Consider the following 72,089-nt stretch of genomic DNA (forward strand, 5'->3'; position numbering starts at 1 on the left):
TGGTGGGAGACATGAGTGGGGGCCTGGTGGAGGGTGCCCCTGGTGGCTGGGTGGTGGGGGTGGTGGGAGACATGGGTGGGGGCCTGGTGGAGGGTGCCCCTGGTGGCTGGGGGGTGGGGGTGGTGGGAGACATGGGTGGGGGCCTGGTTGAGGGTGCCCCTGAACTGCTGGGGGGTGGGGGTGGTGGGAGACATGAGTGGGGGCCTGGTGGAGGGTGCCCCTGGATGCTGGAGGGTGGGGGTGGTGGGAGACATGAGTGGGGGCCTGGTGGAGGGTGCCCCTGGTGGCTGGGGGGTGGGAGTGGTGGGAGACATGGGTGGGGGCCTGGTGGAGGCTGCCCCTGCACTGCTGGGGGGTGGGGGTGGTGGGAGACATGCATTGTTGATCAGTAGTGCAAGGTGACATGTGGGTTGGCTGGGGGGCATGCCCATGGTGGATGGGCTGCCTGCGGGACATGAGCAGGGGTGCAGGGTAGTCCCCCGTGGTGTGGGCTGCCTGCAGGGGCCGTGGAGGTTGTGGAGCGTACACCTGGGAGGACCCACTCGGCCAATTCACGTGTAGTACTCCCCAGAACCCCTGAAATACACATACCTTGCTGAAATCGCGTGTGGAACTTCCCGCGCACCCCTGAAATACACGTACCCTGCTGAAATCGCGTGTGGAACTTCCCGCGCACCCCTGGAATACACGTACCCTGCTGAAATCGCATGTGGAACTTCCCGCGCACCCATGGAATACACGTACCCTGCTCGCACTGGGCCAATCGCGTGTGGAACTTCCCGCGCACCCCTGAAATACACGTACCCTGCTTGCACGGGGCCAATCGCGTGTGGAACTTCCCGCGCACCCATGGAATACACGTACCCTGCTCGCACTGGGCCAATCGCGTGTGGAACTTCCCGCGCACCCCTGAAATACACGTACCCTGCTGAAATCGCGTATGGAATTTCCCGCGCACCCCTGAAATACACGTACCCTGCTGGAATCGCGTGTGGAACTTCCCGCGCACCCCTGGAATACACGTACCCTGCTGAAATTGCGTGTGGAACTTCCCGCGCACCCGTGGAATACACGTACCCTGCTCGCACTGGGCCAATCGCGTGTGGAACTTCCCACGCACCCCTGAAATACAAGTACCCTGCTGAAATCGCGTGTGGAACTTCCCGCGCACCCCTGGAATACACATACCCTGCTGAAATCGCGTGTGGTACTTCCCGCGCACCCATGGAATACACGTACCCTGCTCGCACTGGGCCAATCGCGTGTGGAACTTCCCGCGCACCCCTGAAATACACGTACCGTGCTGGAATCGCGTGTGGAACTTCCCGCGCACCCCTGGAATACACGTACCCTGCTGAAATCGCGTGTGGTACTTCCCGCGCACCCCTGGAATACACGTACCCTGCTGAAATCGCGTGTGGGACTTCCCGCGCACCCATGGAATACACATACCCTGCTTGCACGGGGCCAATCACGTGTGGAACTTCCCGCGCACCCCTGAAATACACGTTCCCCGCTTGGCGTTTGCTGGTTGCCAGCCCGGTGAACTGGTCCAGGGTTAGCGCAGCCCTTTGTGATGATTTAGCGATTTTGATGGCTTTTCCTTGTGCAAGGGCGTTCTTGGGGGCGTCACTGGCGCTGCTGCAGGGTCGCTGCGATTCTCTGCGCCACGGCTGGTTTGGGAGCCTAAAATCCATGAATACGCTGTGCGTGGAAATCGGTTTTAGCGCACGTGCCTGGCGCCGACAATCGCACGCGGACACTCTGCGCCAGCCGCTTGCGACACTTTTCTGCGAAATTCTATGAATTTCCCTCATATTGTTTACATTCTCAAATAAACCATTTAAACTTGCAAAACAGAACTACTTCTTGGCTCAGTGGGGTCAGGGGGATTCCAAGAGAGGGGTGTTATATAGGGGTAGTCATCCAGAACTTATGAACTGGACATAAAGATATATCAATAAGGGTTTCCATTCAGTATCCCAGACTAGGCATTGACTTAGCTGTAGTGTTGAGTTGAATCCTCTTACAAATTGGGGGCTCACCGGGATGTTTGGGTTAGATCTATCACTTGTGCAGATTAATACAGTGTGCCAGCTGACCAGATACACATATCCGGTCGGATCACCACGCTGTGTTACGCTGTAAAGCACTCCTCAAAGGAACGCTCTAAGGAAAAGGTCTGTTTTGCAAAAATAAAATATAAACTTCTGTAAGTCAGGAAGGAACTCAAATTCCAGAATGACGACCTTGGTAGATATGAAAATAGCCAGAGAACACTTCTTACATAAGCTATTTGTGAGAGGTGAGTGGACTCATCAGGACCAAACGGTCTGGTTGCAGGCAATCGCGCAACAGGTTACTGAAACAGGGTCAGATATATGGGGAGATCAGGGTCCCCTACATGTGGCCCTGAGTGAGCTATATATGGCCCCTAAGGCCAAGGATGAGCACCACAAGATTGCCAGGGTAGCGGCATATTTATATTTACATATGGGAGCCATGCAGGACAAATGTGCTGAAGGCCAAGATCTGGCGAGTAGGCAACTGCTGGCACTACAGAAGGCCCAATCTGATCTGGACTCTTCAGAGCAGAGGCTGCTCAGGAGCCAGGAGTCAGAAAATGACAGCAGACGGTACATCACTAAAATAAAGGAGGATATGGATATGCTGCAACAGGAAAAGGTGGACCAGGATAACAGATTTCTGGCCTTGCAGAAGGAGTACCAAGAAGGTTTGGACTCCCTACTGCAGAGCCAGAAAAAGCTGGAGCAACAGTTAGACTTCAATAGGTCATGTGCTGAGCAGGTCGTCACCCTGCAAAGCCACCTAGATAGGGAGAAGGCAGAGAGCAATAAACTGATCTTGAAAGACCTGGATACCCAGGCAGAGTTTGACCAGGAACGCCAGAAAACTGGTGCCTTCCAAAGGCAAAGGGACGACCTTGCGGCACAGATGCATGCTCTTAGTCAGGAAAGGGATACCTTAGGCCAGGAAGTCTGCCACTTAAAAAGGAAAATGGAAGAAAATCACCTGGCCCTCCAGGGACTGGGTGACCTCCAAAAAGAACACCACAACTTGTTAGAGCACACCAGGAGGGTGGAGGATGGTCTGGCAAGAAAGGAGCAGGCCAATAGGGACACAGCTCAGGAGGTAACCCTCCTGCAGCAGAGACTGGCCCAGTACTCCAAGACCTATCAGGAGGCACAGAGAGAAAATGAGGCTCTCTGTCAGCACAATGATAGGCTCCAACAACAGGTAGAGATGCAGGAGCGACTGATAGAGTCTAGTAAGGCCTTAACTGAGGAACTGAAAGCGCAGGCTCTTGCATTGCAACAGGGAGCCGGGCGGATAGAGACCAGGTTCGCTGGGAAAGGGAAACTCCTGAGCATAACCTCAGGAGCCCTAGTACCAGAGGCCTTTATCTCTCTCAGTCCCTGGACTCTGCCACCCCCATGTCTCCTGGCGCACATGAGCACCGGGCCACAGGGATGGCAGATTACTATCCAGCCAGAAGCATGGGGCTCATAGGCCAGTACCACCCAGGTATGGAGGGGTGGGCATCTGGGTATGGGCACCCAAGCACAGTGCAATTTAGTGGGGAACCCCAAGAGAGTAGGCCCATTAAGAGCATCCTGAAAACCTCTGCCCAGTTAGGTCAGTGGGGGGTACCCATCAAATCCTCGCAGCGAGGAGGGATCTGAAGACTCCTCTGAGCGGTACAGGACACAGGAGACCAGGTCCCCACATTCTGCCAGCCACTCCCAGGCTTGCAGAATCCGGGAAAACCTGGAAGATCAGACAGGAACCTCTGGGAGCAGTGCCTCTGAGTCAGAGGATGAATGGACCAGGGTTACCCGAACCAAAAAGGCCAATAAGGCAAAAAGGGCCTTGCTTAAGGACCGATTGAAACAGATTAAGGCAATCAGGAGTGTCATCACGCCTTATCATAAGAACGCCAAGTACTCTGTTTGGGAACACTTGGAGCTCTATGAGCAAATGATGGAGACTTTTCATTTGAAGGACAGCCAAAGCTGTATCCAATATGTAAAGTGAACATTCTCCCCAGAGTACTCCAATTTCTTTGCGGGGCTGGAAGACCAAAATCATTCAAGGTGGTCCACCTATAGGGCGGCCATATTAAAACATTTTTCTGTTCACAGAAATCCCCAAGAGGCTCGCAAGGCAGCTTACAATTTGCAATGTGGGGAGGGTGCGCACAGACAGCAGAGAATTTGTCAATACATTTTTCCATGCCTTGCCCAAATACATCATGACCCAGCTTGTGAGAGATTTTCATGAGAAAAGATCTTTAGACTGGGTCATTGAACAGACTACCCGGATCTATGAGGTGCAGAAGCCCATAGAAAATAAAAATAATGCGTCCAAAAACCCCAAAACCAACAGCACCCCTGCTGCTGCCAAGGTGGCAGAGGTAAAGGATGCCCCCGTTTTAGACTTGGAGATGGGGGGGGCCTAAAAACCTACCTGCACCTACCTGCACCTAATAATCCTAAACCCAGAAATCCCTCGGGCCAGTCACAGACAGGGAGTCAAGGAGGTAGTCCCACAAATGGGGTCCCCCGCTCCCCTGACTATGTAAGTCCCCGCTACAAGGGAAACCGACCAATCCTGGGTTATGTGTGGACTCTTCCAGCCCAAGGGGGGGGATCCAGCAAAGCACCTGTCCCAGGGAACTTCCCTCCTAACTTCCCCCAGGAGGGCAGAAATTCTCCAAATCCTGGGCAGAACTTTTTCCCCAGGTATCCACCCAATTTCCAGCCCCAAAATCATCCATCCTTCTTTCCCCAATTTCCTGAGCCCAGACAACCTAATCCGGGAGAGGGGAGGCCAAGGGTGGAGGGGTACCAAAATCTTCCCAACCAGGGGTACTACCAGAGAAGGGATAGCTACCCTTCCCGGGATCAGCCCAGGGGAGAAAATAGAGCCCCGTATCAGCCTCAGCGGGTTTCCCAGTTAGAGCGCCAGGTCCAAAATATGGCACGGGATCTGGGTCACATACTGAGGGCTCAACAGAACCCTCAGATGAGCATGCCACCGCCGAATGCCCCAAACTCTGGACCTGGTGCTCCAGAACAATGACGGGGGCAGCACCCCGATAACACACCGGTTCCCAGGGAGGAGGCACAAGGGGAGGGGGGGTGTAAAGCCTTGGAGGAAGCTTCCTTCCCAACTTGTAAACAGCCCCTGGAAAACCAGGAACCGGAAACAAAATCTCCTGCCCCTGAAAGCCCGCCTCCCAAGGAGCAGAGGGGGGGGTAGGAGAAACAAAGGACCCAAACAGACCCACTTTGTGGAGGAGGTACAGGTCTTCCAATTTGAGGGAGAGGGATCCTCAGAAGAACCTGGGAAAAGGATCTTCTCCTTCAGAGATGGGGGAACTCCTCCCAAGGAAAAATGGGTCCCAAGGGATGTCAATTCAGACAGGGGAGATATGGAGACTGATCTACCGCCGCCCATCATCTCATCCCAGAACCCACAATACCGAAATCCCCTGGTTCAAACCCATCCTGGTGACTGCCTCCAAAAAGGGGGGGCAGCCCAGAACCGGAACCAGGGGAACCCACAATGGCTCTGATCTCCAGTTGCCAACTTTTCCTTTCAGATTCCCAAGACTCTCCACGGAATTCTGCCCAAATCTCTTCTCTAGCAATGTCCAAAACCAGAAAGTTAGCCCACCAGTTGTCCAAAAATTTGCATTATCTGTGCCCCCTTGAGGAGAAGGAGGGAAGATACTATGCCCCTGTACAAGTACAGGGGCAGGGTACAAGTTTGGAACTGGTGGACACTGGATCCCAAGCTACCCTTCTGTCCAAAAGGGCCTTTGAGGAACTAAATGCAGGAAGGGGGGAGAATTACCAAATTCCTCTTACCTCTGTTCCCGGACAACTGCAGAACTTTGACGGGAAGGAAATTCCCGTTGAGGGGACTGCAGACTTGGACATTAAAATTGGGCGACAGAAGGTGAAACACCCAGTCATAGTATTGACTCCCGAGGGCACCCCTTGTTTACTAGGGAATGACCTCCTGAGAAGATTGTCACCCCTAATAGATTGTGTAAACAAGGTCCTCTGGACCCAGACTAGCCGACCAATAAAATTAAAACAGAGTGTCAACCATGTTAGTTTAAACGGCACCTGCCACATGGTTGAACAAAAATCTGACCAAGTAGAATTTCACTTCCGGAACAACCAAATTCCAGACGTGACAGTAATAGCAGTAGGACAACAGACTGGTGATGGGGGGTCCTCTCTATTTCTGAAAATCAACCTTCCTTCCAGTTTAAGGTGGTATTCCTCACTGGAAGGAAACACCCTGAAATTCTTTACTAATCCACAATCAGAAACTCTCACTCCTATAGTCCAGAAAGATGTGAAGTCAGCTCAGAGCCTGGCTGATATTCAGCATGTTGGAGAGCAGTTGTTCATCCCTGTTCAGTTAAATGATGGGAAGGACTCTGTTCTCGCTCGAGTGTGTGTGAACAATGGTAAGAGCTTCATCAGCGAAGCCATGTTCCGCCAACTCCCAAAAGATCCAGCCATTCCCACATTCAAACTGATAGACAAATGGGAAATGGACCTGGAAGCACCCAATTCCAAACATCTCCTGCCAAGCAGGTGTATGCTCAAAATCTCCATTGGCGACAAGAGCATAGTCCACAATTGTTGGGTCGTGCGAGACGTCACTGCCGCTTTTTACTTAGGCAGTGACATTCTCAATCACTTTGCAATTAGTTTGGACCTAATAAACTTCAAAGCTTGGTCCCGATCAGTGGATAATCCCATGGGCTTTGATGATCCAGAAAAAGCATTTAGGTCAGCTCAATTGCTACCTTATGCAGTTGAAATTCAGATCAAAGAGGAAGTCACCATCCCAGAAAGGACCCGACAATTCTCCCTGGAAGTGAAAGTTAAAAGAGGACAATATTTGCAAAACCCTGATGCTTATATACATCTAAATGCTTCTCTCCAACAGAAGGGTTGGGGTAAACCCAACTCCATTAGTCAATATAGAACATGACACCATTCCAATAGAGGTGGATAACACCGACTTAAAGAGTATTACTCTAGCCGCAGGCACCATTATTGGAATGGCGGTTGATGACCAACATTTTTCCATTGATTTAGGAAATGAACTGTTAGGACCAATCCCCAAGGACTGCTTTGACAGTGACAGTGATGACAATACAACACCACATAGGATTTTTACCCGGCATGGGGGGAACTTCCTGGTGTACACTTCTTGCCCTTATGGTAAGGAAGATGTGACTTGTGACTTCAGGAGGGATGAGGTGATTTTCCAGGTCCATGAGGGCTGCCTGTCCCACCTGAAGCCTCCAGTCCAAATCAGCACTCTGACCAGGGACTTCTCCACCCAGCTGGAGGAGGCCGCTGAAATAGCCAAACCAGAAGTCTTTCCAGGCTTCAGGCAGATGGTGGAAGAGAGAGTCAACCTAGATGATGCCTGTGTGACTCTGGAACAAAAGCAAAAGTTGAAACAAGTTTTCTTGGATTTCCAAGATCTCTTTGCGGTAGACTCATATGACTGTGGTCGCACCGACATCCACACAACAACAATCCCCACGGACCCTGGCATGACTCCAGTGTTTGTGAAGCAATATCGTTTGCCTCTCACATCCATGGAGTCCCTGACTGAAATAATTAAGAACCTTGAGTCCCGTGGAATAATTCGTCCAATACACAGTACCTTCAATAATCCGGTGCTGGGAATATTGAAGCCAAACGGCCAGTGGAGACTCTGTGCCGACCTCAGGGAGCTCAACAAATGGGTCCATACTTCCCGATGGCCTCTGCCCTACATTGACCAAGGGCTGGCCCAGATCCATGGGTCACAGGTATTCACTGCAATTGACCTGACCAATGGATACTGGACTGTGCCTGTCAGTAGGGAGGACCAATACAAGCTGGCTTTTACCTTTGGGGGCCAGCAGTACACATGGAACTGGACTCCCTTCGGATACCTCAACTCCGGCAATGAATTCAACATTTTCCTACATAAGGCCATGCCCGACCTGGGTGCAAGGGGTAACCTGGCTTATGTAGATGATGTCCTCAACAAAAGTTCATCTGTGGAGGAACACATAGCGGAGATCCGTTATGTTCTGACCCAGTTGAGGTCCGCCGGAGCAAAACCTTCCTTTCAGAAAGTACAGTGGTGTAGAACCCGTGTTAATTTCTTGGGGCATGAGATTACTCCTCAGGGTCTCTGTCCCCAGGAAAAGAAAGTGGAAGCACTTCAGAAACTGAAAGACCCCACAACTCTGCGGGAACTAAGGAGCCTCCTTGGACTGACTAATTACAGCAGAAAGTTCATTGAGGGCTACGCAGGGATCACCAGACCCCTGAATCATCTCCTGAAGGGGGGGTCAAGTGGGAATGGGGTCCAGAACAAGCCGAGGCGGTAAAACAACTCAAGAGAAGCCTCTCACAAGCGCCTTGCCTAGCTTACCCTGTCAGAAACAAGGAGTTCTTCCTGGAGACGGGGTTCTCTAATACGTGCTTGACGGCAGTATTATACCAAAAGCATGACAAGGTCAATAAAGTAATCTCCTATGCGAGCAAAACTTCATCCTCTGTGGAGGAAAAATTCAACGAGTGTGAGAAGGCACTCCTGGCAACAGTGTGGGCATTGAAGAATTACCGCCCGCTTATCCAGGGGGAACACATCATAGTGGAGACTTCACACCAGCCTCTGCAATATCTCCAAAGTGACAGAATCCGGGCCGGGAATGTGAGTAATTCCCAAATTACTTCCTGGATTCTGTCAATGCAAGGCTTTCCTGTGGAGGTCCGATATGGCCAAAACAAGAAGAGTCCCCTCGCGCAAGGTCTGGCTGACTTGCCTGATTGTGCCAGAGAAAACTGTCTCAAGGACGATAGTCTAAAAATCAAGGACAACACGGAGGCATACCTTGATTCCCCACACAAAGTCTTTGAAGAGGACAAGTGTGAGGGAATGCCCACTGTCTATGTGGATGGATGCTCTTACCATGTTGACAACGACGGGGAGAAAGAACTGGTGGCTGGCGTAGGGAATGCATGGGTGAAGGAGTTTCCAGAACCCCCCGCTGGATACAAAATTGGTCCCCGAAGTAGTCAGGTGGCAGAATTGATGGCTGTGCATCAAGCCATCCTCACTGCTGTCCAACATCAACTCCACAAACTGGTCATAATCACAGATTCTGATTATTTACGGAACGGGTTAGTGGAGCACCTGGTTAATTGGAAAACCAGAGGCATGTTATGTGCTAACAACAAACCCTTGAAACATGGGAAGTTGATCCAAAACATTGATGATCTGGTCACATCGAATGGGATGACCATCTACTGGAAAAAGATCAAGGGTCATTCCAAAGTAGAGGGACCAGACAAAACTGGAAATGACTTAGCTGATCAGCTGGCCAAAACCGGGGCCATCCAAGGGGATCTAATTGAGATTGAGTCCCTGTTGGGGGAAATCCAGGTCACTGCTATCACTAGGTCCCAGACAAATGCTCACAATGATCTTTCAACTGCCCAATGGAGCAAGGAGACCCCTGATGCTGGGATCCAATTATCGGTAAGTGTTACCAACACATTGAGGACCCTGAGAACTTTCACCTGACGGATACCGATTACAGTGGGAACGAGGACCTAAGAGTGTTGATGTAATGTCCAAAAATGTTCCGGATCCAAGACGGTTTGTTGGTAAGGAAATCCCAAGCTGGCCATGATCAGTGGGTGGATCCTACCTCCTTCCGAAGCCTGATGTTAAGTCACGCCCATGATGCGGCTACCGCCAGTCATAGGGGGTTTCATACAACACTTGAGATCTTAAGAGAGGTTGCCTACTGGCCACACATGGGCCAGGACCTCAACCAATATTTGAAGGGTTGTCTTGTGTGTGCACAATTTCAGCCAACATCCCTCACACACCGGGTGCCTCTCCAAAAGAGGGGAATGACACTCCCATGGTCAGATTTACAAATCGACTTTGTAGGCCCCGTGATTCGCTCTGCTAGGGGGAATAAGTACATGTTGACTGTGACATGCTTGTTTACCAAGTGGGTGGAATGTCTCCCAGCCCCAAACTGCAAGGTAGAAACGGCAGCTGCCTTGATGATTAACCACATCTTTTCCCGTTTTGGTCTACCTCAAAGGATTGAGTCAGACAGAGGTAGCCACTTCACCAGTGAAGTGATGACAAAGATGTGGGAGATACTGGGGGTCAAAAGTAAGTTGCATATTGCTTACCGGCCAGCTTCTTCTGGGGCAGTAGAGAGATATAACCGAACCATTGTGAGCATCTTAAAAAAGTTTGTGGCAGATTCTGGGCCAAGTTGGGATATCCGATTACCTCTGGTCCTAATGGCCATCAGATCTACCCCTTCATCTGCAACCAAAATGTCACCATTTGAGTTGATGACTGGACGAAAGATGGTGCTTTCTCAGCATTTGCTCTACAGAACCCAAGAGTAAACATTGATAAATGCCTCCACAACTCATGAGTATGTGGAGAATTTAAGGAAACACCTTCAGCATGCTTTTGCCTATGCTCAGCAGAATCTAGAAAGATCAGCCGAGAGTATGAAGACCCATTATGACCTGAAAACTTCCAGGAAGGAATATCAGGTGGGGGACCGGGTCTATCTATACAATTTCCAAAGGAACCAGGCCAAACAGAGAAAATTCTTGCCTACATGGAAGGGACCGTTTGAGATTATAGACAAGATCTCCCCTGTGGCCTACAAGATCCGCATCCCCAAAGGCGGTTTGGCAGAGGGGGAAGACAAGTGGGTCCACATAAACCAGTTGAAGTGTTGCCATCCCAGGCACACTCTGCAACAATTGGAGGAATCCACTGGAATCCCAGAGGGTACCGCTCCAGAGTAATTCAATTCCTAACTTAAAATACCCTACATATAGCCTATCAATTTCAGTGTTTCTCAAGTTTATGTGTTCCTGTCTCTTAATTTAAAAACATGTGCATGTTCATATCTGTTGAGTTCTAAAATATATATGCCACCCCACTATATCAATGGTGGGGGAGAAATGTCCATGAATAGGTATTGCCGCTCTTCCTTTGTCGTCCTAGGAGAAAGAAAACCTGGAGACTGGCCAAGGAGGACGATCCGGAGACCGGGAGCAGAGACGCAACGGGCCCGGGGTACCGCCCAATATTCCCATCAGGACCGGCGAGGAGAACCGATCGATCCGACCGGATGGAGAAAAAGATGCTGAACTCTGCCATCTACCGGAAGAAGATGAGGAGAACATCCCAGATCTTGCGAATTCCATCAGTGAAACAGAATGGCCATCGCAAGACGGGGGCTTGTGGGATGTTTTTACCAATGCATCCGAGCCCTACCACAAAAACTGTGCAGTACTGGCATAGAAAACATCATGATGGCCAGAGCTTCCCAGAAAATGCACAGGGAAATGCATGAAGAATAGGCTGCCACCCATTTTTTGCCGATGTTATGGGCACAGAAGGGCACTGCCTAAAACCCCCATTGGGCTACCCACACAGTAGCCTGAAACCATTGGGAATGGCAATGCTGATTGCCAAAAGCAACCTAGAACTGTGGGGAATTCATTTTCTTAAATCCCAAAAATGGTTGCATTACCAGTACTCACCACTATCAGAAAGCCGGCGTTTTAAAACAACACCAGACATTTGTGTAAAACTGAATAAATGAACCCAAAGCAGGCCAAAGAAAGACTTACTGAGAGGTGGATACAATGTAAAGTTATATTCTGAAGTGATTTGAAGGTTTATAACAAGACTGGCTGAGCTCTGCAGGTCTGCAGCGTCTTAAACTGAAACTGGATTTAAAATTACCAAAAATCAAAATGTGTAAATAAACTGAGGGACAGACTTGTGACTGCCACATAGTTTGTCACTGTTAAAATGTCATAGTTTTGAACTTAGAATCAGCATTCTAGCTGCATGTCTAAAAATGGTTAGTTTTATTTGAATGCAGAAAACTGGGGAACAAAAAGTGACATTTTACCTGAAACCTGGCTTAAGGAAACTGGAATTCTTCTAGACAGCTACCCCGGACAGGAGTGGGGGCTTGCCCAACAAATGCATTCCCAGGCCTGGCTGCATTCTGTTGCTCCGGCCAAAAGGAGGTCACACACTCTCTGATTGAATTACCAAGGGACTGCTAGAGACTAAACAAAGGACCCAGGCAAAGGGTGTATTGGGGGGAGGCCATAAATGGCTTCCTCTTGAACAATGGGCCTTTCAGGGCCAAGGCAGATGGTTTATTAGGGGGACCGTAAAACAGCTTCCTCTTGGCAGAACCTGGGAGGGGCAGGGTCTCTGAGCTTGGCAGAAACTGGATAAACTGGTTTCTACACCATGTGACCTGAAAAGACACACCCCTGTTGGCCAGAATATGATTCTAAGAAAGATGTATAACTCACAGTGCGGACTTGTCAAAATTATTTAAATGATACCATAATTCTTGTGAATTTTCTGTCCAAGTTTTAAGACCGTTGGGAATTTGTCTGATGTTCTGGGGCAAAACCCCGCTATTTATTGATACTACCGACTCTGTTTTTAAACTAGAGACATGGGAATTTACTGGAGTATGCAAGGACAGGCCATGTATATGTGTATAATTTTTAATGAAGAACCAAGGTTGCATAACCCACTAAAATCGAAAATAAGTTGCCATTTTTGAATGGAAGCCCTCAGGAAGAGCAGAGTTTGAACAGAGTATACCTCATGTGATAGGTAATATGTACATGCAATGACACACCACTATGTATTTGAGAAATGTGTATTTTGATCAAATATAGATTTGTGTGCAATTTGACAAGGGAGTGCCCTTTCTGCAAGCCATTAAATGACATCACTCTGACACACAATCCTGCTCTCCAGTGAGAACGCAAAGAATTCTCCAACCTATCAGAACTCTGAAGGGGTTGGGCCTAGAAAGCTAGCCTCTCCACCCACTTTCAAAACACATAAAAAGAGACTGCTGGGACAGGTAGGGACATTCAATTCCATTTGCCGCAGAGCATGCTGCTGGAACATACAACATCCAGAAGATACCAGATTCAACAATTAGACTTTAAAACTCCAAAGAACTTGATTCAGAACTCAAGGCAAGGGCCTAAACCCACAAACTGAGAACTCTTCTCAGTAGGCCTCAGCATCCAGCAAACCTAACAGCGGTAGCAGCATCCAGGAGCCGTGCAGATCAGCGCCGGGTCCAAAGAAACCCTGTGCCAGAAAGATCCAGAAGCAGTGCTGTACCCAGAGAAAGCAGAGCAGTATCCAGAACCAGAGGCCAGAGATCCAGAGTGACCCAGACCGCTGTTAGCAGAACCAGAGAGCTGATCCAGATCACTGTGAAGTGCCGAGACCAGAACCGGAGTCCAAAACCTGACCCGATCCGTGGCGAGGCCTAATTCAAAAATATATTGTGAGTACCTAGCAGAACTGTGCAGAACCAATCTATTAGTTAAAATAATATGATTCAATCTATTGTAATCTAACCAGAACTGCCTCCTAACTGTCACCTGTCATTTGCAAAGCTGTCACCTGTCATTTTCTAGCTGCAAGCTGTAACCTGTCGCTTTGAACTTTTAAAATTTCAAGTCCAAAAAACAACCTTCACAAAATCGTTCATAACTCCGTAACCGTTTGTGCTAGGAACTTGGTGTAACTTTCCTCTGAAAGCTTAGAATCTTACCTTTGCAACAAGCCTGGAACCGACTTCTTATACTTTTGCTGTAATCACGATTCTCGCACTCGCGAATTTTGCCACGATTCGCGATTTGGTTAAAAATCCAGCCACGTGTGAAAACAGCAGCTTCCTTGCTTTCCTTTGCAAAAAATTCATTTAACCTGCTAGTTACTCCTAGATCCTTGTTAAAGTGAGCCTGAACTCATCCCAAGTATATTTCACTCACCCTGAACCTCCTAAAGGGAATCAAAACCATTTTCAGCATATTCCTCACTTCATTGCCTGTGTTTCAAACTTCTTGCTCAGGTGAACTGAATTACATTTGATTGCATTTCTGAGAACGGTGTGCTTTCCTTCCATTTCCTTGCATTGCATAAAGGGGGGGAGTGGATTGCCAGAGGAAAGTGATTACATTGTTTTGTTGAAATCATATTGAGTATTTCTGTACTGCATTTTCATTCAACATTGCATCTCTTGAAACCATAAAAGTATTGTTGTTATCCTATCCATCCTATACCCACTCATCATTGATTATAAAGAAGTGTGCTAGTGCCAGAATATCCATTATTGATGACTGCTCAGATTAAGTGTGATATTAATTATTAATTTATTATAAAATGCGATATATATATATTGTTTACATTCTCAAATTAACTGTTTAAACTTGCAAAACAGAACTACTTCTTGGCTCAGTGGGGTCAGGGGGATTCCAAGAGAGGGGTGTTATATAGGGGTAGTCATCCAGAACTTATGAACTGGACATAAAGATATATCAATAAGGGTTTCCATTCAGTATCCCAGACTAGGCATTGACTTATCTGTAGTGTTGAATTGAATCCTCTTACATAACACATTGTTGTATTTTTCAGACTTCCCAACTCAGACTCCATTTTCTGGGACTGACTACTGTCTCTCAGAACATGTAAAGTTGTCATTGACTTTACTGGTCTTTTTAACCTCACAGACCCAGTACAACCTATCTTCCAATTGAGTACTGGAGAGCTTAATAGTTATCCCTTTTTGTCTGTTACTCATGGAACATTGTTTTGTTCCCTTTTCATTAAGACTTGGCTGGTGGCAATGGTATCTACCTATTTTTCCTATCGTGATTATTTTAAATAGCCTTGGTTTGTTTAAGCTATCTTGGTAGCCTCAAACTTAAACCCGCTGGACCATATTTACTTTCATATGGTTCCGGCTGAGTTTATTCACCATTTCTTTTTGTAACAATCTTTCTTGTGTTTTACTCTGCGCGCCAAACCAGGTTTGGTTCCTTTGCTCGCCGACCTTTTGCAGGATTCTGCACAGAAGCCCTCCTTAGGTGCCTGAATATCTGATGGAGACAGGATCTGCGGGAGGGGTTTCAGACTCCATGCACACAGTCTCCTTGGAGACCCATGTCGCCCTTTGGTATTGTCGGGGGGAAATTCTGCTGGGGTCGGCCGGACCGTCCACAGACCTCCGGGCAGGGAGGCCCCAACTCCTCCCGTATATCCCAAAAGAGATAGAGTATGAGACACACGCAAGAAGCAAGGTGACTCTGCTGTTTATTAGACAAAAACGGCAGGGATGGGTCAAGGGCGTACGCGTCCGTCCTGACACACACACAATCGTGGGGCTCGCAGGCCCTTTTTACCTTTGTATGACGCGCTACTTGCGTCACTTGGAAAGTTTAGCAAAAAACCTATCTCCACTCTGGATTGGTTACTCGAGTGGTAGGGTTAGTATAGCATGCATATAGAGAACGGTATTAGTGGTTGAGGGTTAGTCAGGTGGTATACCTGGGCTGTCCCTTCAATTTGATACATGAAAATTGTTACATGAAGACCTCTGAGGATTGGTCAATGTTAATGGCGTCAGTGATAAGAGCCCCATGTTCTGATTGGTCCGCTCGCGAGCCTCCCAGTCTGGGACTATCGCTGTTCCCAGCTTGCGGTGCACCTGTAATTTGCAACAATGTTTTAATATGGGTAGGTGTAAACAATGTGAGGATTTATTCATATGTTGGGAGGTCGACTACTCCCACTGCTGCAGATGTCCAATGAGTCTTTTAATTGTATCTGCCTGTGTCTTGAAATGTGGGATTCAGGCGTCTCCTTCCTCCTGGGCTTGGCATCTTGTCAGGTTTGACTTTGTCATGTGAGGTGGGACCGTGTTTGAGGCAAAATTCAACACAATTAATATTGTTTTTCCTACTGTGTGCCTGGTTTATCTTGCAGGTACGACCTTGGCGTTGGCTTGCAGCGTGCAAGATTGTAACATCGTGCCCTTGGCGGTGTGCTTTCGCCGGACTCATTCTGCAGGGTCAGCAACCCAGTTCTTGCTCATTCAATGTTCATGGAAGCTTTTGCTTGCGGCCTACTTGGGCCTGGTGCATTGGTGGAACCGCTTGATGCAGAGTGCTTTAGGTTACGGTATCATATTGCTCTATCCTCAGTATTGTGTCTCCGTTATATTCTTCATTATGGTACATGGTTCTTAGAAGAAGCGTGAGCAAGATTTTTTAGATAAGTTCATGATGCGTCTTGCGTTTCTGCATTTTGAGAGCCTATGTGGAAAATAATAAAGATTCAAGTCCTTGAGTATGTCTGTCGCCTACGTCATAGCACTGAATATATTCTTTGTGTGGATTGGTGTGGGAGTGTCCGGTGTGCATGTTTGCACAGGTGTGCTGACCGCTGGCTAGGTCGTCATGGCATCTCTAATGACGTGTAGGTTTAGTCGAGTTGATCCGTGCCGCAGGTGTCGGCATGGGCAGGGCGGGCTGCTGGGCAGGTAGATGGGCACATCCTTATGTTACTGTACCAGGGTATTTAGTTGTCCGGTAGATAGGCAAACTCCTCTCGTGGCGGGTGTCTGGGCTGTGATCCTCTAGGCCAGGCGCGAGAGGGGAAGGGCGGGAGCCTGTTCTTCCATTCTCCCACTTCAGTCCCCCCTCTGGTCGACTTGTCGACCACAAACATATCCTTTTCTTTATCTCCTCTTACTCTCCATATTTTAGTTATTCCTCCCAAATGTCCATAGTGGTTAACATGGTCTTCAAATGACCAATGCATATATTCACAGGTTCCTCCAGGAGTGCAGTATACCCATTTCCCTATGTAGCTCCTTGGGTTTCTTGGGTTTTCGAGCTTCACAGATGGTGGGTCCAGGTGGTTGGTGATGATCTGGTTGCGCAACTTCTCTCTCTCTGTTATGATTGTGCCTGTGTGTTGGCCGTCATCTGCTGGCATCAAGAGGTGTATACCAACCATTTCGATCATCTCGTCTGTGGTGCGTGCCTTCCGGGCCTTCCAAAATCTTATTATGATCAGTGCAGCTGCAGCCAAAATAGTACATCCAACTATAATCTTCAGTCCATCTGACAGCCACGAATGCATCCATGACCATAATATGGAAAACCATCTCTCATCCTTTTTCACACCTTTACTTTCATCCATCATTTTTGAGTGCATCTGGGCCAATTGTGATACAGCTTCCGTGAGTGTACCATTGTCAGCATCGTTAGCAGGAATGAATGTGCAGCATGATTGTCCTATCTTTGCGCAAACTCCTCCTTCCATTGCTGTGAGGAGGTCCAGTACATATCTGTTCTGTAGTGCAACCATTCTTACTGCTCGCAATTCCTCTTTTATTGCGTTGAATCCATTTACTGTAGAGTTAATTGTCATCATTAGTTCCCACTTAGTTATCTGGAGCCATTTCGCGTTTGCGTAGGCCTGCAGTCCAGGATGTATTATTGAGGAGAAGGACATGGCTGCTCTGCTGAATAGTCTGTGTTCCGGCGGAATTGAGGTGAGTGCTGTTTCCGACCTTCCCCACAGGTAATTTCCTGTCAGGGGTTCTCCTTGTCTTTTCCTTCTGTTGAGGACAGTGTTGTTGCCGTTGCGTCTGTTCTCTGGCCCTTTCCGAGGCTGTGCAGATCTCTTCTTCATTTTGTTTCCTTCATCCATCTTGGGGAAATTTGCCATATTCACATGCTTCTGGGGTACCACTAGTGATGGTACATTAACGTGTACTATAGTGCATACACCATTCCACAAAGGGGGCAGTGTGTGATACGCCTTGTCTCCACAGGCCCAGTAATGGTCCATTACTACTGCTGTTCCTGCTCCCCCCTCCGGTAACTCCATCACGCTTTCACAGTTAGTGTTGTATCCTACATCCACCTCTCCTTTATGTTGGTAGCATACCTTAGGCGCAGTTAGCGGCAATATTGTTATTGGGTCTTCATCCTTCTCCATCCACGTAAGCATGGGTACGTACTTGATCTAAGTCATCCAACATCTATGGTTATGTCCATCAATAGTTGAAATATTTTCTCTTGTTACCATGTTGCTGCCAACCACTCCTATGTCCCATTTGTTGTCCATAAACACCTTCCCTGTTATTATCATCAGTGGTCTTTCCCAACATCCGTTTTTACCAGGTACTTCAGCGGCGTACCAATCACATGGTAGGTACTGTAGTGTTACCTTCTTTGTTTCTCCTTTTTCAGGGCCACTTGTTATGTATCTGAATCCTTTAGCATGTAGACTGCTCTTGTGGTAACTCAAATAAGTCTTAAGGAAGTTGTTTTCATATGGATATGTATCTCGTGTTTTCCACACCAGATGCACCACTGTCCCTTGAAATCTTCCTTTCGTCTGGAACAGTGCCAGGTATATTATACATCATGCTATTTTTCCATCTATCTCCGTAGCAACAAATGTTCGAGAAGCGCTCATGGCGTATGGGATCAATGAGCAAACGTAGCAGCTGTCTCCTGTTGTCTGCTTGCCTATTTTGGTCATGTGTTGGTACCACATGTTGTTAGAGACGTGTGCTGAATCTTGTACATAGTTGTCAATGCCTTTATTATCTAAGTATGTGCTGCATTTAACTCTATTTTCCTGGTGTGGGGTTTTACTAGTACCACCTGACGTAACACCTGTTGAAGCTGGGGGTGGGGGTATATTAGGTTTGGGTACAGCAATAATATCAATAGCATAGCTGTACTGCCATACAGAGGCAGCCAAGAACCCGGTGATCATTAAAATCCCTATCAATTTAATTACAAATGCTAATTTCACCGGCATTTTGCTCTTACCTTGCTGCAGTCCGGCAGCTTATTCTTGCGACGTTACAGTTGCCCGCCTGAAAATTCTTAATATGCTCGTTATTAAGGTTAGTTATTGTTATTAAGCTCTCCCTATCAAGTAGTCATTCAGTGCCCAGGCGAAGAGCTGTTCCCACGCCAATCTAAGCGATCTATCTCTTAAGGCAGGCAAGTATGGTTGGAGGTGGGGCATTGAATGTTCTATGGCCAAGAGGAATGCTGTGTAGTAGACACGTACCCTCCTTCCTTTCAGGTACCTTGGCCGTTTTATTTCATATACAAATTGGTGTGACAATTCTTCCAGGTAATTATCGTCTGAGGGTATCATCTACTCCTGGGCAGTGAATTAGTGAGTTATCTACTTTCTTAACAGTACAATAATACGCTTTACCTGCATGTGCGAGAGAAAAGAAAGAGAACATTCAGGTGTTTACATGTGTATATGTGCAAAAACAATGTCCTTCAGTTCAGTTATTACTACAGTGGGTAGGGGGTCAATGGGCAGAGGGTTTGGGGCTCAGGCTGGCAGGAGTCTCTTTACCCTTTGATCGTGTAACCATGGGGTGGGCGGTATGGGGATCACCCCTTTCTTTTCTAATAGTTGTCTCTGGGTAATCTGGGGGGTGGCAGGGTATGGGGACACTTAGGCTATTAGTTGTGGGAGAAGTCTCTTCCTCCGTTGGTGACACTGTTGTTGTTCTTCCTGTGGCCCTGTCGGTGGTGCTGGGGCGGGTCTGGAGTTTGTAGATCTTTACGTCGTGTAGGTGGTTCCAAGCACGTTTGTCCTGTAACTTTACTGCTCTCGTTGATACCTCTTCTACCAGATGGGGGCCAGTGAATCGTGGACTGTTCCACTTTCTGTTGAAATTGCGAAGTAGTACGTGGTCACCTTTAGCAACTTTGCACAGTCTTTCCTTTTCCAATTCTTTATCAGCGTCTTCTTGTTGGTCGCTGTTAGACCCGCCCCGCGTGCGCTCGAGCTGTTGAGACACAAACACTACACTAGTAATCAAAGAAGACACATATTGGTACATTTCATCACCAAGAACACTCGCAGTACTCTCGTGGTCAGTAAATGCTCTTGATGTTGGCATTAGGGGAAGGCGCATTTGACGTCCGGTAACCACCTTGTGAGGGGTGAGGTGGTGGTCGGACCCTGGTCTATTCCTTAGCTCAAATAGGGCTAATGGAAGGCAATATAACCAACTCTTCTTTGTTGTTTGCTGTATCTTTGCAATTGCCTCCTTTAACAGGCCATTCAGGCGTTCACATAAACCGTTGGCCTGTGGGTGGTATGCACATGCAAATTTATGCTTGATGTTCAGCAGGGATGTAATGTGCTGGAACATTTCGTTTGTGAAATGTGGGCCATTGTCTGACCTTAATACCTCACACACTCCCCACCTAGGGAAGACCTCCCTCACTAGGAATTTAGCTGCTCTAAATGCATCTGGGTGTGAACAGGGCCCTGCTTCAATCCACCCCGAGAATGGGCATACTACTACAATCATATACCTATTTCCTTGACATACGTTGATCATATCAACATAGTCAATATGGAGATGTCGGAGCGGTCCCTCTGGCCGGGGTATAGTACCTCTTATCACCTTCAGAGTGTGGCCGGCCGTAAACTGTTGACATGTGAGACAGTTGCTGATAAAATTTGACACATGAGAATTTAACTCGGGGCAGAACCAGTCTTCCCTAATTCGTGCTGCAATTACTTCCTTGCCTGTGTGGGCTGGGTAATGTAGTTGGCTCAGGGCGGTGTTCAAAAGTGCCAATGGTATTACAACCTTTCCAGTGTCACCCTGGAGCCATAATGCGTCGGTTGGTGACATTGTGCATCCTCTTTTTACCCATATTTCTTTTTCGGCCATTGGTGCAGCCACTTGTAGCTCCATAATCTGTGTGGCTGGGAGATGGGTGTACCCTTCTCTTATCAACATCTCCTTAGCCATTCCCCTACCTCTCCCTCTCTGTGACTCTGGGGGGTTCCATATCTCACCAAAGTATGCAGCATACTTCGCATGTGCGTCTGCCGCTGCATTCCCTTTTGAGATGCGATCTTCACCATTGGTGTGTGCGGTGCATTTCACTAAAGCTAATTCTTGGGGGTCATTTATTGCTTCAATTAGTTCAGCCAATAGGAGGGCATGTTGCACTGGAGTGCCATCAGCTCTCCTAAACCCTCTTCTTCTCCATTTTGACAGCCCTGAGTAGACAGTGGATGTAACATACGCGCTGTCGGAGTATATGGTTACTCGTTTGTCAAAGCTTTCCTTCAACGCCAAGATCAGTGCAACTAATTCCGCTGCTTGAGCGGAGTAATGCTGTGGTAATTGTACACATTTCATGGCCACACACACCGGTACCTCCATCATTTTTACCACTGCTGCCCCAGTCCTCCTTACACCATCCCTCTGGTCTATAGTTGATGACCCATCAATGAACAAGAGCTCACCTCCCTCTAGCGCATTTTCTTCAACCTTTCTAGTACATGAGTACATGTCAGTTATTTGCGTACAGTCGTGGGCATAATCTCCCTCCTCAATTACTTCTGCTAGGAACCTTGCAGGGTTGACCGTGCTACATCTAACAATTGATAGTTCAGCTCTGGATAAGATGATCTCATAACCTGATGCCCTTTGCGTGGTTAGGGTGGACTTAGGTTTATTCAATATGGCGAATAGTGCATGTTCCACAAACAGTGTAGTTGGGCACCCCATGGTTATTGCTGATGCTTTTTCTACCGCAAAAGCAGCTGCAGCGAGACCTTGTTCGCAAGGGAAATGACCGAGCATCACAGGATCTAAGTGGCCGCTGTAAAATGCTACTGGTTTGTAGCCCATGCTTGTTTTTTGGGCCAACACTGCTTTCATTACTGCTGAGTCGCAATGTGAAAATATAAAAAATTGTCGCTCATAGTCTGGGGATGCCAGTACCGGAGCAGTTGATATCGCATCTTTCAACTCCTCAAAAGCCTCTTTCATTTCCATTGTCCACCCCAGCTTTTTCTCCCCTTTATTAGCTTCCTTTAACTCCTCAAGCAGGGGCCCTATGTATGAACTGTAATCAAATACCCATGCTCTACAGTAGTTGCATAGACCCAGGAACTGCTGCAGTTCCCCCTTTTGTGGCACTGGTGTGTTTGAAATGGCCTGTGCTCTTTGTGGTGCAATCTTTCTTCCATGTTGGGATATGAGCTGACCAATGTAAAGTACCTGTTCTTGACAGTACTGTAACTTTTCCATGTCTACCTTGTAACCTTTCTCAGCCAATATTGTCAACATCTTTAATGAGTCCTCTCTGCATGTCCTTTCATTTGTACTGCAAATTATTATGTCATCGACATACTGCAACACTGTGCTTTCCACTTCAATATTACCCAAATCCATCTGTATTACTCTGTTCAAAATTGAGGGTGACTCACAATACCCTTGTGGCAATCTGGTGTGTTTCCACTTTGTGTTCCTGTAAGTGAAGCTAGTCAGATCATGTGAGTCTGGGTGCAATGGTATTGAGAAGAATGCATTTTTAAGGTCGATCACTGTAAATTGTGATGCTTCTGCTGGAATGCCACACAATATTGTGGCCGGGTTTGCTGCTACGGGGTATTCTGCTTCTACTATGTTGTTCAAGGGCCTGAGATCCTGTATGAAGCGCCAAGAACCCCCTTTAGCCTTGCGCACTGGGTATACAGCCGTGTTACATGGTGATTCTGAGGGGACCAATATGCCATTATTTATAAGGGCCGTTATGATTTCATATATGCCCTCATCTGCCTCTTTTGATAGTGGGTACTGTTTCACTCTGGGGAGTATTGCACCTTTTTTCAATTTTATCCTTACTCCCCCTATACTTTTTATGCACCCCACGTCATAGGGGCTAGTAGTCCACAGTGATGTGGGTACCTTTGTCATATCCTCCTTAAAGAAGGGGACTGGGGTGCATGCGGGTGCCTCAAGTGCCATTGCAATTTTCTGTGCTACTTGTTTGTACGCCACTCTTAGCCATATTTCCACACTCATCATAAACACCATTTCACCTTCCTCCTTTTCTTCTGAGAACAGCTCCTCATCTGACACCTGGGTGAGTCTACATCCTTCCGCTAGTGCTATCACTGCCCTCCATGCCCTTCCTTCTCTGTCTTGGGCATGTACAGCAATGTAATCAGCTGTTGCTATAATGCTCTCAATGTCCACTGGAACCACCTTTCCTTCTGGCTCATTGACTGGTGTTTCTGGTCTGAACAGATAGGCTGCTGGCCTCCTCCACATTTTCCCCTCTATCCCTGGCATCCATGCAAATGCCATGTCTGTCCCGTACTGGAAGAGCTCGCCATCTACTGGCTCCGCCCTAATCGCTGTTTGTCCGCAGTACGCTTGCATAATCTGTCGTGCTGTGAGCATGTTAATCCCTGGAGTGGAGCAAATTATGCCGTCCTCAGTAAATGAGATCGTCATATTCAACCTGTTCATTATGTCTCTCCCCAGTATATTTACTGGTGAGGCACTATAATATAGAAGTGGGACTGACAGGTCATAATCTCCTATAGATAAGGGAATGTTATCAGTAAAAGGAACCAACCCTTTAGCCCCAGAGAATCCTTGGGTGTTCATGGCTTCGCCTGACATCTTAAATTTACCTTCCCTTATGCAAGACAGGGTCGCCCCGGTGTCAACAAGGAATGATAACTTTTTGTCACCTATCGTTACCTCTATGCGTGGTTCCTCCGCACTATTAGGTGTTATTGACAGAATGGGACACACCAAGGCCATCTGTGGGTTGTCCTATTGAGGGTACAACGATTGACCATTTCCTGTGTAAGGGTTGTGTCCCAGGACCGTCACCCTACCCAGTTGTGTTTGTTGTACTTGGGGTTGTTGTGTTATCGCTACCTGTTGTTGTGGCAGTGAATGTGTCTGTGTTATTAGTTGTTGCTGTTCATTTCCCTGTTGCAACGTCTGCTGTTGCTGTATGCCCTGCTGTTCCTGTGTGGGCCTTGGTTGTCCCTGTTCACTCCATGATGGTGTTCCTGTTATTACTCTACACGTGCGTGACATGTGCCCTAACAATCCACAACTCCAACACACCGGTGGTTCCCTACTCTGCCATGGAAAGCTCCCTATGTTGTCCTGGTATACTGGTTGCCCTGTGGGATAGGAATTTCTAAGTCCTCCCACCTGCTGTTGGATATTATATCCGTATCCTCTCCCTCTCATAATTCCTCCTCTCCCCCTGTTGTAATTATAATACCCAGCTCCTGGCATTGGGCATCCTCCTCCCATGTTGGTCGTGTATGGTTGGAGTGGCGGCACCTGTTGTGTTATAGTCTGTGAAGGTGGTATTTGGGAGGGATCGTGTGCAGCCACTACTTGTGTGGGGCTTTGGGTCATTGTTGTAGGCGTAGTTATTAGTGCCCCTTCCATTGTGTATTTAGTAAGCTTTTTCTGTACTAGTTTAGCCTCTTCCGTTTTCCTGTCCTCTTCCTTTTGTTTCATTTTTCCTTGCCATGTCCTGCAATGATGCACTATAGTCAGTTGTATTTCTGGCCATGCTTTTGCTTCCATTCCCACTACTTTCTTCAGTTGTTTCTGAACTCCTTCCGGGAGCCCTTGTACTAGTATATGGTAAAATATTGCGGGTGTTTTGTCCCATTGTTCTCTAGTTTCAATGCGCCATTTCTCTTGGATTTCCTGGATATAATCAACAGGATCTTCGTTCTCACGCATCTTGCGGGAGGTAATTGCTCCTATGTCTGATGTGTCTGGGTACTGTACCCTCAGTGCCTGCCATAGTGCATGTCTGCAGTTTGCGAATGGTGCCCCATCATGCGATGTGTTTGTTATTGTTACCCCAGGGAATCCCGCTCTCTTCCAAATGTCATCCGCTGCATCCCCTAATATTGATATTAGAAGGCCCTTCACATCTCCTACTGCTAGTTTCTGTCCTGTGGTGTGTTTTTCCATTTCATATATCCACTTACCCGCACCTCCACTTAATGATGGGAGCCTGCATTTTATATTTTCTTTGTCTGCATGCTTCCAAGGGACATACTGTGGCCTAACCCCTCCCCTCTCCAGAAGTGGCATTAAGTTATGTCTCGTTTTACCCTTTGTGTTCCATAAAATCGAGTCCTCACACCCTTCCTCTTCTTCCTTTTCTTCTACATCGTCAATTTCATCCGTATTTCCCCTGCTCGTAACTCTTTCTTCTCCATCTTTTCCCCTTCTTCCATCATTTCCTGTATTTAATGTGGGCATGTGTATTCGCCTTTCCTGCCTGCGTCTAGGGAGGTCCCTACTCCGACATGCATAGGGTGTCAGTTCGTCTGTGAAGGGCGCAAGTTTTATTGTGCGTAACGAGCGTGAGGTGGTTGAGCATGTAGGGTGCGATGGGAGAGGGCGCGATGGGGACGGTGCCGCCTCATGTGTCTGTCTTTCCGCTATTCCTTGCTCATCCTCCTCACTTCTCTCCAGCTCATCCTTTCTCCTACGGATCCATGGCAAGTCTTTGTTGGTCCGGGTGATGTATAGTTTATCTAGGCTTTCCCTTTCACTGTTTCTTCCTTCCTTCTCCACTCCTTCTTCTTCCTCACTGCAAAAGTCAGTCATAAACGGCACCCCCCACTCGGTCTTTTTCCCCTTTATTGTTACTGTTTGTAAGTCTATTAGGTCCAGTTCTCCTTTTTCTCCTTTATCAACCGCTCCGCTTTGCGCTGATGTTGTTGCTACTTCTGTGTCTCTATATACATCCCCCCATACTTCACTCTCCCTTCTCCTATCTTCTCTTTCTCCTTCATTTCTCTCCTCCATCTGCCTACCATTTTCCTCCCTTTTCCTTTTTAATTCCTCCATTACTTCACTACTCACCTGTTTCATTATTCTTTCATCCCCTTTCTTCCTTTCCCATTTCACCCTTTCCCTTTCTAATATGCTCTCTATCACCCTCTCTTCTTCGTATTTCTTAGTCGTTTCTGATAGTAATCTCCTCTTCCACATTGCCATTTCTTTTTCTTTCTCTTCTTCTTCCCTTTTCTTTTCTCGCAGCACTGCTCTTGATACCCTTTCTGCTGCTGCTTTTACCCTTTCAGCTTCTCTCCTTTGCTCCTCAGTTCGTTCCCTTATTTTCTCCAATTCGTTCTTACCTTCTTTCCTTTTCCTCGCTCTCTCTCTTTCCTCCCTCTCGAGCTGTTTGATCAATTCATTCTGCTCATCCCTTAATTCTGCTAGTCGTTCCTCCAAAATCTCTTCCTTTTGTCGTAACAGCTCTTCCCCTCTCATTCCACTCCCCCTGGTATTACCCTCGTCTGTTTTCCTTACTACCTCCTTCTCTTCCCCTGTTAATGAACCTCGTAATTTTAATAGTATCTGTGCAGCTACCCACTCATCATTTCCTATTTCCACAGTTTGTTCTTCTCCAGTCCTCCCCTCCCCTGCTGGCAACTTCCTATGAGCCACATATGGTGGAGGACTGTATGCCGGGTTCGAGTACCCCTCAGCCGTCCTTAACTGACCTCTTTCTATTTCTCCTAACTCCCTTAAAGGGTACAACCCCCCTCCCTCTGTTTTCACTCCCTTTGCTAGGGGTATATCGTTGCTTGGTTCCTTTTTTATTTCATTTGATGTATTATTCTTTTCTCCTCCCTCTTGTCCGTTCCCCGTGTTCTTTGGGTCTTCACTCCCCTTTTTCCTATCCTCTCCTTCCTCCTTAATCTCTTTTTCTTCCGCCATTTCCCCCACAATGAACATTCCATTTGGTCCTGGTCGGGACCCTTGGAACATCCTCCATAAGTTAAACACCTCCACGTGGCTTGCCAACTTCTTCCCTTTGTATGTATTATGCAAATGGTTTAGTAGTGAATGTTGAGCATATGGATCGAAGCTACCATTAGGCGGCCACGGTGTTATCATTTTGTTGTCCGTCCCTTGGGTCCATTCTATGATATACTTAATCAGTTTCTCCCTATGGGGTGACAGTGTTGTACATATGTGCTGTAGTGGGGTAGTGAGGGTGTTCCCCCACCCTCCCGATCCTGTCCCGTATGACATAGTAGCGCTCCACTTGTTACCCTTCCCCTGTTTGGTAGCGGTTATCTCACTAGCCGTTTACAATATACAGCCTTATATCGTTACCTGGCCCTGTAAGTTGGGGGACTTGCGATAGTCTGCTAAGGAAAATTATAAAAATATAGTATTTACATTTGTATATTTTCTTCTGTCTTTCTTCCTTTACACGACACCCTTACGGCCCCCTGCGGCCGAGGCGCACATAGCCCCCTGCGGCTGCGTGCCCCTTATGACGTTCTTATACAGTCGTCCTATTTTCACTTGCTCCTCCTCCTTCTTCTACACTTGCCGTGGCCGGCGTTCTTCGTGCGCAGCCACGTCCCCCGTTTCACCTTTCCCCGATCAACTCATTACCTTTTATCTCCGTTTCCACTCCCTTGCCACAGTTCTCTTCCTCAAAACTCTCAGAAAGAAAGATGCCTTGTGCTCGGGATATCCTATGAAAGCCCTACTGGTGACGTCACCGATCTCTTCAAGCTACTGGTAAGTTCTTCATACACTTGCACTCTACCCCCGTTAACCCCACAGCTGTCTTCCTGTCACGCCTGGAACAAGGTAATCAACAATATATAATCGGACTGCGCACGCTGCGTCGCCTCGCGTGTGATACGCCCCTCGACAGGACGGCTTAACCAGCCAATTATCTTCCGTATTGGGCAACTAACTAGCTACCGCCTACAGGGAAACGTCATCTACCTATCGAGTTTCTTGCTCGAACAACAGGGATCCTCATCTACTCATTGATCAATAAATGCCAAATCGTAGGAAACCACACACACCCACCCTTACATGTAGCCGCGACCTAGGCCAATCAGTGTCTACGAGCGGCCGCACGTGATGTTTTCGTGCTCCGCCCCCCCCTCGCGTAACGTAGCCGACTGCTCTCACACTCGTTCGGCTACCATTCATTCCATTGCCAACACTAAATTGTCAAACGCAACACCTCCCACCTCCCGTATTTAATTCCTCCCCCCTCCCTCACAATTTCACATTGCTTGTTGTGCGTGGCATGCTCACCAAGTTCTCTTGATGCGGGGCCGCTCGACTGCGTGCACCCCTCCAAGCGGCTCGCCACCTCCCCTCGTCTGGACCACGTCTGGACACTCGCCAACCGCGGGCGGGATACTTCTCAACCGGCTCCCGAGGGCCAATATCCGGATTGCGCTGTCCGGTCTTCTCGCAGCTCCGCGATGGTCCTGTAGTCCTCAGAAGGGGGCAACGGCAGAGGGGGCCGCGCCACCGGGCCTCCTCGCAACACGATTACCTGGAAAAAGTAAAAAAATAAAAGGCAGATCTTAAACAGATCTCAGCAGTGCCTCCAACTTGTCGGGAGGAAATTCTGCCGGGGTCGGCCGGACCGTCCGCAGACCTCCGGGCAGGGAGGCCCCAACTCCTTCCGTATATCCCAAAAGAGATAGAGTATGAGACACACGCAAGAAGCAAGGTGACTCTGCTGTTTATTAGACAAAACGGCAGGGATGGGTCAAGGGCGTACGCGTCCGTCCTGACACACACACAATCGTGGGGCTCGCAGGCCCTTTTTACCTTTGTATGACGCGCTACTTGCGTCACTTGGAAAGTTTAGCAAAAAACCTATCTCCACTCTGGATTGGTTACTCGTGTGGTAGGGTTAGTATAGCATGCATATAGAGAACGGTATTAGTGGTTGAGGGTTAGTCAGGTGGTATACCTGGGCTGTCCCTTCAATTTGATACATGAAGACCTCTGAGGGTTGGTCAATGTTAATGGCGTCAGTGATAAGAGCCCCATGTTCTGATTGGTCCGCTCGCGAGCCTCCCAGTCTGGGACTATCGCTGTTCCCACCTCGCGGTGAACCTGTAATTTGCAACAATGTTTTAATATGGGTAGGTGTAAACAATGTGAGGATTTATTCATATGTTGGGAGGTCGACTACTCCCACTGCTGCATATGTCCAATGAGTCTTTTAATTGTATCTGCCTGTGTCTTGAAACGTGGGATTCAGGCGTCTCCTTCCTCCTGGGCTTGGCATCTTGTCAGGTTTGACTTTGTCACGTGAGGTGGGACCGTGTTCGAGGCAAAATTCAACACAATTAATATTGTTTTTCCTACTGTGTGCCTGGTTTATCTTGCAGGTGCGACCTTGGCGTTGGCTTGCAGCGTGCGAGATTGCAACATCGTGCCCTTGGCGGTGTGCTTTCACCGGACTCATTCTACAGGGTCAGCAACCCAGTTCTTGCTCATTCAATGTTCATGGAAGCTTTTGCTTGCGGCCTACTTGGGCCTGGTGCATAGGTGCAACCGCTTGATGCAGAGCGCTTTAGGTTACGGTATCATATTGCTCTATCCTCAGTATCGTGTCTCCGTTCTATTCTTCATTATGGTACATGGTTCTTACAAGAAGCGTGAGCAAGCTTTTTTAGATAAGTTCATGATGCGTCTTGCGTTTCTGCATTTTGAGAGCCTATGTGGAAAATAATAAAGATGCACGTCCGTGAGTATGTCTGTCGCCTACGTCATAGCACTGAATATATTCTTTGTGTGGATTGGTGTGGGAGTGTCCGGTGTGCATGTTTGCACAGGTGTGCTGACCGCTGGCTAGGTCTTCATGGCATCTCTAACGACGTGTAGGTTTAGTCGAGTTGATCCGTGCCGCAGGTGTCGGCATGGGCAGGGCGGGCTGCTGGGCAGGTAGATGGGCACATCCTTATGTTCCTGTACCAGGGTATTTGGTCGTCCGGTAGATAGGCAAACTCCTCTCGTGGCGGGTGTCTGGGCCGTGATCCTCTAGGCCAGGCGCGACAGGGGAAGGGCGGGAGCCTGTTCTTCCATTCTCCAACTTCAGTATGATTGGCTGTGGTGGTTGTCCCGGCGGGACAGCCACCTGCTGTGTGATTGACAGCCAGGCTGGGTGAATGGGGGAAAACTCCATAAAAAGCAGGTCTCTGGGACTGAGAAGGCAGACTCACCACTGGATCAAGAGAACCAAAGAGAAATTGACAGAGGAGGACCTCTACCAAAACTGAACCTCCCGGAGAAGCCCTGCTGTGGGTCTGAATCTCCAAACTTTGATGACAGGGAAGATCTGCAAGGAATCTTCTCCCCTTGAGCTGGTGGGAACAACCAGTTCACCAAACTACAAGCCATGCCTCCCATCTATGGTCGAATTTGCTGTGCACAGCTACAGTGAACCGGATAGCCAGGAAGAACCGACCCTGCCTGTGTTTTAAGGAGTGCACCTTTTATTCGTTGCTTTCCTCTGCTGCTGGTTTCTTCCCTGGGCAGTGCAGGACGCTCCAGTCTTCCTCCTTCTTGTCAATCGCTTCAGGAACTGTGAGCCTGCAGGACCTGCCAGGAACGTCTGCCACAGCTACAGCATTCTTCTGCTCTAAAGGTACTGTGCTAACCCGGTTGTTCGTTTTGTACAGCCGTGCTGAAAGTGTGTGAAATCTTTCGCCAATCCAAGGGCTTGTCCTTCTCTATTCGTTAAAGGAACTTTTCGTCCGATCGACTTTGTTCTGAACTCTTGGCAAAGACTTAACCGCAAACTACCCTGAACTGTGTGATCCTCTGCAAAGACTTTGGTCCATTGACTTTGGCCCTGGCCTCTTGATTTGATTTCCTCACTGTAGTTCCTTTTTCAAGATTGCCCTGCTTACTTATTGTTGGTGCTGCTCAACTTTAGTCTAACTTTGTCTTTCCCTCCCTTTTTATTACTGGAGTGCCATTTTGCTCACAATTTATTTAGCCTAACTTGTCCAGAATATATTGGGTTTTGGTGTAGTGTATTAGACACGTGATATTTTCAACTGCTTGATAATAGTGAAATGTTTAATAACTGATGTGTAAATAAATGTATATTCTTTTGCTCAGAAACATTGAGTCAATGTTTGTTTGAATCATAGTAATTGTTGTCCTTTGTGTAACTATTCATACTGCTCACTTTACTCTTGAAATAAGTCTGGCTGCTCAGCCATCGTTACCACTTTACTGTGTAGTACAGGCTTGTACCAAAGGTGAATTTGTACTGTCATTTGTAGTCCTAATTGTGTGTGGTGTTCCCAAAGGGTACTGCATATAATTCTGCCTAACACTGGTGTACAGCAGTGTGGATTAAGTATAGTGATTACACTTATAGTTCTGCTATTACCTTGGAATAACTAACCACAAGGCTAAACATCACTAAAAAGCAATATTAATCATGTCTGATATGGAAAGCTACAGTCAGGAGACCCTTCTTAGTTACACTGCAGATTATCTGAAAAATCTGTGTACAGAAAGGAATCTCTCTGTTAAAGGCAAAAAGTCTGAATTGATTGAAAGGTTTTTAGAGAAAAAAAGTCTGAAGGGTGGGTCTAAAATACCTAACCAAATGTGGAAAATGATGAGGATGATAATGTGTCTATTATTGATGAGTTAGATGAAACAGGTGTGTCCCACAATGTAGGCCTCACTGCTCCTTTACCTGCTCAACAACCTCAACCTTTGTCCACTGGAACCTCTATAGGTCCTACACTCAGTCCTGAATTCATTGCTCTAGAAAGGATGAGGCTTGAATTGGAATTTAAATGTCTAAATGCTCAAACTGAACAAAAGCATCACGAACTTAAGCTCAGAGAAATGGAGATGAACCATGCCTTAGTAATGAAAATGTTGTCTATTTAAAATGCTTCCCTCCCAGAGTCTTCTAGGTCTTCCAGTCCTAAGAGACCCAGTATGCCTAAAGAGATTGTGGGTATGTTTGAGGATAAGCTTGATATTTTGGATTGGTTGGCAATGTTTGAATATAAATATAGCATGCAAGACATTACAGGGAATCAGTTGCTTCCTTGGCTCTTCTCTAGACTACCCACTGTTGCATCTGATGTTGTGATGGATTTGGGGGAGATGGATAGGATGGATTATGAGTGTGTGAAGCTAGCTTTAATTGCTAGATTTGGAAAGACCCCTTCCCAGTACCTCAAGAGGTTTAGGACCCTCAAAAAGCATGATGGTACCCCTTGGACTATCTGGGTATGTGAATGTTTGAAGAACTTACATGGTTGGGTTAAGGGTTACAGAGTGAACACTTATGAAGGTATGGTAAATCTTGTTATGTTGGAGTCAATGTATGGTGCCTGCTCTTCTGAGCTCAGACAGCACTTGGGTGATTCTAAGGAGATAGATCCCAAGAAGCTAGCTAAAGCTGCTGACTTGTGGGTTGCCAAAATGGCTACTTACAAGGATTCTGGGGAACTTCAGAAGAAGTATGAGGGAAAGCAGCCAAAGAAAGATAACAAGGAGAATTCAAATACCTCCAATCCAAAAGAGGGCCACAAACAGCAACATAAGGGTAAACAACAAGGGAAACCATATCAGGCTAGTGTACCATCTGGACCCAGGCAGGATGGAGGTCAGAACAAACCCCCATTCATCAAGACATTTGGGAAATGTTATGTTTGTGGGTCAACTGACCAAGTGAAAGGGGATCCCAGATGTAAGGGTAAACCTTCACGGGTCCACACTGTTTCCTTTGCCTTCTTCCCAGTGGAAGAAGTACCTATGGCAAGTGGAAATTTTCACCTACTGGCAGATGAACCCAAGAGAGTCTCAGCTGGTGTTTCTTTTGTGTCCCTGGGCTTGTGGGAACAACAGAATTTAGATGTCTATAATTCCATCCCAGATAATACTAAAGAGTATTATAAAGATAGTGTTCTTGTGAATGGCCAGGAGACTCCTGCCATCAGAGACACTGGAGCTAGCATAACTGTGGTGGATGAATCATTTCATTTTTCAAGGTGGAGGATGTTGCTAAGGCACGCAAACACCTCACCAAGTTAGCTGGAAGCCCTGTGCAAATGCTTCCCCAGTTGCCAGCTCTCATCCAGTACAATGATATGACTGTCAAAATACCCGTTAGTGTGCAGAGTGAAATGCCTAGGAGAGTCCTGTTGGGTAATGACCTGAAAACTCTTGGAGTTGTGTCTAGTACCCCTAGGCCTCCCAGTAAAAAGAAACAGGAGCTCACTAGGACTGCATGGGAGAGAACCTTGAGAGGCTCTCCAGAGGAGTTTATAGAGAAAGCTATCACTCCCACTCCATAGGAGTTGCTGACTGATATTTCTGGAAAGAAAGAGGCAAAGAGGAAACACAAGACCTCAAGGAAAAAGACAGACAGCACCCCTGTGCTACCAACAAGGACATCCCCAAGATTGTCCAAAGTCACAACTGTGACTCCTGCACCTGCTGAGGCGGAGTGGGAGGTACACCCATGTGTGGTTGATCCAGTTTCTGAAGAGTCAGATCTGGAGGAAGAAACTGTTTTGTTTGGGGATTCTGACCCTGTTGACCATCCTGAGCTGCAGTCTTTACTGGCAGAAGGTGGGCCCAACAGGGCAGACTTCCGCATAGGACAAAGAGAGTGTCCTACTCTCGAAGGTCTTCGACAACAGGCTGCTTCTCAACTTGATGGGCAAGAAGCTGGAAAGAATAGGTTGAGCTAGGAAGATGGCCTTTCTACAGTGAAGTGACTCAGTCTATCCCTGGGGACTGCAAAATAATTGTAGTACCCTTAGCAAACAGACTCCAGTTCCTACAGTTGGCCCATGAGATACCTTTGGCTGGTCATTTGATTTTCAAAAAGACCAAGGAAATGCTCTCCTTATACTTCTACTGGCCTAAGATGGGTTCAGAAGTTGACAAATTCTGTCGGAGCTGACACACTTGCCAAACCTCTGGCAAGAGTGGAGCCAAGAATGTGGCACCCCTGGTGCTTCTCCAAGTGGTGGGAGTTCCTTTTGAGAGGGTGGGCATCAACATAGTTGGTCCCCTTGACCCTCCCACATCTTCAGGGAACAGGTTTATCCTGGTTGTAGTAGACCATGCTACTTGATACCCAGAAGCAATACCTATGAGGACTGTTATAGCTCAGGCTGTGGCTAAGGCTCTACTTAGTATTTTTACCAGAGCAGGGTTTCCTAAGGTAGTGATATCCGAGAGGGGATCCAATTTTATGTCCCATTACATGCAAGCCATGTTGAAAAACTGTGGTGTCACTTACACGTTCTCTATAGCCTACCATCCACAGACAAATGGACTGGTAGAGAGGTTTAATCATACTAGGAAGAGCATGAGATGAGCTTTAGAGTTACCCCTTAAAGGAAAGTGGGACCTTCTACTGCCATGCCTTATCTTTGCTTATAGAGAAGTCCCTCAGGAGGGAGTTGGTTACAGTCCCTTTGAACTTCTCTATGGCCATCCAGTCAGAGGCCCCTTGGCCTTGATTAAGGAGCGGTTGGAGAGTGCTCCTTCCCCAAACCAGTCAGTGACTGACTATGTGATAGGTCTCCGGAGGAGAATGTCACACATGATGGCAGAAGCTAGTGATAGCTTAAAATCAGGTCAAGCTCTGGTCAAACATTGGCATGGTCAGAAAGCCAGCATGGTTGAGTTTACTCAAGACAAGCTTATATTAGTTATGGTGCCAACAAGGCAGAAGGTCTTGTAGGACAAATGGATAGGACCCTTCAAGGATGTGGGCAAACTTGGAGAGGTGAACTATTTGGTGGACTTAGGCAGACCTAAGGAGGCTCCCAGAGTCTTTCACACCAACTGTTTGAAGGCATATGTCTCGAGATCAGAAGTGGGAGTTTTTGCTTCTAGCTTCAGCTCAAGAGGAGGAGGAGAGTGAACCTCTACCTGACCTCCTCAGAGGTCAACCTTTAGATGGGAACATAGGAGGAGTCAATCTATCTTCTCAACTGACATCTGAACAACAGGAAGAGTGCAAAGTTCTGTTAAATCAGTTTACCCTCCTGTTTTCACTTTCACCAGGCTTGACCCCTTGGGGCCAGCATGATATTCTCACTGGTGACTGTCTACCTGTGAGAAGCAGAGGTTACAGAATGTCAGAACATGTGAGATCCCACATCAAAGGAGAGGCCATCAAGTACCATCAAAAGTGGCTGTTGGGCTGGTGCTTAAGGTCAGATTTAGGCTGCAGTCGTCTTCTATTGAGCTGCCAGATACTTTCAACAAAGGACGCCATCGATAAGCAGAAGCTTGTCTGCTGCTGCAACACAGACATTCTTTGTTCAACTTAAGAAGTAAATGAACTGTGTATTCAGGACACTTAACTCACTAGACCGCAGGTCTACCGCTGGTTGGTTGCCATTCACCACGAGTGCACTTAAACTTCTTTAGTGTTCTCTAATGTTCTTTTCTCTCACTTACAGCTCCTCCCCTTACGCTTGCCCTCAGCCCGAACCCGGCAGAGCATCACATCCTACTTAGCAGAGGTGAGCGCGCATCGCGCACGTGCATCGGAAGTGCCATCAAAAGTGGCTGTTGGGCTGTTCGGTTAGTAGGTGAGGGAGCCAGACAGATACAAGGTACTTGTCAGGAAACTTCAAAACATTACAAAAAAAAAATAAAAAGAGAGGGTTTAGGTATAATATCTAACCACATGCTATTTAGTTTACTTGGTGCATTGTTGTTGGTTACATCCCTATTGTGCTAGATTGAGCCCCGAGTTGTGCGTGAGCAGGCTGCTCCTGATGACGTGTTGATTAAGCGCTGCTGAAAAAAAGAATTTTCTCTGGCAATTTGAAGTTTATGCATTTACCAGTGTGTTATAATTAGCGCGCTTGTATTATTCTTAGAGTATATCTATTATGGAAACCACTCTTAGAAGTGGGAAACGATTTTGAGAAATACCTAGCAAAGAAACGATTATTATTAAAGTCTTAAGCCGCACAGATCACATCTGTAAGATGCAATTAAGTGGAAAACTTTTGCTATTGTCAGTGTCATTTCAAAATACTGTCCTTCCTAAATCAGCAGAAATACAGGAGGGGCAGAAACTGCCTAATTCAAACTTACAGTTTTCCCTGAAAGAAGCAAATGCGGATGTTGTACATGCGGCATTACCTGGGGTGGACTCTTTAAAATCCGTAAATGTTTTTGAAAGTACCACAAGAAGACACCTTTGCTCTAATATCAGATATTTCAATGCTTGAGCCTGTTGTAATGGCAGATTTAGATAGACGGATACGCCTATCACTTGTTCCTTCTACCCCTGTGTCCACCACAGGCAATTTTTGTGAGCAGGTACACTTTCATCAAGCTGTATCCTCAGTACACTCTAGTATATGTTCACCTTCCAATATCTCTGTTCCACCTCATGTGTCTTTTCCACCTCGGATGTCGGCAAGTTCTCATGCTAGGGACCTAGCCACAGCCTATGACTTTACACACCTCGCCCCTTATGAGCATGATTTCGATAAGAAAGGCTTTGGCAATGACACCTCTCCAGTATTAAATACATTGACATTTTATGACAGATCAGTTCCAATATTAACATGACTAGAATCTGAGGTCACTGTTCTTTAAACATAGTAACACATGAAGACCTCACAGTCAGTGTGGTGACGTTTGAAGGCTGGCAAGTTCATGTCAGTAAGGAATATATGCTTGCATACTCATTTTTGGGGGTCGGCAGACTCGTTTTGCCAAAATGTGAACCATCTGAGTTTTGGGTGGTTTGAGTGCCACACACCTTTTGACGTTGGCATTAAGGGGGGTTCAAGTGCAACAAGGGATACACACAGATCCAGGAAGGGCAGGCTTCTTCCTACACCACAGAGCACTGCAACACGACCAGCCTCTTACTGGTCGGGCACTGCATGGCATTTGTGACATCCTAAACTTATTTGTTTTTTAGTGCTTTTGTTCATGTAATAGGAAAATGTGGAAATCCTTCTTGTCATACCTCGGAGTGGGGGGCAGGTGCAATGTGAGGGGTCAATTGGTCTCGAAATATGACACATCGAATTTTGCTGGTCATTGACATTTTTGCTAAGTGATCTGCAACATGCTGTGGTTCTCTTTTGGGGGAGTTTGATTACCCCTACTCATGAAATCACTTACGGAGTATATATTCTTCATGTGTGTGTAATTTAATTGGCAAGCGGGCTTCTCATCATGTATTGTACAGAGAAAGGCACTCAGCATATGAACTTCCATGGAATTATTCTGATCCCAAATGTCCTCTCTATAGTCGGCGATCTATTATTTATCATACTCTGGTTTCAGAATGTGCGTGCATACTGTTTATCCGAAGGAAATTACATTTTACATCTTGGCTTTTTCCTGTAATATTAAATCTCAGTGGTGGGAATGCGCACGTGTTCACGTGGAAGTCAGCACTTTCCCTACAGCCGCATTTCATGCAAATCTAACCCATGTTTAATAACCCCGGAAATTCACCTAAGTTTTGCATTACATTTTAACAGCAAAATAGCCAGAAGTTGGGAAGTGTACAAGTGCCCGTCCGCGTTTATTCCTGACACTGCAGCTTAGATAAGTCTCGGTAGATAGCCTCTCCTTGGTCATATTAAAATCAAGCCTTACTTATTGGGCTTAACAAGTTGCAAATATTTCCATGTGCATTAACTCATGGGACTATTTATAACCAAAATACCACATTGATAGTATAATGTTTTGCTGACATACCCAGCATAATGTGCACGCAGCATCTATAAAGAACCAGCATTCTTCTAGCGTTGGTGCTGTGGGCATATTATGGAGATGGTATTACAAAGCAGGCTTCTTTCCCAAATATTGATTTTAATATGCTTGCAGTAAGCAAGGGCTCATTAATATTTGATTATGGTTGCTTTGTGCAAGTTCAAAACGGAGTCTCAAATAGCACACGGTATGACAACAACACAAATGCATATGCAGGCCTTTTATTTCTCTTTACGATAAACACATTTTTTTTATCTATGAGACAAGACGATCCTACTGAGCTGTAATGTAGCCTGATGAACAGTTTACTTCTGACGGAGATGTCGGAACAACCATTTTGCGCTATTGATGTGTGCGTAGGTGACGTAATGTTTACATTCTGATTCAAAGTAATGAAAAATCAAATGAACAACTATCCTAGAACTCATGTTCTTGATGACATTATGCAAATGAAACTCTTAGACATAGATGGGTTTCTAAAGTGGGAGTGATAATTGGCAATGTGCCTATGTTTGTTAAACTATTCAAATGTGGTCAGAAAGAGATCTTATCCATTCAGTTGATGATACAATGTATACAATTATTTATGTTCACTGGTAACTTATTTTCCAAAAATAACGTCTTAGTTATGACCAAATTATATTTATCTTTTAGATCAATGTATTCTGCTGTCAGCCTAATTGTGCACTCTGTACATTGAGCTAAATTAGACCTATTGCATTTCTTTTTCTATAAAATGTATTCAAATATGGGTGTTCATTTCCTGCCTAATATCCAAAATGTGTGATGGCGCAACTGCCAAACACATGCTGTTAGTTTGTGATGTGATCAGTGATGTCATCTATTCTGCCAGATGTGACGTCATCGCTGATGTCATGTGTGTGGGTATGAGCAGTGCATGCTGGTTTTGCGAGTAATGGTTGAGTTGCATTTGTATAACTTGTATCTTTCAGGCTACAACATTCATATTATCAATTTACCTTGTATGTCACAAAGGCAAAAACCACTGTGATGTCAACCATGTTGGCATGAGCAGTACACGGAGGAAATCAACTTAAAATTACATGTTTACCAAAGCGAGTGGATTTCAAACATTACATCCCCTTAACATATTATGTTTTCAATACACTTCCAAGTTTATTTTTTTTTAGAGAAATATTTCTTAAAACTACATAACAAAATCAGCACACATCACATAATTTGTTGTAAGAATATGTGTGTAGCTTTGTAGATATGAATATGCATATACATTTTTAAAAAATCCTATTGATGCCCGTGGCTGGCAAGTCAATCTGTAAAATAAGTTATTAAGAATGCGATGTATTATTTATGTATATTTAACGCATAGACACACATGTATATAAATAACACGTTTTCTCAATCCACATTTTACTGCAAATTCCAACCCATACCTCCATTTTGTGAAATATAACTATAAAACAGCAAAATCTATTCCACAGTTTATGTCTCCATGAATGAGACAACTGGGCATGTCTGCAAAGTGAGAGCACGTTCGGAATCTATCTGTGAGCAGGAACCAATGGCCGCAGTCCTGAGGTGTACTTTTTACACTGGCAGGCGTATAGTGCTTTGGTGAGATTGACATGTTCAGTCCATGTCCTTGTAAGTGTGCCAAAAGCTTGTGCACCACAAGTGAGCTACACTGCATGTGTAGCTATACTCAGAAAAGAGAAACAATGACATTATTTGTTTGGCACTCTCGCCATGCCACACTCAAACCTTTCACACGGCGGCCTTGTGGAAGGATGTTTCTTAATACCACTGCACCATTGTACCACTCACACTTCTGCAAAGTCATGTCCTTCTGCCACCCACAGAATGTTACCCTGCATAGGACTTCCTAGACACGAGTGTCTACGCTCCCGCACTCCCACTATCGCCAACGCACTATGCTATGGGCCCGATAGATATGTACGCCTAGATGCTTGCACAAGCCACCCACCATCACCCCCTACACATCACTCACCCCCACACCCCTCTACCTTACCACAGAAAATTCCACACACCAAGCCCGACCCTCCACCACCACAACCTTACACCCTTTTGTGGGCCCTCATTAATGCACGTTCCTTCTGCGCGCATGCGTAATATATCTTCGATCTAATATTGGAACATGACCTTGACTTACTTGCCATCACCGAAACATGGTTCCACGAAGCTGCGGGCTACTCACTTATCCCTCCCCCTGGGTACACCGTGTTGAGATCCGATAGAACGACCCAACTTGGCGGTGGAGTCGCAATCAGTGCCAAAGCCTCCATCTCCATCAGATCTTCCCCTTTAGAGCCTCTGTCAGGCTATGAACTCCTACTCCCCAAACTAGAACCTCACGTACAAACCACCATCAACCTTCTCCTCCTGTATTGTCAAGCTGGCAATGCTACCTCCCCGGACTTCCCCCTCCTCCTCACTCCACTCATCAAACCCAAAACCAAACTACTACTCCTCGCAGACTTCAACCTTGGTCTTCATGGTCCAACCGACACCAAAGCCACTGCCCTTGCTACCTCTTTACAAGAGATGAGCTTTACACAAGCCATTAGCTCATCCACCCACATCAAGGGCCGCACCCTGGACTGGGTCACACACCTTAACCTGCCCATCTCAGGCATAGCCATTGACCCGGTTCCCCGGACTGATCACTCTCTTATTCAACCTACCTCTGGAACATTCCAATGCCTGTAATAACACCACACGCATCTCCATAACTTCCAGACACACACACAAACTCACTGATGAGTTGCTCAACCCTACTATCTCTTCCTTCCTTGCCACTTAACCTGACCACAATAACCCTGACTCCATCCTCACTGCCTACAACAACCTGATATTCCACACACTGGATTGTCATGCACCTCTAAAAAACACCATCCAAAAGGAACCCCACAACCACAATTGGTTCTCCGATGAACTGATCTCCCTACTTAAAAATAGTAATAAACCGCTGGAGAAAAAGTCCATCTATCGACAACAAAAAAGCCTTCCACACTGCAGCCAGAACATAAAAGCTGCTGTCATCGCCACCAAATCATCAATCTGCAACTCCAGAATTAGCGAGGCCAGCTCAAACACTAAATAGCTCTTTAAAATCTTTAAAGAACTTGAAGCCCCTGCACCCCCTATCACCAACCTTTCCAGGGTCAAAGCCTGGTGCACTACTGTCCAAGCAGCCTTATCTGACAAAACCACCAAATTAAGAATCAAAACTATCCTCTAGAAATCTTTGCTTACCGCCAAAGACATCTACCTCTCCCTCCCACAAGAACGTCCACCCCTGCCATTCCCCTTTTCCATTTCTCCCCTGTCTCCCCTCAGATGTCCTCCACATCATCCAACATCTTAAACCTTCCAAATGCAAGGGTGACCTTTGCTCCGCCCACATCATCAAAATGTGTGCTGAGCAACTGACATCACTCATCTCGAACTTCATCAATGCCTCCTTTTAAATGAGCTCTATCGCAGCTGCCATTATGGAAGTCTGGGTTACTCCCTTCACCAAAAAGCCTACCCTCGATCCCACCCTTGCTACCAAATACCACCCCATTACTGCCATTCCCTACCTACTCAAAATCCTAGACCACATTGCATACGTCCATCTCCAAGCCTACTATCTATTGTTGTACTGTGAGTGAGACCATGACAAAAGTAAGAGCATAACCACGAGAGAATATAAAGAAATTAGACTCTATGGTCTCACTGCACATTTATTATATTTTTTTGATAGAGGAACATCTCCTCACGCTCAGGTTGAACAAAGCTTGCAGAGGGTGAATAAATGATTGAAAATCCCCAACAAAAACTGTCCAACCGTGCGCTTAACTATGACACTGGTTCCCAGGTTGGTTTTAGTCATTTAGAAACACTCGTAGTTGTAGGGATAGTTTCCTTCTCTCCTATCCTTTTAGATAGGCGGTACACCACCCCATTTCTAGGGATAGCACGCCATGTAGGGGCAGTGTGTGCTTCGGGTTATGGATAATGCTAGGGAACACATTGATTGCTTTATGAATTGATTAAGATAATTACCTGCACCTGTCCTTGTTCATAGGTGATACCGAATTGAAAAGATATGCCAGCAACATATAAACTACTCTGATTGGCTGGATTCAAGCAACCACAGAGGTATCATTCAATAACATCAACTAATTCTCTATATAAACTTCTCACCTCAGATCAAGAGTTAAGATGTATCTTTCAAATCTGAGAGTGCATGTGCAGTGAATCAGAGTCTTCTGTATCCCACACAAGCCTTCCAAACCTTTACAACTTTACACTAGCTTTACCAACATCTACAGCCATCAAAATCTAAGAAGTCACCCTACAGGCTTGGTAACAATACATTATTTTAAAAATGTAATCGTGCATGTTACAACTATAAAGTAGTTATATGTAAAAATGTACAATACTCTAGCAATGTACAATTTTACTTTAACCAGAACAAATGTAATCCAAATAATACATTCTATTTCTTTTCATTAAACACCCTCTTTACACTTGAACCTTTTTAAGAACTTGAATACCCAGCTTCCCTAAAGATAAAGCCTGGTGATCTCTAGTACAAACAGCCCGGGCCAGTAAAACCCATAACCTCAAATATAAAACTGTCCTTAAGAAATCCATGCTCTCTGCCGAGGACTCACCTCCTCCCCACTTTGGGTACCACCTCACGCCTACCACGCCATCCTTTCACTTCTCTCCTGTCTCCCCTCTTGATATCTTAAACACGATCCAATGTCTAAAACCTTTTTAATTGGAAAGGAGACATCTGTGGGCGTACCTCATTAAGATGTATGCAGATTTCCCTTTCACCTGCCATCTCCAATTTCATTAATGCCTTGTTCACCTCCAGCTTGATTCCTAACACATTAAAAGAGGCCTGGGTCACCCCTCTTCTCAGAAAACCATCTCTTGAACCTGCTCTCCCAACCTACTACTGCCCCATCACAACTGTACCATTTCTCCTTAGGATCCTTGATCACAGGGCCTACACCCAACTCCAAACCTACCTGGAGGCCCACAACCTGCTTGGCACATGCCAATCTTGTTTTAGACCAAGACATAGCCTGGATGCTGCCCTCCTTGACCTCACAATTCAGCTATATACCATATGTAACACAGGAGAACTCGCCATTCTCCTCCTACTTGACCTATCTGTGGAATTGGATCTTGTCGCCCACAAAATTTTCTGTCACCACCTGACCTCCAACTTCAAACAAATGCGCTGCCACTTGGATCAACTCCTTTCTGAGAGAGCAAACCTCCAAGATCTTTGCCGGCTCTAAAGCCGCAAAACCATTAGCTGTATTTTATGGGGTTTCACAAGGATCATGTCTATCTCCCACGCTTTACAATATGTATCCCAAGCCCATATTTGACCACATAGACAGCCTCAGAATACCTTACCAACCTTTGCCCAATGACACACAACTACCACTAAAACTCCCCAGTAACTACAGCCAGGACTCCGCCAATATTAATATGATCTACAGCATCATCCAAACCTGGATGGCCAACCACCATATTTGCTTGAATGACAAGACAGAGCTCCTCATTTACAGATTCCTCACACTGCTTAAAGCATCTTAACCCGATGGTAATAGCAAGCCAGTATCAAGCTACTGCTGTAATGCATTGCCTTTATATGCACTACTAGTGCACAATTCAGAGGGCAAGTTATGAAATGGGCCATCCTCGATTTCAATTGCACTCTTTTGACCATTTCCAGATACTAACATTGAGAGAGAACTCTTCAAATGAAAACAGCTGTATTAAACACAGCTCTAGCATACTCTCAAATTCATTCACAGAATAAGATTTCTAGTATAGTTCGAAGACAATTTCCTTTTTAAACACATCATCCACATTAAATGTTCTAAATGTTGACCATTTACAAATGTAAAATGAGAAATAAAAATGAGAAATAAAACACAGCATGCATCTTTTATAATTGTATAGTCCACCTTCTTCACCAAATATGAACTGCACATTTCTTGGAGACTCAACATCTGCCAGACAAATTGCACTGGCCAGCTCCCTTACATACGTTACTATCAGGAATATGCTCCCAACACTAATAGATGACCAGATTCCACCAAGCACATGGCACTGGATATGCATTTCACAGTGAAGGGCCAGTGAAGGGCCTATCATTATAACATGTCCGCTATTTCCATCTAAGAAACATAGTAATGTAAGAGTAAAACAACATTTCAATCCTGCCACACTTAAAGAAAATACATGGCAAAGTCGGACACAATCATCCATTTGTTGCATATACCTCTGCACCTATTCCCAACATGCACAATGAATATGTCTCATTCTTGCACATTTCCAAGCGTATCACATTTATTAATTTAATAGGTTAAGTTTACATATGCTAAAATACCCACTTAAATATACAAATGTACAAAGGAAATGGGGTTGAAAGAGCATGGAAATATGTTCATCTAATATGCTTTATATGAATTCCATGAACACAATAATAAACCTACCTTCTAATTTCCGCATAAACCGGAAACAACCAGGCAGTTTTAATTAACAAGAATCTCTGTGTTTCACATACATTTTGTGCATCATTTTAATATATGACTACTAGAACCTGCATTAGAGATCTTCATTGTACTGCAGAGATATAACCTAACTGGCTAATCACATGCAGTAGGAGGAGAGGCAACATGAATGACCATTAGAAGTTTGACAGTATTTCCCTCACAAAATTGTACCCTTTCAAAGTACCTTTCTAATCATAATAAACCTATGGCATTACGGGGACCAAAATCAATACCATAAAACCCAATTTCTTCTTTCACACTCACTCATTAACAATGTAACAACACTTACGATCCTACTGACCCATTATGCATTCAACTCAACTCCCCATCACTGTTTCTATTTCCCCATCCATGTTCCCTCAACTGTCCTCCTTTCCCACTCCTTCATTAATCACATAACTCACCTCCTTATCATATGCCTGCATTATCCACATAACTGCCAGCCTCCTCCCAGTTAACATTATCCATACAACTCCCCTTCTCACCTCACATACTCCTTATCCACCCAACTCCCCTCCTTATTCAATGGACACATTACCTATGTAACTTGCGTCTTCTTTGCAGTGCCACATTACGCACACACTTAAAAGAAGAGTATGGTACTGTCATTTGTACGCATACTTCTACATCTATTAACAACTGGACCAAATAATGTTTGTCAATTCTTAGTGCAGAAATGCTTACTTAAATGGACACACATTTAAAATTGAGGGGGTTTAAAAGAGCATGAAAATGCATCTATTTTACATTTGCATACATTCCACAAAAACAATAATATGTTTCCCTCCTAATTTACACAGAAATCTGAATCAACTGGAGATGAATCTGCAACAGTAAAAACTACTTTTCACAAAGTAGAGCTATATCTTTAATAAGTAGCTACTTGATCCTGAATTAAAAATCTCCTATTCACACAACACACCTGTAACCTTGCTGTCTACTCATATACAGTAAAGGGACTGGCAACATGAATGCCCATAAGAGGTTTGTCAAAATTTCCCACAAAATATTAGCAAAGTCACTTACCTCTTCCCTCATTCACAATCAGAGAAAATACATTTGATTACAAATATCAAAACAGTAGTGTGCATACTCATTTCTAGATTTCCACACACTTATTGCCCATTCAGCACCACTCCTTGTCCACAACGTCATGCCACATGTAACTCCACTCCTCATCACTGTCCCTGATATCCCCTGCACCACTTCTACTCATCCAGGCTGGTCACTATCCAAACACACCCTATCCTTGTCCCATTCTCACATTACCCACACTACTTCCCTACATATCATGTATCCTCATTTTCTACACAACTCCTCTCAATCTACCATTCTTCATAATCCATGAAATTATCCTTCTCATCCCACACCCTCATTATCCATGCAATTCTACTCCTTATTCCATTCAAGCATTACCCAGACACATATTTTTATTTTTTTAATTGTATTTTTATGGATTAAAGTGCTGGCCTAGCTTAAGAGCAGCAGAGCACTGTACAGAGTCTAGGTAGCCAGCACTTGGACGGCCATTGTACTGTGAGGTCTGTGTGTCAGTATACATGTTCATTGGAATTAGTCCCTGGACAGGTGTTGCTGAAAGAGACATATTTTGAGAGATTTGTAACATTGGAGAATTGTGGAGGCATTACGAGCAGGCACTGAGATTGAGTTCCAAAGGGTGGGTGAATGACAAGAGAAGGATTGTTTGTGGGTTATCTTTTTGCAGGCAAGTTGTTGATCAAGCCAGTTGGTCGATTTGCTGTGCGAGGAGCATTTACCACCAGATATGTGGAGTTTAGTCACGATGTACACTGGTGTGCTACTTGTGACTGCTTGTAGACTATTAATGCAGTTTTGAACTGTATGCTGGCTTGGAGTGGAAGCCAATGTAGTTTGCGTAGGATGGGGGTAATTTGGTCAGATTTCTGTGCTCTTGTAATGAAACATGATGCAGTGTGATGGACTGCTTTTGGGGGAGCCAAGTTAGCAACTGGGAGCCCTGTCAGGAGATCATTTCCCCCATTGATGTGCAAGACCACAACTGACTGCACTACAGTCTGGAAGTCCTGATGAGCAGGGCTATTTGGGCCTTCTTAGCTGTGTATTTTTTGGAAGGACATTGATGCCAATGGTGAAGGTTAAGGATTTTGCTGAGTCTGATAGTTGTGGATCAAATCAATCTAGGCACATATCATTGAGCCATAGTTAGACAAGTGTTTTTTAGTTGGCAGATGTTAAGAATTTCAATCAGGCACACACCCGGGTCTCGCCTAGCATGTAGTGCGCAAATGAAATACTTATTTTTTTGTGTCTATAAGTTCAATATTCTGAATGATATACCACTCATATCACACCCATCTCAAAATACCCCCCAGGTCACACTGGACCAGGAATCAGGATAGTTTGTAAAGGTAAAGAATTATTTGTTTATCTTAAATTCAAATCACACATAAGTTTTAATATATTGTTTTCGTGTCTTTTTCTCTCTCTGGACATTATAATTATTAAAGCTATTTTGTGCCTGCAAACATCTTGACTTCCTGACTCTGTGTTTGGAAAGGACTTTTCAAATCCAAACCTCTTCCCGGAGTGCCATCCACTTTTCCTGCACCTTGGTACGGGGATTTTTTTCTGATATTAACACGCCGAGGAGAAAACGGCGTTGGAATGTGCACCCGCTCCCGCATGTAAAAGCATAGCGCAGCATCTACTTTTTCTCTTCTAAAGAGCTGCAGGCTTTTGCTCCGGCTGACCCAGAAACCATTCAATAAAGTGAAGCCTCAGTACCCGCTTGCAGAGACGGACTTGCCACACATGAGAGTGGATGAATCATTACCATCGGAGGGTGGAGGAACATCCATTCATCGCGGTAAATCCAAAACTGTAGCTATGGGAATACTGTGTTTTTTACTGAATTAAATTGAAGGAGTTGGGCTTCACCCTAACTGGGCACCCGTGTTTTCAAAGCATTTCACGTTTAAAGAAAACTTTGCTTGGGAAGTGAGAATTTCATTCTCTAGAGAGAAAGGCAGCCACTGTCAGACACCCTAAATCAAAAGATGTCAACACAAAAGGAGAGAGAAAATGCACGTAAGGAGCAAGCGATGTTTTTATTTTGTGAAAAACAAACCAGTGCCACCACAAGTAAGCCCAGTAACAAACCACTGGATGCACAATGTAACGAAGAAATAAAACTTCTTAGAGAATTGGAAAAACTTCAAAGAAAGGAGATTAGCAAATGGTGGGAAGAATTCTCATTACAAAACTATGTTGATGTGGGACGGGTTCCCAGAGGATTACGCATACTCATAACACCGACTTTTGAAGAGCAGGACCCCAAAATGCTAGAAGAATGGGGTGAATCGAGTAATAAATGTTCAATAACATTTCTTAACATTCTAATAAAGTATGCTAAGATTGATCGGCAAAAAGCACTTCTTAAAATACAAGAAATTGAAGAACTTTTAAAAAATACCAATCAGAGTGAAGAAGGTAAAGCCATCCGAACAAACATGCAAAAGGGGCTAATAACATTTGAAGATGAAATAAAGCTGCGGAAACAGCGCAAATTCCTGCGAGACAAAGATGATTATGAGAAAGGGAGGGTGTTCACATTTGCAAAAAGATTTGACACTTTAAGACAAAAACACCCAACCATTATGTCGAATGCAGAGAATCAAGCATCCAGCGCACCATCATCCTCAGATGTTGATACCACAGAAAGCGAAAATGAACAGCCCCAAAGAAAGCTGAATTTTTTAGAAGAGATGAGACTCTTAGGAATGGATGGCAGAAGCAACAGTATCAACAAAAAAGCAAGAGGCAGAGGACGAGGGCAATCAACCAAGTTTCGAGGAACAAAAAAACAAGGAGGAGCAACCGCCTCAAATGTCGCACAAATGGACAAAACAGACAGACAAACACGCTCTGGGACAAAAAACTGATGACAACACCTTGTAATGAGCCAGATATGTCTATTATCAATTTAACATCATATAACTTCTCGATAGAAGAACAAAATGTGCTAAAACTTGGTTTGAATTTTTGTCCTTCTGCCCCTTACAACTACGCAGAAACCAGAATTGACTTTGATAAATATATGCGCAAGTTACGCCTAAAGAAATTTTTCGCCTCTAATCCATCAAAGGCAAAGGAAGATGAACCACGCATTGGCTATACACCTTTGGCCATAGAAGATATGAATGTACTGAGAGATCTCATCCACTTGGAAACAGAATGGCAGGAAGATGAAGACATAAGTGACCCACAATGGGAGCTTATGAACATCAGCACTGACTGGCCCTGCAAAAGTGCTCTTAAACTAAAATCTCGTTTTAACCCCATGTTTAATCCTGGCGGCAGCATTGCAGCCTTCCAGGATTTGGTTATCAGTGACCTTAAAAAATTCAGAAAAACAAAAAGTAACTTCAAAAAGAATCTTACTCATTGAGAAGAAGAAACTCTGTCTAAAATATGTGCATTGGAAAATTATGTTTTCAAACCTGCTGATAAAGGCACTAACATTGTTATAATGAATCGGGAGGATTATATTGCTGAAGCCAACAGGCAACTGAAACATCCTGATTGCTACAAACTATTGGACAGAGACCCCACGCCAGGTATGAATGATCAACTATTCAACTTATTGATGAAATGGCAAGAGAAAGGATTACTGGAAGAAGAAATGTGCAAATATTTACATCCAAAGTTTCCTGTAATGCCTACCATTTACTTTCTGCCCAAGGTCCATAAAAACAAAATCAGACCACCTGGGAGACCTATAGTGACACTATGCGGGGCACTACTTGAAAATGTGTCCAAACTAGTAGACGAAACTCTAATCAAGTTTGTCACCAGTTAACCGTCATATTTACTAGACACCAAAGATTTCCTTAACAAAATAGACGGTATACCATGGCAAAAAACGTATCTACTAGCAACATTAGATGTGGTGTCACTATATACATCAATAAAACATACCGATGGCTTGAAGGCATGTGAGTATTTTCTGAAAACAAGATCATTGAATTATTTGGAACATACCAAAATGATTTTAGAGATGATCAATATCTGCCTAACCAACAACAGTTTTCTATTCAACAACAAATTCTACACACAGTTGCAAGGAACGCCATGGGTACAACATTTGCTCCCTCATATGCAAATTTAACAATGGGATGGTGGGAGAAGTTTATAGTCTGGGTTCCCCCTAATAGCCACCATACGGACAAAGCAGTCCTTTGGTTGTGCTATATAGACGATCTATTTATAATTTGGGATGGAACAACTGAAGATTGGTTGGAGTTTGTGAAATCACTCAATGTCAACAAATACAACCTTCAGTTCACTGAGTGCCACAGCAAGACTGATATTGTGTATTTAGACATTCTTGTAACTGTGGCGGCAGATGGACTAGTTACTGAACTTTATCGCAAACCCACCAGCTCCAACACTCCTCTACATGTAAAAAGTAGTCATCCCACAGCCCTGAAGTGGAGCATCCCATATGGCGAATTTATTCGTACTAGGAGGAACTGTTCACAATTAGACATTTATGATAAGATCTGCAGAGATATGGCCCAGAAATTTCTACAAAGAGGTTACCCTAAAAAAGTACTGGAAAGAGCGTACATTAAAGCGCGACAAAAGGATCGCTCCACTTTACTGATGTCAGAAATTCAGAGAGAGAATGTAAAGGAAGAAACAGATACTCGACTCATTTTGACATTCAGTGAAGCCTCCAAACATATTCGCCATATTATACACAAACATTGGCATGTACTCAAACAAGACGAACATTTGAAGAGCATTCTAGGTCCAAATGTTAACATCACATTCAGACGCTCAACTTCATTGAAGGATAATCTAGTATCCAGTTATATGAGTCCGAAAACCCCACAAAGTACCTCGAGCTGGTTAAATGCCAACCCAAGAGGCTTCCAAAACTGTGCAAAATGCAAAGCCTGTAAATTTGCCAGAAACATCAAAAACTACCTACATCCAGTTTTACAAAAAAATGTGCCCATAAAATCCAGGATCACATGTGAAACAGAATATGTTGTGTATGTGCTCACATGCTCATGTGACAAATGGTATGTGGGGAGTACAATCGGCAAATTGAAACTTCGAATATTGCAACACATAAGAGCTATCAAAAACATCGACCCCACATACCCTATGGCTTTGCATTTCCAAGAGAAGCATGGAGGCAGATTGGAAGGCTTTGAATATTTCGGCATACACACAGTTCCAAAAACAGCCAGAGGTGGTAATCGAGAACTCTCCCTCAGACAATCCGAAACGAAATACATCTTAGACCTCGAGACCAAGAAACCTAAAGGCCATAACCTAGATGAAGAATTGTACACCTTTCTAGGCACATAATAATAATAATTTTTTCAAAAAGGACCGCAATTTTGGGTAGCCTTGCTCTTCGACAAGAATCTAAGAATGATAATTATTATAGCATGCCTAATTCTTCCTCTTCCTTTCCTTCCTTTCCTCTTCCCTCTGCTTTTCTCTATATACAGACAAGTTTTGTTTAACAAATATAAGTTTACATGTGGTTGTCATTGAGAGATGTTTTTTCACTAGCATTAAGGATAGAAGGTCTATCAACCTAAGAAACTGTTTCATACCATATAAAAGCTTTGAATGAATTTTAGACCAACTTTTCTCTATTTCTATTTCCTTTTTGCTATCTCAATTTTAACATCTTTTTATACTTTTTTTTCTTGTTCCTTAATGGGTAAACACAGAATAGCTAACAGTCGATATTTCTGTCTCGTTCCTCTAAGATATGTTTTTAGTACTGTGTTCTTAAAGTTAAAATGCTATTTTAATTAGCGAGCATTAATTACGACAGAAATGTAAAGCACAAATCACTTTATTGATCTTTGTATTGGGAGGCTCACTTTTGAAGCTGCTAAAGCACATTGCACTTTACTTATAAAGTGTTGACTTAGTGGACTGTTAAAAGGCATTGGCACTTTATTAACAGCAGCTAAAATATTGCGTATTTGCACAGTTACTCATTACGTTTGCACTAGCACTTTAGCAGATGCACTAAGCATTCTATCTCAACACCTTAGTATATTCATACAGTGGACTGTTAAAAGGCACTGGCACTTTATTAACAGCAGCTAAAATATTGCGTATTTGCACAGTTACTCATTACGTTTGCACTAGCACTTTAGCAGATGCACTAAGCATTTTATCTCAACATCTTAGTATATTCATTAAAGACCAAAAAATCCTAATCAGAGATTTATATACAATAGAGGTCAGAAACTCTATTGATCTTTATATTGGGAGGTTTACTTTTGTTCCTGCTAAAGCACATTGCACTTTACCTACAATGGGTTGGCCTAGTGGACTGTTAAAGGACATTGCCACTCTATTAATAGCTGCTAACCTTTGCATAATCCTAATCAGAGATTTATATACAATAAAGGTCAACAATTGGCTAATTGAAAACGGACATAAATTGAAAATGAGCATTTACCATAAAGTGCAATATAAATGCGGGACGTTTGCAAATGTATTAGCATGGAAATTTTGTTTTACACAGTAATCTTGGCACAACAGTTAAGTCTTAGATGCCACATTAGTTCGCCGTATATAAAAATAAGTAATTACAGTCAGAGCAATGTGTATACTCTTTCACTCTTTTTTCACTCTAGATTCAAAATGTAATGAATGGTAGAGGTAAATGCATTTTCAAATATGGCCGCCGTTTTTGACTGGGAGATCGTGTGTTATGCATTACTACTGTCTATCCTGAAACCATAGAGTAACTGTTAGACTTATAGTCCATTTTCTGTGTTCCTTACCCCTAACGTGAACAAGCGGTTTGTTGCCGCGAAACGCGTCGTTGTTTTCGTGTCTTTTTCTCTCTCTGGACATTATAATTATTAAAGCTATTTTGTGCCTGCAAACATCCTGACTTCCTGACTCTGTGTTTGGAAAGGACTTTTCAAATCCAAACCTCTTCCCGGAGTGCCATCCACTTTTCCTGCACCTTGGTACGGGGATTTTTTTCTGATATATATATATATATATATATATATATATATTCAGTAAAAAAACTTTGTTAAAGGGACGTTATGGTTCCAAGTTAAAACGAAAAACCCCTGAAATTCGCCAGTTATGGTAAGCTAAGCAACCATAACTCGCGCTAAGACTAACACCCGGGACATCAAATATGACATCACAAATGTTAGTGATGACATCACATATGCGGACAACAGCAACACTAACCCAAAAGTCTGGGGGGTATGTTTAATTGTTATATCATAAAATATGAACATTGTACAAATTCACAAACCAGCACACATACACATTATATGTAGTAATAAATAAGAAGTGTAACCCATATATATAACACATTAACCATTCATTTAAATACAATATGTTCTAAAATGGAATATACCAAAAAAAAGAAAGATAGGCTTCCAATATGATTACCTCACAGAAACTCCACAACTAAGAGCAACAGCAGATCTACAGACCAGTAAGAACACACCTTACCAGAAGCTAGTAAGTGTACTGCATTTTACTCATATATTTCTAAACTTTCTGTATTAGATACGAAAAAAGTGATTTTTTTGTTTTCTCACAGAAATGTCTAGTACTCTGGAGTAGCTGGAGGAGCATTTCCCATGTGAGGAAATGTCTGAAGATAGTGAACCTAATGGTAGACACTTTACTATATAAACCAATTAATAAATATTATTTTATATACATTCAACATATACATACAAACATTGACAATAGTAAAGAAAAAGAAATATTGGATAAGACTCTCCAGCACATGGAAGAAAGTGTGGACTGTGGGATGTATTTACCCATGCATCCGAGCCATACCTCAAAACTGTGCAGTACTGACATGAAAACATCATGATGGCCAGAGCTTCCCAGAAAATGCACAGGGAAATGCATGAAGAATAGGCTGCCACTCATTTTTGCCGATGTTATGGGCACAGAAGGAAACTGCCTAAAACCACCATTGGACTACCCACACAGTAGTCTGAAACCATTGGGAATGGCAATGCTGATTGCCAAAAGCAAACCCATAACTGTTGGGAATTCATTTTCTTAAATCCCAAAAAGGGGTGCAGTACCAGTACTCACCACTATCCAAAAGCCGGCGTTTTAAAACCACCAGATTTTACTTTTTTGTAGAAAACTGAATAAATGAACCCAAAACATGCCAAAGAAAGACTTACTGAGAGGTGGATGCAATGTAAATTTATATTCTGAAGTGACTTGAAGGTTTATAACAAGACTGGCTGATCTGTGGATTTCAGCAGTTTAAGTAAATGTGGACTGAAAGACACTAAAAATCTCAATGTTCAAAAGAAATGAGTGACCTACTTTTGAGTGTCACATAGGTTGCAATTGTTTAAATGTCATAGTTTTAAACTTAGAATCAGCATTATAGCTGCATATGTAAAAATGTTTAGTTAATTTGAATGCAGAAACTGGGGAACAGAAGTGACATTTTATCTAAAAAAAAAAAAAAAACTGGCTTAAGGAACTGAACTTTGCCTGGCAACTACCCCCATCAGGAGTGAAACTTGAGTCACAACTGTGTTCCCAGGCCTATCTGCCTTTTGCTGGCCACACTAAGGATATGCCATCTCTCTGATAATTGAATTAGGGGGAGCCCCACAGAACACAGGAGCTCTGAACAATGCAACCCCCTTCACCCAGGCGGATGGTTTATTACAGAGGTCGTAAAACAGCTTCCTCTTGGCAGAAGCTGGGAGGGGCACTGCCTGTGAGAGCAAGCTGGCTTGGCAGAACTGGAAAAACCAGAAATTCAACCTTGTGCTGGAGGAAAACCATACCCCTTTGGGGCCAGAACATAACTCTAAAAAGATGAATAACTCATAGAGCGGACATGTGAAAATTGTATAAATGACACCATAATTCTTGTGATTTTTCTGCCCACATTTTAAGAGGTTTTTAGAACCGGTGGCATGTTCAGGGGGGTTTTAGCGGAAAAGAGGATATTACTCAAAATGTGTGCATGTGAAAAATCTGACACTTCATCAACTAATGTCCATACTCCTTGCGCACATGTGTGTAAATTTGGGTTAATGTCCGAAATTGCGAAACCAGTTAAAAAGTGAAATATGTGCCATTTTTAAATGCAAGCCCCAGGAAGAGCAAAGTTTGGACAGGGTATATCTCCTGTGATATGTGATGTGTGCATGTAATTTTAAACCAATGTTTACCTGTGCAAATATGTCTTTTGTTATCAAATATAGAATGTGTGCAATTTGACTGGGGAGTGTCCTCTCTGCAAGCCATAAAATGACATCGCTCTGACTCACAGTTCCTTCCCCAATCAAGTGAGAAATGAAAGCTTGGCCAATGATAAGTGGAGAGGGGCTGGCTAGTGATGCTGCTCACACACACCCATTTTGAAAACACATAAAAGCAGAGAGACAGGACAGATAGGGACTTTCAAATCCATTTGCAGCTGGAAGCTCTGCCGGGAAAATCCATACTTTACCTCCATCAATCTCCAGAGAAAGCTGTGCAGAAAGATCCAGACTTTAAATCCCTCAATCTTCAGAATCCAGAGAGAGAGCAGACCCAGATCACTGTGAAGTGCAGAGACCAGAGTCCCGTCTAAAACCTGACCAGATCCATGGCGAGGCCCATTTCACTCAAGAATATAGTGTGAGTACCTAGAAAACTGTGCAGAACCAATCTCTTAGTTAAAATAATATAATTCAATCCTATTTTAATCTAAGTAGAACTGTCTCTTAACTGTCACCTGTCATTTGTAAAGCTGTCACTTGTCATTTTCTAGTTGCAAGCTGCACTTGTCTTTTTGAACTTTAAAATTTCAAATCTGAAAAACGACCTTTATTTAATCGCTCATATCTCCGCGACTGTTTGTGCTAAAGACTTGCAGTAACTTTCATCTGGAAGCTGAGATCCTAGGCTTTCTTAGGACCCCAAAACGATAGTGATAGTCCTTGTAGTTCCTCTGTAATCGCACCAGACGCATTCGCGAATTTTACCGCGATTTGCAAATTTCTCCACTTCCAAAAAGATAGCTGCTTGCCTTCCATTTGCCAAAAATTCGTTTAACCTACCAATTACTCCTAGATCCTTGCTAAAGTGATCCTGGACTAATAATAACTTGATTTCACTCACCCTGAACCTCCTAGAGGGAATTAAAAGCATTTTAGCATATTTTTCACGTTATTGCCAGCACATATAAAAGCATTTTGCCTGTGTTTTCAACTTCTGTAGTCTAAGTTGCTGGGTGAACTGAATTACATTTGAATTGCATTTCTGAGAATTGTGTGCCTTCCTTACACTTCCTTGCATTGCATAAAAGGGGGGGGTGAATTGTACAAGAAAGTGATTACATTGTTTTTGCTGAAATCCTATCAAGTTATTTTCTGTACTGCATTTCATTCCACATTGCATCCATTTGAAACCATAAAAGTATTGTTGCTATCTTATCCATTTCATGTCAACTCCTTAGTGATTATAAAGAAGTGTGCTAGTGCCAGATTCTCCGTTGTTAATCTTTATCATATCAGATTAAGTGTGATATTCAATTATTAATTTATTATAAAGTCTGATATATATATATCTATTGTTTAAATTATCAAATAAACCTTTTAACTTGCAAAACAGAACTACTTCTTGGCTCAGTGGGGTCAGGAGGATTCCAAGAGAGGGGTGTTATATAGGGGTAGTCATCCAGAACGTATGAACTGGACATAAAGATATATCAATAAGGGTTTCCATTCAGTATTATAGACTAGGCGTTGACTTAGCTGTATTGTTGAATTGAATCCTCTTACAAATTGGGGGCTCGTGCCGGACGTTTGGGTTAGATCTACCATTTGTGCAGATTAATACAACGTGCCAGCTGACCAGATACATACATCCAGTCGGATCACCACGCTGCATCACGCTGTGAAGCATTCCTCAAAAGGGACACTCCAAGAAAAGTTCTGTTCTGCAAAAATAAAATACTAACTTCTGTAAGTCAGGACAGAGACCAATCTCTAGAATGACGACCTTGGTAGATATGAAAATAGCCAGAGAGCACTTCTTACATAAACTATTTGTGAGAGGTGAATGGGCTGAGCAGGGCCAGGAGGCCTGGTTGCAGGCCATCACGCGACAGGCCACTGAAACAGGGTCAGACTTATGGAGAGATCAGGGTCCATTACATGTGGCCCTGAGTGAACTATATATGGCTCCTAAGGCCAAAGATGAACACGACAAGATTGTTAGGATAGCGGCATATTTATATTTATATATGGGAGCCATAGAGAATAAATGTGCTGAAGGCCATGATCTGGCAAAAAGGCAACAGATGGCGTTAGAGAAGGCCCAATCTGATCTGGACTCTTCTGAGCAAAGGGTGCACAGAAGCCAGGAGTCAGAAAATGAGACCAGACAGTACATCACTAAAATAAAGGAGGATATGGATGTGCTGCAAAAGGAAAAGTCATAACAGGATACCAGATTTCGGGCCTTGCAGAAGGAACACCAAGAAGGTTTGGACTCCCTACTGCAAAGCCAGAAAAAGCTGGAGCAACAACTGGACTTCATCAGGGTATGTGCTGAGCAGGTAGTCACCCTGCAAGGCCACCTAGATAGGGAAAAGGCAGAAAGCAATAAACTGATTCTGAAAGACCTGGATACCCAGGCAGAGTTTGATGAAGAGCGCCGGAAAGCTGGTGCCCTTCAAAGGCAGAGGGACGACCTGGCAGCACAGATGCAGGCTCTCAGTCAGGAAAGAGACACTTTAGGCCAGGAAGTCTGCCACTTAAAAAAGGAAATTGAAGAAAATCACCTGGCCCTCCAGGGGCTGGGTGACCTCCAAAAAGAAAACCAGAACTTGGTAGAGCACACCAGAAGGGTGGAAGATGCTCTGGCAAGAAAGGAGCAGGCCGGTAGGGATGGGACTCAGGAGGTAAACCTCCTGCAGCAAAGACTGGCCCAGTTCTCCAGGACCAACCAGGAAGCACAGAGGGAAAATGAGGCCCTCTGTCAACACAATGATAGGCTCCAACAACAGGTAGCGATGCAGGAGAGACTGATAGAGTCTAGTAAGGCCTTGACTGAGGAACTGAAAGCACAAATGCAGGCTCTTGCATTGCAACAGGGAGCAGGGGCGGATAGAGATGAGGTCCGCTGGGAAAGAGAGACTCATGACCATAACCTCAGGAGCCCTAACACCAGGGGCCTTCATCTCTCCCAGTCCCTGGACTCTACCACCCCCATGTCCCCTGGCGCACATGAGCACAGGGCCACAGGGATGGCAGATTACTATCCAGCTAAAAGTATGGGGCTCATAGGCCAGTACCACTCAGGAATGGAGGGGTGGGCATCCGGGTATGGGCACCCAAGTACAGTACAGTTCAGTGGGGAACCCCAGGAGAGTAGGTTCATTAAGGGCATCCTGAAAACCTCTGCCCAGTTAGGTCAGTGGAGGGGGTCCCATCAAATCCTGGCAGCAAGGAGGAATCTGAAGACTCCTCTGAACTGCGCAGGACACAGGAGACCAGGTCCCCACATTCTGCCAGCCATTCCCAGGCTCGCAGAATCCGGGAAAACCTGGAAGAGCAGACAGGAACCTCTGGGAGCAGTGCCTCTGAGTCAGAGGATGAATGGACAAGGGTTACCCGAACCAAAAAGGCCAATAAGGCAAAAAGGGCCTTGCTTAAGGACCCCTTAAAGCAGATTAAGGCAATCAGGAGCGTCATCACGCCTTAACATAAGAACGCTAAGTATTCTGTTTGGGAGCACTTAGAGTTGTTTGAGCAAATGATGGAGACTTTCCATTTGAAGGACAGCCCAAGCTATATTCAATATGTAAAGTGGACCTTCTCCCCGGAATACTCCAGTTTCTTTGCGGGGCTGGAGGACCAAAATCATTTAAGATGGTCCACCTATAAGGTGGCCATCTTGAAACATTTTTCCATTCATAGAAATCCTCAAGAGGCTCGCAAGGCAGCCTACAATTTGCAATGTGGGGAGGATCAGGCCCCACAAGAATTTGTGCAAGAACTGAAACGTGCTTTTGCGCAGACCACCAGAAGGGTGCGCACAGACAGTAGAGAATTCATAAATACATTTTTTCATGCCTTGCCCAAATACATAATGACCCAGCTTGTGAGGGATTTTCACGAGAAAAGATCTTTAGACTGGGTCCTTGAACAGGCTACCCGGATCTATGAGGTGCAGAAACCGGTAGATAGCAAAAATAATGCTCAGAAAAACCCCAAAGCCAACAGCACCCCTGCTGCTGCCAAGGTGGCAGAGGTAAAGGTCACCCCCGTTTTAGAGTTGGAGATGGGGGGGCCTAAAAACCTACCTGCACCTAATAATGCTAGGCCCAGAAGGTCCTCGGGCCAGTCACAGACAGGGAGCCAGGGAGGCAGCCCCACAAATGGGGTCCCTCGCTCTCCTGATTATGTAAGTCCCCGTTACAAGGGAAATCGACCCATCCTGGGTTATGTGTGGACTCCTCCAGCCCAAGGGGGGGATCCAGCCAAGCACCTAACCCAGGGAACTTCCCTCCCAACTTCCCACAGGAGGGCAGAAATTCTCCAAATCCTGGGCAGAACTTTTTCCCCAGGTATCCACCCAATTTCCAGCCCCAAAACCATCCATCCTTCTTTCCCCAATTCCCTGAGCCCAGACCACTGAATCCGGGAGAGGGGAGGCCAAGGGTGGAGGGGTACCCAAATCTTCCCAACACGGGGTATTACCAGAGGAGGGACAGCTACCCTTCCCGGGATCAGCCCAGGGGAGAAAACAGGGCCCCGTATCAGCCTGAGCGGGTTTCCCAGTTAGAGCGCCAGGTTCAAAACATGGCGCGGGATCTGGGTCACATACTGAGGGCTCAGCAGAACCCTCAGATGGGCGTGCCAGCACAGAACGCACCCAACTCTGGACCTGGTGCTCCAGAACGATGACGGGGGCAGCACCCCGATAACACACCGGTTCCCAGGGAGGAGGCACAAGGGGAAGGGGGATGTAAAGACTTGGAGGAAGCTTCCTTCCTCACTTGTAAACAGCCCCTGGAAACCCAGGAACCGGAAACAAAATCTCTTGCCCCTGAAAGTCTGCCTCCTAAGGAGCAGAGGGGGGGGTAGGAGAAACAAAAGACCCAAACAGACTCAGTTTGAGGAGGAGGTACAGGTCTTCCAATTTGAGGGAGAGGGATCCTCAGAGGATCCTGGGAAATGGATCTTCTCCTTCAGAGAGGGGGGAACTCCTCCCAAAGAAAAATGGGTCCCTAGGGATGCAAATCCAGACTGGGGAGATGTGGAGACTGAGCTACCGCCGCCCACCATCTCATCCCAGAACCAACTGCAAGAAAATCCCCTGGTTCAAACCCATCCTGGTGACTGCCTCCAAAAAGGGGGGGGCGGCCCAGAACCGGAGCCAGGGGAACCCACAATGGCTCTTATCTCCAGTTGCCAAATTTTTCTTTCAGATTCCCAAGGCTCTCCGCAGAATTCTGCCCAAATCTCTTCGCTAGCGATGTCCAAAACCAGAAAATTAGCCCACCAGTGGTCCAAAAATGTACATTATCTGTGCCCCCTTGAGGAGAAGGAGGGAAGATATTATGCCCCGGTACAAGTACAGGGGCAGGGTACAATTTTGGCACTGGTGGACACTGGATCTCAAGCTACCCTTCTGTCCAGAAGGGCCTTTGATGAACTGAATGCAGGAAGGGGAGAGAATTACCAAATTCCTCTCACCTCACTTCCTGGACAACTCCAGAACTTTGACGGGAAGGAAATTCCCGTTGAGGGGACTGCAGATTTGGACATTAAAATTGGGCGACACAAGTTGAAACACCCGGTCATAGTTGTGACCCCAGAGGGCACCCCTTGTTTACTAGGGAATGACCTCCTGAGAAGGTTGTCACCCCTAATAGATTGTGTAAACAAGGTCCTCTGGACCCAGACTAGCCGACCAATAAAATTAAAACAGAGTGTCAACCATGTTAGTTTAAACGGCACCTGCCACATGGTTGAACAAAAATCTGACCAAGTAGAATTTCACTTCCAGAATAGCCAAATTCCAGACGTGACAGTAATAGCAGTAGGACAACAGACTGGTGATGGAGGGTCCTCTCTATTTCTGAAAATCAACCTTCCTTCCAATCTAAAGTGGTATTCCACGCTGGAAGGAAACACTCTGAAATTCTATACCAATCCACAATCTGAAACTCCCACTCCTATAGTCCAGAAAGATGTGAAATCAGCTCAGAGCCTGGCTGATATTCAGCAAATTGGAGAGCAGTTGTTCATCCCTGTTCAGTTAAATGATGGGAAGGACTCTGTTCTCGCTCGAGTGTGTGTGAACAACGGTAAGAGCTTCATCAGCGAAGCCATGTTCCGCCAACTCCCAAAAGATCCAGCCATTCCCACCTTCAAACTGATAGACAAATGGGAAATGGACCTGGAAGCACCCAATTCAAAACATCTCCTGCCAAGCAGGTGTATGCTCAAAATCTCCATTGGCAACAAGAGCATAGTCCACAATTGTTGGGTCGTGCGAGACGTCCCTGCCGCCTTTTACTTAGGCAGTGACATTCTCAATCGCTTTGCCATTAGTTTGGACCTAATAAACTTCAAAGCTTGGTCCCGATTAGCGGATAATCCCATGGGCTTTGATGATCCAGAAAAAGCATTTAGGTCAGCTCAATTGCTACCTTATGCAGTTGAAATTCAGATCAAAGAGGAAGTCACCATCCCAGAAAGGACCCGACAATTCTCCCTGGAAGTGAAAGTTAAAAGAGGACAAGAGTTGAAAAACCCTGATGCTTACATACATCTAAACGCTTCTCTCCAACAGCAAGGGTTGGGGGTAAACCCAACTCCATTAGTCAACATAGAACATGACACCATTTCAATAGAGGTGGATAACAGCGACTTAAAGAGTATTACTCTAGCCGCAGGCACCATTATTGGAATGGCGGTTGATGACCGACATTTCTCCATTGATCTTGGAAATGAACTGTTAGGACCAATCCCCAAGGACTGTTTTGACAGTGACAGTGATGACAACGCAACACCAGACAGAATTTTTACCCGGCATGGGGGGAACTTCCTGGTGTACACTTCTTGCCCTTATGGTAAGGAAGATGTGACTTGTGACTTCAGGAGGAATGAGGTGATTTTCCAGGTCCATGAGGGCTGCCTTTCCCACCTGAAGCCTCCAGTCCAAATCAGCACTCTGACCAGGGACTTCTCCACCCAGCTGGAGGAGGCCGCTGAGATAGCCAAACCAGAAGTCTTTCCAGGCTTCAGGCAGATGGTGGAAGAGAGAGTCAAGCTAGCTGATGCCTGTGTGACTCTGGAACAAAAGCAAAAGTTGAAACAAGTTTTCTTGGATTTCCAAGATCTCTTTGCGGTAGACTCATATGACTGTGGTCGCACTGACATCCACACAACAACAATCCCCACGGACCCTGGCATGACTCCAGTGTTTGTGAAGCAATATCGCTTGCCTCTCGCATCCATGGAGTCGCTTACTGAAATAATTAAGAACCTGGAGTCCCGGGGAATAATCCGTCCAGTCCACAGCACCTTCAATAATCCGGTGCTGGGAATATTGAAGCCAAACGGCCAGTGGAGACTCTGCGCCGACCTCAGGGAGCTCAACAAACGGGTCCATACTTCCCGATGGCCTCTGCCCTACATTGACCAAGGGCTGGCCCAGATCCAGGGGTCACAGGTATTCACTGCAATAGACCTGACCAATGGATACTGGACTGTGCCTGTCAGTAGGGAGGACCAATACAAGCTGGCTTTTACCTTTGGGGGCCAGCAATACACATGGACCCGGACTCCCTTCGGATACCTCAACTCCGGTAATGAGTTCAATATTTTCCTACATAAGGCCATGCCCGACCTGGGTGCGAGGGGTAACCTGGCTTACGTAGATGATGTCCTCATCAAAAGTTCATCTGTGGAGGAACACATAGCGGAGATCCGTTATGTTCTGACGCAGTTGAGGGCCGCCGGAGCAAAACTTTCCTTTCAGAAAGCACAGTGGTGTAGAACCCGTGTTAATTTCTTGGGGCATGAGATTACTCCTCAGGGCCTCTGTCCCCAGGAAAAGAAAGTGGAAGCACTTCAGAAACTGAAAGACCCCACAACTCTGCGGGAACTAAGGAGCCTCCTTGGACTGACTAATTACAGCAGAAAGTTCATTGAGGGCTACGCAGAGATCACCAGACCCCTGATTCATCTCCTGAAGGGGGGGTCAAGTGGGAATGGGGTCCAGAACAATCCGAGGCAGTAAGACAACTCAAAAGAAGCCTCTCACAAGCGCCTTGCCTAGCTTACCCTGTCAGAAACAAGGAGTTCTTCCTGGAGACGGGGTTCTCTAATACGTGCTTGACGGCAGTATTATACCAAAAGCATGACAAGGTCAATAAAGTAATATCCTATGCGAGCAAAATTTTATCCTCTGTGGAGGAAAAATTCAACGATTGTGAGAAGGCACTCCTGGCAACGGTGTGGGCATTGAAGAATTACCGCCCGTTTATCCAGGGGGAACACATCATAGTGGAGACTCCACACCAGCCTCTGCAGTATCTCCAAAGTGACAGAATCCGGGCTGGAAATGTGAGTAATTCCCGAATTACTTCCTGGATTCTGTCAATGCAAGGCTTTCCTGTGGAGGTCAGATATGGCCAAAACAAGAAGAGTCCCCTCGCGCAAGGTCTGGCTGACTTGCATGATTGTGCCAGAGAAAACTGTCTCGAGGACGAAAGTCTAAAAATCAAGGACAACATGGAGGCATACCTTAATTCCCCACACAAAGTCTTTGAAGAAGAAAAGTGTGAGGGAATGCCCACTGTGTATGTGGATGGATGCTCTTACCATGTTGACAACAACGGGGAGAAAGAACTGGTGGCCGGCGTAGGAAATGCATGGGTGAATGAGTCCCCAGAACCCTCCGCTGGATACAAAATTGGTCCCCGAAGTAGTCAGGTGGCAGAATTGATGGCTGTGCATCAGGCCATCCTCACTGCTGTCCAGCATCAACTCCGCGAACTGGTCATAATCACAGATTCGGATTATGTACGGAACGGGTTCGTGGAGCACCTGGTTAATTGGAAAACCAGAGGCATGTTATGTGCTAACAACAAACCCTTGAAACATGGGAAGTTGATCCAAAACATTGATGATCTGGTCACCTCGAATGAGATGACCATCTATTGGAAAAAGATCAAGGGTCATTCCAAAGTAGAGGGACCAGACAAAACTGGAAATGACTTAGCTGATCAGCTGGCCAAAACCGGGGCCATCCAAGGGGATCTAATTGAGATTGAGTCGGTGTTGGGGGAAATCCAGGTCACTGCTATCACTAGGTCCCAGACAAATGCTCACAAAGACCTTTCAATTGCACAATGGAGTAAGGAGACCCCTGATGCTGATTTGATTACAGCTCAGAAGGGGGATCCAGTTATTGGTAAGTTTTACCAGCACCTTGAGGACCCTGAGAACTTTCCCCTGACGGATACCGATTACACTGGGAAAGAGGACCTAAGAATGTTGTTGAAATGTCCAAAAATGTTCCGGATCCAAGACGGTTTGTTGGTAAGGAAATCCAAAGCTGGCCACGATCAGTGGGTGGTTCCTACCTCATTCCGAAGCCTGATGTTAAGTCACGCCCATGATGCGGCCACCGCCGGTCATAGGGGGTTTCACACAACACTGGAAATCTTAAGAGAGGTTGCATACTGGCCACACATGGGGCAGGACCTCGACCAATATTTGAAGGGGTGTCTTGTGTGTGCACAATTTCAGCCATCATCCCTCACGCACCGCGCGCCTCTCCAAAAGAGGGGGATGACACTGCCATGGTCAGATTTACAAATCGACTTTGTAGGCCCCGTGATTCGCTCTGCTAGGGGGAATAAGTACATGTTGACTGTGACATGCTTGTTTACCAAGTGGGTGGAATGTCTCCCAGCCCCAAATTGCAAGGCAGAAACTGCAGCTGCCTTGATGATTAACCACATCTTTTCCCGTTTTGGTCTACCTCAAAGGATTGAGTCAGACAGGGGTAGCCACTTCACCAGTGAAGTAATGACAAAGATGTGGGAGATACTGGGGGTCAAGAGAAAGCTACACATTGCTTATAGACCAGCTTCTTCTGGGGCAGTAGAGAGATATAACCGGACAATTGTGAGCATCTTAAAAAAGTTTGTGGCAGATTCTGGGCCAAGTTGGGATATCCGATTATCTCTGGTCCTAATGGCCATCAGATCTACCCCTTCATCTGCAACCAAAATGTCACCATTTGAGTTGATGACTGGGCGCAAGATGGTGCTTCCGCAGCATTTGCTCTACAGGACCCAAGAGCAGACACTGATAAATGCCTCCACTACTCATGAGTATGTGGAGAATTTAAGGAAACACCTCCAACATGCTTTTGCTTATGCTCAGCGGAATCTAGAAAGATCAGCTGATAGCATGAAGACCCACTATGACCTGAAAACTTCCAGGAAGGAATATCAGGTGGGGGACCGGGTCTATCTATACAACTTCCAAAGAAACCAGGCCAAGCAGCGCAAATTTTTGCCTACATGGAAGGGACCCTTTGAGATCATCGACAAGATCTCCCCTGTGGCCTACAAAATCCACATCCCCAAAGGTCCTTTGGCAGCGGGGGAAGACAAGTGGGTCCACATAAACCAGTTGAAATGTTGCCATCCCAGGCACGCTCTGCAACAACTGGAGGAATCCTCTGGAATCCTAGCGGGCACTGTCTCAGACTAATTCAGTTCCAACCATAAAACATACCACATCTAGTCTCTAAAATATTGTGATTTGCATGAAACTGTCTCTTAGTTATACTGTTTTTTTTTTCAAAATAAGAATGTAATGTTTTGTTATGATGAAATGCATATGCTGCCCCACTATCTCAACAGTGGTGGAAAAACGTCTATGAGTAGGTATTGCCGCTTTTGCTTTATCATCCTAGGAGAGATGAAACCATGGAGAATGACCAAGGAGGACGATCCGGAGACCGCGAGCAGAGACGCAACGGGCCCGGGGTACCGCCCAATCTTCCCATCAGGACCGGCGAGGAGAACCGATCGATCAGTACCGGATGGAGGAAAAGATGCTGAACTGTGCCATCTATTGGAAGAAGATGAGGAAACATCCCAGGTCTTGCGAGTCCCATTCGTGAAATAGAATGGCCATCGCAAGAGGGGGGCTTGTGGGATGTATTTACCCATGCATCCGAGCCATACCTCAAAACTGTGCAGTACTGACATGAAAACATCATGATGGCCAGAGCTTCCCAGAAAATGCACAGGGAAATGCATGAAGAATAGGCTGCCACTCATTTTTGCCGATGTTATGGGCACAGAAGGAAACTGCCTAAAACCACCATTGGACTACCCACACAGTAGTCTGAAACCATTGGGAATGGCAATGCTGATTGCCAAAAGCAAACCCATAACTGTTGGGAATTCATTTTCTTAAATCCCAAAAAGGGGTGCAGTACCAGTACTCACCACTATCCAAAAGCCGGCGTTTTAAAACCACCAGATTTTACTTTTTTGTAGAAAACTGAATAAATGAACCCAAAACATGCCAAAGAAAGACTTACTGAGAGGTGGATCCAATGTAAAGTTATATTCTGAAGTGACTTGAAGGTTTATAACAAGACTGGCTGAGCTGTGGATTTCAGCAGTTTAAGTACATGTGGACTGAAAGACACTAAAAATCTCAATGTTCAAAAGAAATGAGTGACCTACTTTTGAGTGTCACATAGGTTGCAATTGTTTAAATGTCATAGTTTTAAACTTAGAATCAGCATTATAGCTGCATATGTAAAAATGTTTAGTTTATTTGAATGCAGAAACTGGGGAACAGAAGTGACATTTTATCTAAAAAAAAAAAAACTGGCTTAAGGAACTGAACTTTGCCTGGCAACTACCCCCATCAGGAGTGAAACTTGAGTCACAACTGTGTTCCCAGGCCTATCTGCCTTTTGCTGGCCACACTAAGGATATGCCATCTCTCTGATAATTGAATTAGGGGGAGCCCCACAGAACACAGGAGCTCTGAACAATGCAACCCCCTTCACCCAGGCAGATGGTTTATTACAGAGGTCGTAAAACAGCTTCCTCTTGGCAGAAGGGAGGGGCACTGCCTGTGAGAGCAAGCTGGCTTGGCAGAACTGGAAAAACCAGAAATTCAACCTTGTGCTGGAGGAAAACCACACCCCTTTGGGGCCAGAACATAACTCTAAAAAGATGAATAACTCATAGAGCGGACATGTGAAAATTGTATAAATGACACCATAATTCTTGTGATTTTTCTGCCCACATTTTAAGAGGTTTTTAGAACCGGTGGCATGTTCAGGGGGGTTTTAGCGGAAAAGAGGATATTACTCAAAATGTGTGCATGTGAAAAATCTGACACTTCATCAACTAATGTCCATACTCCTTGCGCACATGTGTGTAAATTTGGGTTAATGTCCGAAATTGCGAAACCAGTTAAAAAGTGAAATATGTGCCATTTTTAAATGCAAGCCCCAGGAAGAGCAAAGTTTGGACAGGGTATATCTCCTGTGATATGTGATGTGTGCATGTAATTTTAAACCAATGTTTACCTGTGCAAATATGTCTTTTGTTATCAAATATAGAATGTGTGCAATTTGACTGGGGAGTGTCCTCTCTGCAAGCCATAAAATGACATCGCTCTGACTCACAGTTCCTTCCCCAATCAAGTGAGAAATGAAAGCTTGGCCAATGATAAGTGGAGAGGGGCTGGCTAGTGATGCTGCTCACACACACCCATTTTGAAAACACATAAAAGCAGAGAGACAGGACAGATAGGGACTTTCAAATCCATTTGCAGCTGGAAGCTCTGCCGGGAAAATCCATACTTTACCTCCATCAATCTCCAGAGAAAGCTGTGCAGAAAGATCCAGACTTTAAATCCCTCAATCTTCAGAATCCAGAGAGAGAGCAGACCCAGATCACTGTGAAGTGCAGAGACCAGAGTCCCGTCTAAAACCTGACCAGATCCATGGCGAGGCCCATTTCACTCAAGAATATAGTGTGAGTACCTAGAAAACTGTGCAGAACCAATCTCTTAGTTAAAATAATATAATTCAATCCTATTTTAATCTAAGTAGAACTGTCTCTTAACTGTCACCTGTCATTTGTAAAGCTGTCACTTGTCATTTTCTAGTTGCAAGCTGCACTTGTCTTTTTGAACTTTAAAATTTCAAATCTGAAAAACGACCTTTATTTAATCGCTCATATCTCCGCGACTGTTTGTGCTAAAGACTTGCAGTAACTTTCATCTGGAAGCTGAGATCCTAGGCTTTCTTAGGACCCCAAAACGATAGTGATAGTCCTTGTAGTTCCTCTGTAATCGCACCAGACGCATTCGCGAATTTTACCGCGATTTGCAAATTTCTCCACTTGCAAAAAGATAGCTGCTTGCCTTCCATTTGCCAAAAATTCGTTTAACCTACCAATTACTCCTAGATCCTTGCTAAAGTGATCCTGGACTAATAATAACTTGATTTCACTCACCCTGAACCTCCTAGAGGGAATTAAAAGCATTTTAGCATATTTTTCACGTTATTGCCAGCACATATAAAAGCATTTTGCCTGTGTTTTCAACTTCTGAAGTCTAAGTTGCTGGGTGAACTGAATTACATTTGAATTGCATTTCTGAGAATTGTGTGCCTTCCTTACACTTCCTTGCATTGCATAAAAGGGGGGGGGGTGAATTGTACAAGAAAGTGATTACATTGTTTTTGCTGAAATCCTATCAAGTTATTTTCTGTACTGCATTTCATTCCACATTGCATCCATTTGAAACCATAAAAGTATTGTTGCTATCTTATCCATTTCATGTCAACTCCTTAGTGATTATAAAGAAGTGTGCTAGTGCCAGATTCTCCGTTGTTAATCTTTATCATATCAGATTAAGTGTGATATTCAATTATTAATTTATTATAAAGTCTGATATATATATCTATTGTTTAAATTATCAAATAAACCTTTTAACTTGCAAAACAGAACTACTTCTTGGCTCAGTGGGGTCAGGAGGATTCCAAGAGAGGGGTGTTATATAGGGGTAGTCATCCAGAACGTATGAACTGGACATAAAGATATATCAATAAGGGTTTCCATTCAGTATTATAGACTAGGCGTTGACTTAGCTGTAGTGTTGAATTGAATCCTCTTACAGAACCAACTCATGGCAAATTTCAACAATTTTAAAAACTTTGTGGAGGATCACTGGAAACAAAAAACTACATACCATTGTCCCACATTTACCTTTCCCCCCTCACCATATCCCAGTCAATTATCCCCAAACCCTCTCCATGAATCAAAATGTTTTGATGAGACTTCCATCCCTTCTTCACCTCATATGAATCCTATTGAAACCCCCAATTCTCCTGTATTTGTCTCAGTTTCTGCTTCACCTTCTCTGTCATAAATTTAACATCCATATATAATAAAGTAAAATTATTATATTGTGTCCTAATTCATTTCTTGTTTTTTTGGTTTTTTTTAAAATCAGTTCAGAGGTCCGCGGGCTGCGCGGATGTCCAGACGTCCGTGAAGAAACAAAAATGGAGGTGTCCTAAGAACACTATACCTGTCCGTACTGTTTGCTAGCAAGTTGAAACTGTTCTAAGAACACACAAGATGTCCGGGATATCCGCAATTAACCAAAATGGAGATGTCCTAAGAACATAATGCCTGTCTGTAATTTTCGCAAACAAGTCCAATCTGTTCTTAGAACACATCCGGTGTCCGAGATGTCGTAATCAAAGTAACACACGCGGTGTCCTGAAAAGTTTGTAAATAAACAAAATGGTGGTGTCCTGAGGACACTAGACCTGTCTGTGCTGTTGTTCATAGGCAGATTGAAACTAAGATCAAGTGTTCCGGAATGTTCGTAAATAAACAAAATGGGGGTATCCTGAGGACACTGTCCGTATTGTTCGCAGGCGAGTTGAAACTGTTCTAAGAACACAGGCAATATCCTGAAATGTTCGTAAATAATCAAAATGGAGGTGTCCTGAGGACACTGTCCGTATTGTTCGCAAGCAAGTTGAAACTATTCTAAGAACACACGCGGTGTCCTGAGATGTTCATAAATAAACAAATTGGGGGTGTCCCGAGGACACTATGCCTGTCCGTATTGTTCGCAAGCGGATTGAAACTGTTCTAAGAACAAATGCCTGTTCGTAACTGTTCGTTTCGCTTGTGTTGCACTTTTAATTAGTTTCAGGACCAGAACAGTGTCCTTATAACACCAACACACATGCGCAAAACAGTTCCCATGAATTTGGTGTCCTGCAGACACCGGTTCCCTTCGGGGACATGTTCACGAAGCTATCATGTGACCGAGCCCCCACTGAGCGTGTGTTCTGACTGAGGACACTGTTCGTGTCCCTGAACAATTTAAAACTACCTTTTCAGGCAATCCACAATATTTTTCAATAATAAATCACCATAGCACAAGTCCCAGACAGTAATCATGAGTTTCTACATACTTTTTGGGACTTTTTGGCCTTTTTTTGGTGTTCGATCTGTCCGCGGACAGCACGTGTGTCTGCGAACCGTGCACAAGCACCCCTATAAAAGGCCACACCCTAGAGCTCATTCTCATTGTGTTTCTGACTATCTTACAGAAAACAGTGCATTTTGCTGCCAACTTTCCAGATTTTCATCTGAAACCTGATGGCATCCATGGCTGCAGTACTGCCACCTGATGCTACATCTGCCTCAGCACCACCCCCATCCCCTCCACCACCACCACCTCCCCAAAGGCTTGAAGAGGGGAACAGGAGTGAGGATGCAGAGGAGGATGAAGAGGATGATGAGAATGAGGTAGTGGAAGTCTCTACTACCAGCACTCGCCATGAGTCTTGGGTGTGGCGGTTATTTACCATTCATGGTAACGGACCTAAGGCGCATGCAAACCAAGTCACCTGCAAAGAGTGCAAAATGGTACTCAGTCGCGGGAGGCCTGGTTCGTACAGCTTTGGTACGACTACTATGAAGCGACACCTAAGGTCGTTCCACACTGGGGCAGAAGAGCGTAGTAGGTTGACTTCCTCTACGACAACCTCTGTTTCCGATCCTGTCACCACAAGGAACACTCCTGTGGGACAGCGTATTCCTACAGCTGCCTCACAGGCCATTCACAATGCTGATGACCCTTACCTTACCTGGTCTCAGAGCACTAGAAGACCTGCTCACTACCTAAGTAAGGCCCACTCTACATCTTCTTCTCTCCACCCGCCCTTTCTTATCCCTGTGGTTGGTGTCCCCTCTTACCCTCCTTTTACCTCCTCTCCTAGTGTGTTGTGTATAAAAAAAACCCAAAAAATATAAAACAACAAAAATAAAAAAGGATCTTTTCAGGGCCACCTTTCACAGTTTACAAATAGAAGTGAAAATAAATGAAGCAGGGCCTTCTGTAATTTTTAGAAGTCCGTGGATAGTCCGCGAACATCTAAAATGTTGGGGTGCTGCCCTATCATAACCATTGCAGTTTTGTCTGGGAGGAAGTGGTGGCTCTGAAAAAAGCCTTTTGGTGGTGTTTGTTTGTGTTTAAAAAATGTGAAATGCTCAACACCTACTACAAAATGGATGCTGTAGTTCCAAAAAAGGTTGCAATGCATTTTGTACATTTCTCAGAAAATTCTGAGAGCATAAGTAAGATGGACTCCATCTCTGCGAAAAATGTATGTGCTACGAAACATAATATTTTCATGCCAACATCTCTTAGAAAAGCACAAACAGCCTTATTGACATTGCGCCTTGCTTTCTCCATTTGTGGAACAAATGAAGAAGAACAAAGCCACATTTGTCTCTGCGCAATCCGTGAAAAAATTACTTGAGAATTTGGAAACATGTCCATGACCTTCCCAAGTCCTTCTTTCATTGCAAATTGCAAAGAAATTCCAGACACATGTCCTAAACTGTTCCTTCCACAATGAATTACAATTATGTCTGGATGTTGCTCTGTCTCCAAAGTAGCACAGAGAGGTAGCAAGTTCAACCACTTCATTCCACGTACTCCATGCCAGTGCACTTCCACATGTGGGAATCCAAGATCGACAGCTACTCCAGAGCTTTCTGCATGCACCTTCAACCAATGTATCAACGAGTCTCCCAAAATCCAAACAATCTGTTTTCTGAAACACACAGCCATAGCTATCTGTTCTTCTCTCAGCAAAAAGAGTATCTGAGAAACTCTCTCCTGGCAGAACACACCCACTAAACTTTACTGACCAATCCCTTGCTCTGCTCATTCTCATTTGCATGCCTCCCCACCCCAAAATCCCCAGATGTAACACGCGATGTCCGTGCAAGTCCGCGGACACATCGTAACATGGACAGTCCTTCTACCATTTTCATTTTACTTTCTATGCCATTCCCTCATTGGATATAGCTAAGCAGTCACACGACCATCCACCAATCACATCCAAGACCTCTAAATCTAACTGCATCATCATAGATCAGCACTTCAAATGTACTGTTAATCTCTCTGAGTACAAGTGCCATATCATTGGAAAGCACCTTCTACAAGAAATACTGTACAAGTCTCCAAGATAACTACTTGCAGCTGCATGCATATCCATATGCATGAACAAAAACTACAGGTATGCATATTTTCTGTATTATACATGTACAATTCTTATAGATTCATATAAACAAATTAACTGACTTTTAGCTTTAATGACCTATAAAATAAATTTACTGTCATTTTTCCCATCTCCTATAATCAACTGTCACTTCCAAACCTATCTGCTATTTAATTTCTTTTTACACACACATTTGCAAAGCATGTTGAAGTAACATATTTAAAGTACAATATAAAAAGTTAACATACTCAAACAAAATAGCATGCACACACTATGTTCAAATATCAAACAACAATACTTGTACAAAAACATAAAAGTCAATGTCTAAATTAAAATCAATGCTATATACAAACAAAAATACTAATTTGTTTCCTTTACAATTGCAGTGAAGACCAGTCTCCTGAAAAGAAGCAGCCGAATTTGAAGTACAAAGAACAACTAAGAAGAAACCTGCTCATTCCAGAAAAAAA

The sequence above is a fragment of the Ambystoma mexicanum genome, chromosome 1p (genome assembly GCF_040938575.1).
Source record: "Ambystoma mexicanum isolate Mex_15411 chromosome 1p, UKY_AmexF1_1, whole genome shotgun sequence".
NCBI lineage: Eukaryota > Metazoa > Chordata > Amphibia > Caudata > Ambystomatidae > Ambystoma > Ambystoma mexicanum.